Source organism: Megascapheus bottae, chromosome 11 (genome assembly GCF_031878675.1).
Source record: "Megascapheus bottae isolate mThoBot1 chromosome 11, mThoBot2.hap1, whole genome shotgun sequence".
Lineage (NCBI taxonomy): Eukaryota > Metazoa > Chordata > Mammalia > Rodentia > Geomyidae > Megascapheus > Megascapheus bottae.
Window position 1 is genome coordinate 41,988,949 of NC_143519.1, and position 72,089 is coordinate 42,061,037.

General features: G+C 42.4%; 1 protein-coding gene across 1 annotated transcript; it reads right to left on the minus strand.

The window, feature by feature from the left end:
- Nucleotides 1-232: 232 nt before the first annotated feature.
- On the minus strand, nucleotides 233-50,670 carry Erich6b (glutamate rich 6B). The gene is made up of 11 exons (XM_090341791.1): nucleotides 50,520-50,670; nucleotides 40,315-40,353; nucleotides 32,517-33,619; nucleotides 14,320-14,402; nucleotides 11,720-11,850; nucleotides 8,949-9,007; nucleotides 8,010-8,176; nucleotides 6,008-6,093; nucleotides 5,730-5,882; nucleotides 4,302-4,527; nucleotides 233-719 (listed from the first exon to the last, which is right to left on the minus strand). Exons 3-11 carry the CDS (start codon nucleotides 33,559-33,561, stop codon nucleotides 504-506), a joined length of 2,166 nt encoding a protein of 721 aa, XP_090197917.1. The 5' UTR covers nucleotides 33,562-33,619; nucleotides 40,315-40,353; nucleotides 50,520-50,670; the 3' UTR covers nucleotides 233-503.
- Between the last annotated feature and the right edge of the window lie 21,419 nt (nucleotides 50,671-72,089).

Sequence of the window (72,089 nt, forward strand, 5' to 3'; positions counted from 1 at the left end):
TTGGAAGCTAGCCTGGGCAGGAAAGTCTGTGATACTCTTATCTCCAATTAACCAACCCAAAGCTAGAAGTGGAAATATGCCTCAGGTGGTACCATGCTACTGTTTAGTGAAAAAAGCAAGGGGACAGTGCCATGCCCTGTGGTTAGGCCCCAGTATTGGCACAAAAACATACAAAAACAAAAAACATGAAAAAACAAACCGTCCACACAGCAGTGAATAGGAGAGCAAGCGGGTATTGCCGTGTATTTGTTACCAATGACAACATGCCTCAGAAGTTGTTACGTTAAGCATGATCACCAAACTTCTTCCCAGAGCAGATAATGTTAAGCTCCCACACCTTTTTTTTGTTGTTGTTTTCAATGCAGGTGTTCTGATATGTCCCAAAGTACAAATTACTCCTACAGATGTAAATAGTTCTTTGGGGTTTTCCCCAGAGCTTCTGAGATTCTCCATTCCCAACATAGAAGATGTTGGATAAGACCTGGAATAATTTGGTAACTGTTCTAAATCAAATTTTTACATTTTTTCTTCCTTGAAGACATGATCATGAGTATTATCCTGGCTTGTTTTATGAACATTACCAAATCAAAAATGGTCAAGAATTTCAGGATCCTACTTATTTTTCCAAGAAGGATCTGGATCTTCCGAACCACGTGACCCGGTTCCACCTCCAGAACTGCTTTCGCCTTCAAGTCATCCAGCACATCGAAGTGTATGGACTGTGGAATTCACAGAAGGTCAGGTGAGACTCCATGCTCCCTGGAAACCCATCCCCCCCAACATGGGCAGGGTCCCTGTGTCCATGATGTAGGAATGCTCACCATCGAGGGAAAATCTGTCCCTTCAGCCATGAGGGGACAGATACATCTAATTGGCCTATGCCTGTGCCACATGGATTGTGGTGATGTGGGTAGAGGTTACACACCAGCCCAACCACAAACCAGAGAAAGAACCATTCCTTGTACTCTAGTGTGGCTTGCCTACAAAGCCTGAGTTCTCTGTGGAGTGTTAGGCTTCTCGCCCATGGGTTCTCTAGGGCTGGGCCATAGGCCTATCAGGGCTAGGCCATCTCTCAGGGTCTCAGTTCCATTTTAGACTCCCTAAAGTTGTGAGTCTGGGTTCTGATGGCATAGGCCTTGCCCCACTAGGCCATCTGTGTGCTATCTTCTGTCCAGTGTGGGGCCTGGAGAGATAATTCACAAAGGATAACATCAATAGGCTCTGTTTCTGTGAGGTTCCAGTGAGATTTCTATGAAATGTCTTCACCCCCTGAGTGGTGCTGTAGGACCAGGCCTGGTGCCCTGTTTTTGTGGGCAAAGGCTAGCTCCTGAGCTATCCTCTGATTCAGAAAGCAGAAGCTATACTGCAGATCTCCCATTACAAAGTCTTGCCTAGGCTTTGGGAACAGGAGATTAAAATGTCCAATCATATTAAGTGAAGTAAGCCAGACCCAAAGGAACATAGGCTCAGTGGTTTCCCTCATTTGTAATCATTAGTACACATCTAGGACTCTCCTAGCAGAGGATTACAATAGTACAAAACCTACATACATAAGGTCATATAGGATGAGACTAAATGAAAATCTCCAGGATATGGAAACAAGAGCTTTATCTTGTGTGATTGTTGTTCTTAATGTACTATGTTATTTCTCTTCTCTTTTGTTGCCCTTTGGTTAATCTCATATTGTTACTGCATCTGACTTTGTTACCTGGCATATTGTATGTACATTTATTTATTTGAAATAGGAAAAGGAAGGGGGAAAACAAGATGATTGGGAGGGGTGGGGGGAAAGAAATGGGGGCAAATACATGAGAAGGGGTATCAATGTGGGAGAAGTAATGCACCTATTATCTGGCGAATATAACTATAACCCCTCTATAAATTACAATAAAAAGGAATAAATAAAATGGCCAACCAATGAATTGGCTTCAAGTATGTACATCTCAATACAGAGACATACAACATACGAAAAAGGCAGCATGACACCTCCACATACCAACAATCCCACAGTAATAGACACTAATGATCATGAGGCAGAAAATCTAGAAAAAGAAGTAAAAATGGATTTATAAAAAATGATCAGCTGGGCATGGCTCATGCCTGCAATCCTAGTTACTCAGGAGGCTGAGATCTGAGGATCGAGGTTTAAAGCCAGCCCAGGCATTAAAAAGTCCATGAGACTCATCTCCAATTAATCACCAGAAAACTGAAAGGGGCACTGTGGTTCAAGGAGTAGGGCAGTAGCCTCGAGCTGAAGAGCTTGGGGGACAATGCCCAGGCCTAGAGTTCAAGTCCCACAACTGACCAAAAAAAAAAAAAAATCAGCACAAAAGATAGTTACAAAAAAAATGGATAGATCTGGAGAGCATCATGTTGAATGAGACAAGCCAAACTGAAAAAGCCGAATATCACATGTTCATTCGTGGAGTTTAGACCCCAAATGATGATGATGGTAATGGTCATGGTTCATAACCACAAAAAGGGACAGTCTAGGGAAGAATCAGAGGGCGGAGGAGGTGAAAGGAGGGGATACTGAGCGGTGAGAAGGATGTCCAAGTGAATGCAGCACAGTGAAACCCAAATGCTGTTTAAAAAAGGAGGAAGGAGGAAGAGGAGAAGTGGGAATATGGTGGAGGGAATGCATTTGTTCACGGTACACTGTGTATATATATGAAAATATCATAATAAAAATATCATCATGCAAGGTAATCTGACATAAGCTATACAAAAACTAGTATCCCTCTTTTTTTTTTTTTTGTGGGTCATGGGGCTTGAACTCTGGGCCTGGGCACTGTCTCTGAGCTCTTCAGCTCAAGGTTACCATCCTATCTTTGAGCCAAGCCTCACTTCCCATTTTCTAGAGGTTAATTGGAGATAAGAGTCTCAGGTCCTTTTGTGTCCGGGCTGGCTTTGAACCTTGATCCTCAGATCTCAGCCTCTGAGTAGTTAGGATTACAGGCGTGAGCCACTGTGCCCAGCTAGTATCCCTCTTAAAGACATGGCACCCTCAGACAACTGCTGATAGCTTCCAAGAAGTGAGGGGTGCATGTGCGAGGTCACGATCTTTCCAGGGGCCACATTGTCCCGTTTGAGATGACCCTGTGGTTATTTCCTCATCCTTCTGACATTCACATTTGTGGAACTTCATCTGTGTCACTCCATGGCTACAACTTCTTTCATTCACTCCAGCCTCTCAGGGCCTCACCATCTGAGTCTCAGCTCATGCTGCCTTTTCTAGGCTCTGTGATCCCATTCTGGGACTGTAGTAGGGACATTTACTACAGTCCAAAGCTAGGGACCTAATCCTCTGTGCCCTCTCCCTGCCCAGCTGCCTCCTCTTCAATGTGTGGGCAGGATTGTGAGTGGATAACTTAGTAGAGTAGTGCTGTCCCTGCAGTCATAGAGGTCAGCTTCTTGGGGAAGTGCAGCGTGGACAAGCATTTTGGAATGCCACTATCTGCAAAATGGTAGCACCACCCATAAAGAAACCTGGGGTTACCAGCTCTCCAGGCCTGTTTGGAACTTTCTGGAAGTTCCATGTTCTGGAAAACTCTTGGGCCCTGTGTAGGCTGGGGTACCTGGTCATCCTAAAATCTACCACTTCCCTACTTTTCCCTGCAAATTGTATTCCTAGAACTTCATTTGGCCAGGCCTACTGTCTCCGTCTTTTTCACCTTTAAGGAGATTTGTCCATCTCTCTACCTCCCCTGAGGTTGGACTTTATGTCTCTCTGTTTGGGGGTGTTGTAGGAATGGAGTCATTCATGTCCAGTGGGGAAGGGACCCTGGATCAAAAACACGGTCTGCCTCAGGTCTCTTCCTGGCCTTGGGGAGGGGTTAAAGAGACTACTACAATCAGAACTCCAGGCGATCCTGACTCCTCACAAGTTGTGAGTTGTGTCACTCTAAAAGACATCCCTGTCTTAATCATGCTTCCCTCTATTTTCTCCTCTTGGATAAAGCACATTTAGGTTACGAGTAGCCATTTGTTGGGGATAACTGTGTTTGAGGAGGAGTAAAGAAGATATACTTCCCCTTGTTCTGGCCCTATTGTCCAACTGGACTGTGCTTAGTATCATGTGAGGTCAATACATGTTAGCCTCTTTATTTTTTTAAAATCTGGTTTATAGTGATTCAAAGCCACCAGTGTCCTCTGTGCTAGATTTCCTGGTGCTGGGAAGTTACATGGGTGCAGGTGCCTATGGTTAACTATCAGGTTTTTGGTACAGAGTGAGGTCCTAAGGTCTGTGGCATGGGCAATTCATTCTGTATGCAGAGGGGAGGGGAGAGTCAAGTCCTTACCTTATACCTGGTGCCCAGGTTTAAACAAATGCACTTCTTTTTGTAGGTAAAGGAGAAGATGATCATATCCTGGCTCTTAATCTGTATCTGGATGTACTCGTTGAGTTTCAAGGTGATGGGTCGAATAGGTGGTGCATGGGAGTGGATGGCTAGGTTCCACCAGTTCCAAGCCTTCTGGCGCTTGCCCTCCAGGAAGTAGAATCCCAGATTGATGCTCAAGGTAGACCTAGCCAGAGAGAGTGGGACAGACGACTATACTGCTGAGTCCTGGAGCCGGGGTCTCAACCATGCTTCATCAGAGTAGGGCTCCTGCCGCTTCCTCCTTCCCACATTTCCCTTTCCTCCCGAGCCCACAGAAAGAGAAGAGATTCCAACAAGGAAGGCCTATGAGGCGCTGCCTTCAGCTCCGGCCCCAGCCTCACTCAGCCTCTCAGAGCCTGGCCTCTCATCAGCTGCACACTCTTCCTGTCTCTAGGTCTAGGTGCTCTGGAAGGTGAATGGATGGATTTCTCTTCTATCCATCCCCACTGTGTCTTTCTATCTGTCCTTGCTTGGCCTTTCAACTCACTGCATTCCGTTAGCCCTGGCTTATGCTTTGCAAGTCTCACCAGCAGCCCCTAGACTTGATGTCTTTGGGAATGGCATATCTGTGAGGGATGGAATGAAGGAAATAATGATGAAGAGACTGAGGCTTGGTTAGGAGAGGATAAGTTTGGGGGAATCTGGATTACTCAATCTACCATACCAAGGTTGGGCTGTCTGGAACCTGGTGGTTTTGGCTCACGGGGCAGTGGGATTGGCTCCAGCTGACTGGATGGACTCTCCACTTTCAAATCCTCCCAGCACTTTCTATTGCCTGAGCTAAGTGCATCCTCTTCATCTCTTTCACCATTGGGCCTCCACCTATTCTACTTCATTCCTCTTTATCTAAAAAGAGGCTGCATGCTCAACAATGAATTAAACACCTGGACTTTGAAGCCAAGACTCTCTCAGACCAAAGCCAAGATGTGTGATCTTGGACCAGTTACTTAACCTCTCGACTCATAATGAAATGTTTAGAAATCGCCTTTTGGATTGTGGATTCTGAGTGCAACACATCTATTTCCTTCCGAACCTCCCATCAAGACCCCTGAAATTCTCACAAGATTTGACTTTCAAGGGGTACTGAGGAGGGGAAGTCAGCAGTCTGTGGTCTCTGAGTCCATCAGTGCTCTTTCCTGCCTGGGGAGGCCATGTTGCCTTGACAACCTTGTAGAAGGTCTCTAAGCACTGTCTTTGTAGTCTCCCCTCATCTCTTCCTGTTTTTAACCTTCATGACTTGAGAGCCAGGGAAGGAGGAAGGCAGGAGTGGGGAGGGGCTGAATGTCAGACTTCTCCATGCTGCTCTTCTGAAGCTAGGGATTATGGAGACTCATGTCTCAAGCTTACCAGATTTTCCCATTTCTATCGTAGAATGTTGCATGGCCAGAATTATTGACAAGGGCCTGGATGATTGTGTCTTCACTGTCTTCTAGAACAATGTATGTGAACTTTGCAACACCTGTGCAGGAGATGAGCATGGCCAGATTTCCTGATGGATAGCTAGAAGGTGGTTAAGGTATAAGCATTCCCTTGGGACATTCATAGGACATAGTCCTCAGTCAAGTCCCACACTCCAGCGCCCAATCACACATTCACATGAACATCCTCCCTACTTCAGCGGATACTAGATCTGGCCTGTCCCATCAGGAAAGAGAACTTTGAAGATGCTCTCATTGTCGTAGAGAAGTAATTCTCCATCACCTTGATGCATCTGGGAAGAAAAGAGACTGATTGAGATATACTGTAAGTATGTGTGGAAGGGTAACAATGAAATACTACTTTGTATAATATAAGCTAATAAAAAATAAGAGTAAAATATAAAACCTAAAGAAAGCAACTTCTGGGCTGGGAGCATAGCCTAGTGGTAAGAGCTCACCTAGTGTTGGCATCCCTCTTGGACTCCTACATGGCGGGGGTAAGATGGCGACTGAGCCCACAAGTAATACAGACCCTGAGATCAAGACTCTCAGTGCAGATCTGATCTTTATTCCACAAAACATGTTGCTAAATACAGATCAAACAGTCGCAGCCACATCAGTCAATGGTGTCCTGAGACATGCCCCACTTGCTCCAGGTGGGTGGGGCCAGGCACCCTCTGGCTCCTGATGCTTGCAATCACCTACACACACTTGTGTACGTGATTAAGGGCAGATAGCAAGTTACTCCCACAACCTAGCATGCATGAAGCCCTTGGTTTGATTCCCGATAGTACATACACAGAAAAAGCCAGAAGTGGTGCTGTGGCTCAAGTGACAGAGCACTAGCCTTGAGCAAAAGTATCCTGTTCCAGGACTGGGAAATAAGAAAGAAAGAAAGAAAGAAAGAAAGAAAGAAAGAAAGAAAGAAAGCAAGCAAGCAAGTAACTTCCTTGCTCAAGTGTGTTCATTCCAATTTGTTGAATCTACTAATTAATGATTTTTGTGTTTTTTTCTTTGAGTTGGCTCTTCTTTTCTTTTTTCTTTACATTTTTATTAGCATCAGTTAACTGTACATGAGTGGTTCGTTTTGATATACCCAAATATGCGTATGATGTTCCTTGATCAGACTCACGTCCTCTATCCCTTTTCCTTCTTTCTTTCACCTCTTCAGAGCCCTCATTTCAGTAACAGCCACTAGCATTTGTATTGATGACCGATGTCCTTTTCTTCCTTGCTAGAGAATCCACAAAGTATTTATTATTTTCCTGGATGTGTGTGTTAATTTCCTTTCTTTTAAAGCAGTGTAGTTGAAAAACAGCTTGTTCATATGGCTGGAGAAAGAAGTTCTACATTGGCCAAGTGAGTCAGATGAGCAACGAGATACATCAGGTATCATACACCGGGGGAGAGGGCAGCCTCCTGAGTAGTTAGGATTGCAGGCATGAACCACCAGTACCTGGTGGTTCAGATTGGCTTTCTTCACTTAGTAATACAGACTTAAGCTTCAAGACATGGGTCTTCTCATGGCTTAATAGCTGTATTGTACGGATATACCACAGTTCATTCATCTACTCACTGTGTATTTGATTCTAATATGTCAGAGGAGGAGCCTATTATGTATATTTTCTTTATTCTCCTCTTTCCAAGTATAGGCTGATAAACCTCACAGGCAAAAGAATCTTAATGCAAAACTAAATGAAATAAACTCTAGGATATGGAAACAAGAACTTTATCCTGTGTGATTGGTATTCTTAATGTACTTGTTATTTCTCTTCTCTTTTTTTGCCCTTTGGTTAAGCTCATATGGTTACTGTATCTGACTTTGTTACCTGGTACTCTGTATATATGTTTATTTGTTTATTTGAAATAGGGAAGGGAAGGGGGAAAACAAGATGATGCAAGATGATTGGAAGGAGGTGGGGGGAGGGAAATGGGGACAAAAGCATGAGAAGGGGTATCAATGTGAAAGAAGTAATTCACCTACTACCTGAGGAATGTAACTATAACCCCTCTGTACATTATTCCGACAATTAAAAAAAAGAATCTTAATAACTCCTAGTAAAAGCCCTGATCCATCTGCCAATAACACACACAGGTTAGGCCTCTTCATATTAGGTATTTTTCTTGTTGGTATTCTGGTGTGTGACTCATCTGAGCCAAGAGAAAAAGAAGTTGTGCAAAGTGAGAGCTCCCACCTTGCCATCTTTACCTTCATCATCTTGTGCATCCACTCCGTATCTAGTTCTAATTTCTTCTGAAGCTCAGTGTTCATTTTCTCCATCTCCAGTTCCTCCTTGAGTTTTGTTTCAGCCTCCAGAGTTGTTTTGTAAGTCAGAATATATGAACAAGGGATGACAGTCTCCGAGACCGTGGGAGCTGCCAACGATCGAATGATTGTGTTTCAGTTCAGTGACTGAATCAGGATAGGATTTTTAGGGAAGCTGGATCTCTCAAGGCACCAAAGGCAACTTGAAGCTTTGATGAATTATTTTCCAAGTGAAAAGGTTGCCAAGTAGGAAGAAGAGCAAGGCCTTTGAAGCAAGGAAGGCAGGGGCTGAAATTCCAGTTTGGTCTGGAATTTTCATTCATTCACTCATTCATTCATTCACTCACACACATGTGGAAGGACCCATAGTCAATACTAGGTGATGATGAGCTGCTAAGTCAGACATTGGTAACTGAGGGGTGACATGGCCATATCCTAACTCCAAAGCAAAGAGTAGAACACTCATCCAACAAGAGGTGTGGCTGCTAAATAAAGGGTCAACTGAGGGGTCGGCAGAAGAAGCAAATCCACCCTTGCCATGCATCTTGTTCGACTCAAAATGTAAAAGGGTAACTCTTGGTGGCCTTTAAAAAGGTTTGATGCCTGGGGCTCAAACTACATCCAGGAGTAAATTTTGTTGGGCATGTTGAGGTTGGAACTCAGGGTCTTTTGCATGCTAGATTCTCTACTTCCTGCCTATTCTCAGCCCCATCCCTACCATGGGACAAACCCACTGAGGTTGTATCTAGGCTACATCTGTCTATGATTGTGTCTCCTGAAGTGAGGATCTCCTAGCTCTGAAGGGACTTGAGTGAACAATCCTTAGCAGCTAGATGCCAATGAGAGAGCAGACATGGGGGAAGAGTGGGGACCAGTGCTTACCCTCATCCTTCACTGGCTCCGACGTTACTGAGTCTTTATATTCATGATGTTTCTTCATCCTAAAGGGAATAGGAGTCATCTTTAAAAGTCAAGATTTAATTCATCTTTATGTGTCATGTTCTCCAATGTACTGTGACTACAGCCTGCAGTCTTTTATGTGGAGGAAGCTGGATGGATGGTCTGATCTGGATTCCATTCTAGCCAGTGCTTATGGATAAAAGGGTGGCATACAGTGTCTATTCAGTGAGTTTCTCCAGAATTCTAACTACTGATCTTCCACCTGGGCATATAGGCTGATCCCAAACATTTCCTCATGAATGCAATCAGAGTCATCATGAGGCCAGGAAAAGACTCTGTGTGTGTGTGTGTGTGTGTGTGTGTGTGAAGGAGTTAAGCCAAGGAGAATTAAGCTGGTGTAATTTGATTTCCTGTGCCCCACCCATATACCCAACTCGTTTATGTTCCAAAATAGCTTGGGAAAACAGCATCATCCGTGAATCAGACAGACTCACCTGAAACCCCTTTGCACCAAACAGGAAATATGCAAGTAGGCTCCCACAAAACGTTTATCCTGAAAGCAACACTAGGGTTTCTAGACTTTCAAAATCATCAAACCCTTTATCCCTCTTCTGTCAGTATACCAAGTGAACCATTCTGGCCTTTCAACACTGGGGTTGTTTTATTCCTTGGTAATAACAGTCTCCAGGGCAGCTGAGTTTCCTGGCTCTCAGAGCAGAGTCAAAGTGAAAGCACCAGTGAGTGTTTCAACTATAACTGGATCTGAGAAAGAGGACTTTGCTATGTTAGATTGTAAATGCTTAGCTCCTTCAAGGGAGCACAGTAATTTAGAACTTAGAATTTAGAATTTAGAAACGTCTGGAGTGAACATCTTTGCCAGAAAGGGCTATACTATTTCACCCAGCAGAGATTAATGGGTCCCATAAAGCAGAAGTGTGGTTCAAGTGGTAGAACACCAGCCATGAACAAAAATGCCAATAAAGAACTCAATTCCCTGAGTGCAAGCCCCAGTACGGGTATACACCCATCCACAAGAAGCATTGAAAACCCAAAGAATGAAATTTCATGGTTGCTTTGTTTTATTTGCAAGCACAGGGAAGTGAAGCTATCACATGGCCTACTTGCTCTACCAGCTGAGTACCAATGGCACACACCTGTTATCCTAGCTACCGAGCAAGCTGAGATAGGAGGATTATAGTGGCTCAAGTGGTAGAGTGTCAGCTTTGAAGGAAAAGGCTGAGGAATAGTCTCCAAGTCCTATCTTCAAGCTCCAGTTCCAGGACATACATATATACACACAAAAGTAAGGATCAAGGGATTTGAATATGTGTCCCCCGCAAATGACAGACAGATATCCAAAGCAGGTAAGAATTAGCCAGAAGCACCCAAGGTCTTTTGAGAAGGACCTGGGGTCTTTTCCTTGGTGTTTTGCCCACCATTGCAAGTACATGGAATCCCTACCTCTTTGTTCCTCAGTGGCTGAAGTTGTGAGGTACACATGCCTGGCCCTGAAGTTGGCACAGGGGGACTCAGGAAAGGGCTGTTAAGTGTGATCTGGTGCCAGTAATTCACTCTGATAGCTGAGTTGAGAAGGAAGGGGAGGGGCAAGCACTCAGGTGGCAAGGCAGGCTTCCAGGATGCTACTGGTATTTGTTTTGGCTGGTCTGTATTATGTTTTGTTCTTGGGAGTTCTTTGAGCATGTGTATGTGTGTGGGGGCGTTTCTCTTTGGAGAATCTCGGTAGTGATCTGTTGCCCATGACTACCAAGCTCGCAGTGGAAGTTGCTGGCAGGTTACCCGCCCTCCGGCTGACTTGGCAAATGTTTATATTCACCACCGTGATTATGTCCCCACAGTCTGGGCTAGTGCCATTGCTGGAGAATGTTACACATCCCTAAGGATCCCTCAGATTTCTGATAACACGGGCTAGATATACAGATGGGGTTGTGAAACATTTGGGACCTGATGTCTTGCAGTTAGAAAGTCCTAGTCTAGGCAATAGCTTCGTAATAAACTTGTAATTCTCTGCTTCATGGCCTGACATTCTGACTCTTCAAGTCAGTGAGGTGCACAGCTCTCTTTCCCCAAAGCACCAGCCTGCCTAGGAGAAAGCTAGGGAGCTTTCCCCCAGATACTCCTGTCCTTCTTTTGAATAGAATTTGAACCTTGTTCCCTATACTTTGTGTGTGTGTGTGTGTGTGTGTGTGTGTGTGTGTGTGTGTGTGTGGTTCATGGAGCTTGAACTCAGACTGAGTGCTATCCCTGAGCTCTTCAGCTCAAGGCTACTGTCCTCCCCCTTGAGCCACAGCACCACTTCTGGTTTTCTAGTGATTAATTGGTGATAAGAGTCTCATGGATTTTAGTGCCTGGGCTGGCTTTGAACCATGACCCTCAGATCTCAGCCTCCGGAGTAGGTAGGATTATAGGTGTGAGCCACCGTGCCTGACTGTTCCCATAATTCTGTACATGTTTACCCTTCTTTCAAGGTTCTTCCTGCCCTGGATCTCCAGCCTCTGCCCCCGTCCACCTTTGTTTCCACTGACTGCTTCCTGTGCTTCTGATGTTCTTGCTCTTGATTTCAGCCTTGGCCTGACTATTTTGTCCGTTTGACCCCTGAGTCTTATCTTTGCTCTTGAGTCTGGCCTGGCCTGCTCCTTGGCTCAAGGGACATGCCTGACTCGGGTTCTTCTCAGTTATTCCATGTTGCCAACACTGGTCTGCCAGAGCTCGTGGTCTTAGCTTTTGTTACTTACCGCTTTTTCTTCTTCAGTTTGTTTTCATCATCTAGCAGCTTATTTATAGCACTGTCAGTGAACTCTTCCATTTCACTGGGAGATATGTCACTGCCTATCGGAAGCCCTGACTTATAAGAGAAGATTGAAAGCTGTAAGAGAACCACAAAAGGAAATATCAGCAAGTGGAAAATGGATGATTTCCTATGACTGATTTACAGACATATTCTATCTGGTTTGTAAGGCTTCTCATGGATTAAGGGCTTGGTCCTAGGGTGTTGCTACTGGAGGTGTGGAACCTTTAAAAGGTGAGCCGTAGTAGGAGGTGTTAGATCATAGGAGATGTGCTCTCCAAGGAGGTTGTGGGATCACAGGAACTTCAACAACTATGAATCAAAACAAGCTTCTCTTAATTTCATAAGTGTCCAGTTCAAGTATTTTATTATAGTCATGCCAAGCAGGCTAACTCATTACCTATTGTGAGATGCCAGTGACTGTGTCCTAGATGCCCTAGGATCCAGTCCTCAAAGGACAGTGTGGCACAGAAATCAAAGGGGAAGGATTTTCTCTGGGCCACCTCTGTACCATGTGGCCTGCAGAGCAGCACCTCTTGTGTTCAGAGTTTCGCAACAGGTTTCACGACTGGCTTTTATGAATGACTGGCCTTTCCATCTTACTCATAGGGGCTCAGTTCCAGTCTATGATAGTTACCTGAGATATGATATCATCATCTATCACTTCATTTTCTTTCTGGATTCCATCTCCCTCACCTAAAACCATTCTTGCCAATTGCCGACTAAAAGCTCCTAGGCTTTATATAGGAAACCCAACTAATTTCTGTTATGTTTGACCACTGGGAAGTAGCAATAAAATGATCTTGCAAATGTGCCCATTATCTTCAGGTTCCTGGTATATTTAAGGTTACCCTTCCTGTGTCATGGCAGGGGTTTCGGGCATGGGTCTAGCACCCATGGCCTCATTTGCTCATCTGTACGGCCACTTTCTCAGGGATTAGTCTCCCTCCTAAAAGGTTAGGGGTTACTAGGGTGACCTTTAAAGGATGCAAAATTGATCCATTCACTCATGGAAAAATACAGTCAATATTGTGGGGCCTTCAGCTGGATCCCATTTTATATTGCTTCCCCCAATAAAGTCCAAAGTATGTATAGATATAGATATACCAAAATGAATTATGAAATATTTTGACAAATAATACTTAGTCAAAAGAGAAACAAGTAATTAATAGGATTATCCAAAAATGAAAAAAAGACCATATGATAGAAACTGCCATAAAAATTGGGGATACATTAATAAAAACTGAAAAAAGTTACATCATAGATTTCAGGTAAAATAATAGGTTCTTTCATGTTTACAAAGTTCTTACTGGGGGGCCAGGAGTTTGGTAGAGTGCTTGCCTAGCATGCATGAAGATCTGGGTTCGATTCCTCGAACCCATAGAAAAAAGCCAGAAGTGGTGCTGAGACTCAAGTGGTAGGGCTCTAGCCTTGAGAAAGTCCAAGGACAGTGCTCAGGCCCTGAGCTCAAGCCCAGGACTGGCAAAAAAAAAATAAAATAAAAAGTTCTTGCTGGCCAGGTACTCGTAGCTCACGCCTATCATCCTAACTACTCAGGAGGCTGAGATCTGAGGATTGTGGTTCAAAGCCAGCCCAGGCATGAAATTCTGTGAAGATGCTTATCTCCATCTAACCACTAGAAAACCAAAGTGGCACTGTGGCTCAAGTGGTAGAGTGCTAACCTTGAGCTGAAGAACTCAGTGACAGAACCCACGACCGAAAAAAAAAAAAAGTTCTTGTTGGATCACAGTTTGAAGCCAGACAAAGCAGGAAAATTTATGAGATTCTTATCTCCAATTTACCACTAAAATTTGGAAATGGAGCTGTGGTTCAAGTGGTACAGCACCAGCCTAGAGAACAAAAAGCTAAGAGACAGCAACCAGACCCTAAGTTCACGCTCCAGTAGCAATACACACACACACACACACACACACACACACACACATGCACACACGCGCGCAGGCACACACACACACACACAGACAAATGAACATACAGAGCCTACTAATCAAACGGAGAAATACAATTAGATGATGCAGTTGGCTACAATGGAATACTATGAATTTCTAAAATAGGTAAAAAGGGAAAAGTAAGTTATAGAACAGAATGTATATTATGACACCAGATGTATGTTTGTGATCATTTCCAGAAGCTACATAAAGAGCGGTGCAGTTATTTCTGGATGGTAAGGTGATAGATCCCTGAGTGACTTGTTTTAGAGGCCCTTTCCTTTTAGCATTTTTATATTTACAAAGTCAGAGTTTCAAAATTCAAAAACTAGGTTGACTCAAGATATCAAAGCAAAAAAAAAAAAAACAAAACCCCAAACAGCTAAACATAGTTGGGTCACACCTCTGCCTAAAATCCTTTTGTGACAAAGCCCTGGGATGTTGGAGTGCTGGGTTGGAAGCTTCCTGCTTAGGCCAGTAGTCCCATGGAACTTTCTAGAATGCTGCCAAAGACACAGCTATGGGAGAAAGTGCCACTTGTGAGTGCCCCCTGCTCCAATATTTGGAGGAGAATGTCTCAAATCTCTATCCAGCTTACTTTCTCACTGTGCTGCTCACTGGGCTTCCTGTCTACAGGCTCACTTAGTAAGCTGCTCCAGAAGCTTCTTTGAGACTCCAAGGCTTTCCAGTTTTGGACGATGCATCAAAAGGAAGACCATTTCAAAGCAGAATAGAAAAAGGAAAAAGCAAGAATAAAGGAAAAGAGGGAAGAGATTAATTTATGATGTTACTCTTATTTTTTTTAATATCTAGACCAAATAAATTTGTCAGATTACCTAAACTTCATCTTTGGGGGTCCTAACAAAACAGGAAGCTGAAAGCAGCAGGGGTATGTTTTTTTTTTTTTCTTTTCTTTTCTTTTTTTTCCAGTCCTGGGCCTTGAACGCAAGGCCTGAGCACTGTCCTTGGGCTTTCTCAAGGTTAGAGCTCTAACACTTGAGCCACTTGAATAAAAGCTTCCAGCTTTTATTCTAAGCATGTGGTACCAAGGAATGGAACCCGGGTCTTCATGCATGCTAGGCAAGCACTCTACCACTAGGCCAAACCCCCGGCCCTTTTTTTCGTTTCTTTAAAATATTATTTATATATTTAGCCTGAAATAGTTGTAAGAGGAGTTTTTACCCAACATGTCAGGGTAAGTATGATGCCCTGTGCTCACTGTCAGTCTGACAAGGTGCTGCTTCAGTGAGCTGAGGATGAAGTAAGGGAGAGGGGGTGAGAGAACTGGAGGTTCAAGACCAGCCCAGGCAGAAGTTAGCAAGCCCTCAATTTCAACCACGCACGGTGGTCCACGCTTGTGGTCCCAGCTAGTCCGAAGGTGGGGGGAGGAGGATCATGGTGTGAGAACACTGGACAAAAGCACTAGACTCTCTCTGAAAGGTCACTGAAACATCAAGGCCTGGAGTGTGTGGCTGAGGTGGTAGAGTCCAAGGTTCTAAGTTAAACTCTAGGGAGAGAGAAAGCCAAAGAAGTAAGTCTCCCACTGGTTTTGTTAAAACTTCCCAACTTTTAGAATTGCTTGTGGTTCATAACTGCTTAGAGAAAGTGAGTGTCACAAGAGAATTATGCCCCCAGGGAAATGATGGGGACCTACTGCTTCAGCCTCAAAATGGCACCAGCTCCTACAAGCTGGGCATGCATGGGGTCTGGGAGCCCACCAGGCTGGAGCAGTGCTGAGTTAGTTCATTCCATTCTGCATCCTTGTTATGTCTTTGGGGGTGGGGACGGGATACAGACATCTATCTCCATCTCCATCTGTATTTATGTAGCTCTGTCTATTTCTCTGTAGAGTTAGAGATGAATATAGCTCAGATATATACACATATGCACGCACACATATGTACATGTGTGTTAAATTATACATGTGAGATACATACCACAATACACATATATAAGTGATATGGGTCATGTTATAGACATACATTACATGTGCATACCTCATGTGTATATATATTTCACATGTATATTTGTGGCAAAGATTCTTTGCTCAGCCAAACCTTAGTAGGCTGGTAGGTCCATCTATGCAATTCCTCATAAAAGCTAGTTTCTGAAAGATCTCTGCAAAATTACTTCAATAAGAACCTTCTAACCTTGAGGACTGATCATTTTCTCCTGCTCCTGCTCCTCCTCCTCCTCCTTCTCTTTGTCCTCCTCCTCATCCTCCTCCTCCATCAGGTGACATCTAGTCACCTTCAGCAAGAATCGAGGGAGGTCTCTTTAGTCTCTCCTTTTTAAAAATTTAGTTGACGATAATGGATCTGGCTTTTACTTTGTGAAGAAGTATTGTACATGTTGGGTTGTGCCAACATAAAGATTCCCTCCTGTCTTTCCTCCTCATAGGAGTCAACAAACTCCCTTTAATAAATCTTTGAGGACACTATTTGTAGGAACTCCAAGTGTGTGTGTGTGTGTGTGTGTGTGTGTGAGAGAGAGAGAGAGAGAGAGAGAGAGAGAGAGAGAGAGAGAGAGAGAGAGAGAGAGAGAGAGAGGAGAGGAAAGGGGGAGGGATATGTATCCCATCAGGTCCCATTTCCAAGACCTCAGGAACTCAGCAGTAGACTAGACTTTCTTTAGATGTGGAGTCTCTGTACTGGAGCTTTTGAATAGGGAGATAGACCTCTAGTCCTGTCTCAGGTGACTATAGAAATAGTCTTCTATTTCCTGTTTTTTCTGTCTCAGCACATCTCTATGTCCCTCCAGGACTTGTGACAGATGGAACAGAGCAAGGGATCTGTCACCAGGGTGCCTTTCCCCCCCAGGGCCCTCTGCACAAACAGTGGATCCTGAAACAGATTCTGCTGAGCTCTCACCCTCTCTCGGTGTTTCAAGGATGCCATGACCTGAAAAAGAATAGGAAAAATTATTACTAATAGGGTGGTAGAATGAACTAGCCCAGAACTTTTTTTTGCCAGTCCTGAGCTTGAGCTCAGGGCCTGAGCACTATGCTTGGACTTTCTCAAGGCTAAAGCTCTATCACTTGAGCCACAGCACCACTTCCAGCTTTTTCTATGTATGTGGTACCGATGACTCGAACTCTGGTGTTTGTGTATGCAAAGCAAACACTATACCATTAGGCCAAATTCCTGGCCCATAGCCTAGAACTTTCAATCTCTAAAACTAATTGATTTCATTTTTTTCTTTTTTTCCTGACTGTACTGGGGTTTGAACACAGGACCTCAATGTTTTCTAGGCAGTTATGTCTGCTCCTCCTTCTGCCCCCCGCCGCCAAGAAGGGAAATGGATTTAAGAATCATGGTAGGGAATCTGGGTGCTGGTGGCCCATGCTTGTAATCCTAGCTACTCAGGAGGCTGAGATCCTAGGGTAGGAGGATAAGATCTGAGAAGGCTGAGATCCTCATAGCTTGAGGCCAGTCCAGATAGGAAATTCCCTGAGAATTTTATCTCCAATTAACCACCAACCATGTTAGAAGTGAAGCTATGGCTCAAGTGGTAGAACACTGGGCTTGAACATAAAAGCTCAAGGCCAGTGCCCTGTCTCTGAGTTCAAATCCTGAGTGTGCTGACTCATGCTAGTAACCCCAGCTACCTAGGAGGCAGAGATCACGACTGTTGCAATTTGAGGAGGTCAGCCTGGGTAAAATCTTCAAGAGTTCCCCTATCATTCCATAAAAACTAAGCAGCTACACAGAGAATATGGCTAGGAGAATCATGGTCTTGACTGGACGGAACAAAACACCAGATCCTATTCCTAAAATAGCTAAATAAAATATGTTTTAAAAAACCCAAAATATTCAAAGCAAAAATGGGTGAGACCATGGCTCAGGTGGTAGAGGACCTGTTTAGTAAGTGTAAGGCCCTGAGTTCAAACCCCGATCCTGTCAAAACACACTTAAAAATGAGAACCCTACAAATACCTCTCCACCAAAGGAAGCCCTATCAAATCACTTCCTAAATAGATGGGGTGGATGCAAGGTGGAGAGCAGGTAGTTGGGGCAAAGTTTTTGAGCTTCCCTGGTTTGGGGGCCTGCAAGGAAGGCTTTCTGAGTGTCCACCCCTCATCCTTAATTCCATTTCCTCTTGCCCACTACAGTTGAAGTTTGGACAGTCTATTTCTATACCCTGTTTGTCATATAGTAGGAATATAGTAGGTCATAAATGTAGTCAGATAAACTCTAGGTATATAACTCATTGCTATTATATGCATTAGGTCCTTTAAAACTCCAAGTCATGTGACTGAGTTAGTGTTGACTTGAACCTTGAGTGTTGACTTGATTATGGAGCCTTAGTCTGATACGGTCAACTGGAGCCCTCTCCTTGGCTGGAGGTGAGCTAATTTTCTTCTTTTCTTCTTGTAGGTAGTCTAGAAACTGCTATAGATCACATAAGTCATGAGTGTGAGCTTCTGAAGAGGACTGCCTAAGCAATTGTCAACGAGGTTTCTTGCTCTCGTCTTAGTTTTGACCTTTGAGAAGATGGAAGAGGGTGGCGTTATGATTTTAATCTTCTGTGGGACAAGGCTGGGAGATGAAGGACACCTCTGGCCTGTATTGGGATCCTTTCTTTATCTTCTCTTGGTTTTTGTAACTTACTCTAGGACTGCAGCAAGTCAGCAATCTCTGTCTAGCGCTTTCCTGGTCACCAGGAGGTTAGTGTGGTCCTCAGGATAGCCGTGAGGATTGTGGTTGCTGGTTTGAGACCTTAGAGGTGCGATGCTTGTTGTAAGAAGCAGAGAGTCTGGTGGACACACAGTGGAGATAACTCTGGTATTTTCTTGCCAAGAGCTTCATAAGAGGTGCCTGCTGGGAAGTGGCTAGGAATCAGAGTGGCCAGTGGGGTTGGGGTATGTGTGTGTGTGTGTGTGTGTGTGTGTGTTTGCAGGGACAATTTTGGAACTTTATAAAGTTCTTGGTGAGGCTTGTCTGATATCTTCTGGATTGTTTGTGATCACTCTTATGTTTGGCCTTGTGTACTTCCATTTTGTTTTTCTTCCTACTCCCATGCCTATAAACACACACACACACACACACACACACACACACCATTCAATTCTTAGCAGCAGAAGAGGAGTAGGCCCATGATGAAAAGTGAAAGCAAACAGCTGCTTTTGCTAATGGGAGCATCAGCATGCCTATTCACCGTGCTGGAGAGGAGAGGCCCTGCATATACATCCTGCCTATCAGTTCTTCGGTATAGGACCCAGGCCCTCCACAGGCCAGGCACAAACTTGAATCCTCAGATCACAGTCTCCAGTAGGGAGGATTACAGATGTGAGCCGCCAGTGCCCAGCTGTACTTAGTAGATTTTGTTAGGGGTGTTTATTCTGAAACTTGGCTTTCCTGACAATGTTCTTCACAATCAGAGCCATTTTCCTACATTCATTCTTGTCAACATCCTCATCTTTGGTAATTTCAAGAGCCAAGTGCAAAAAAATGTCTACATATATGCTTCACTGTTGGGAGCTTTCTTGCTCTCCTTTCCCTCTTGCCAGGTAGCTGAAAGGATCACTTCCTTTTGTTATTCACTGCAGTTTTCTATGTGTGGGTTTCTGGGTACATAGTTCTATCTCCAGTCCCTGAAGGTTGTTTCTCTAGAATAGGATGTGTCCTGTTACTTCAACCTTCTGGATCTTGAATCAGATGGAAGGTCCAACACCAATTTCAAAAGTATGTAACTACTATTTATAGGTGTGTACTACACCAGGCACCAACTCTTGAAGATTTCTGTGAGCCTGGGTGTAAAGATTGGTGTTACAATTTCTGGCTTCCTTTGTTTATGATCCTGCCCTGTGCCTGGATAGATAGATAGTTGGAACTGTAAATAGTCTCTGGTCTTCTGACACGCCTCCTCATCTGGACCTTGAGGCATTTCTGGACCGTTAGCATTTTTTCCCATGTCAGATCTGCCATCGTTTGGTGTAATAGGTTTCAAGGATTTATCTGAATGTTTTTGCCTCTAGACTGAATTCAAAGTCTGGTCAGTAGAAAGGGCCGTGTCATGTAAAACACTGTTTCTGACCCACCGGGGCTGAATGATAGATGTCATGTTGAAACAAATACCTTGGAGCTAGGGGCCTGGGTCCCATGAGTTAAAGGTGTCCAGTTCTTTCCTAGAATCTTCCAGAGCTCTTGTGAAGAATGCGACTTTTTAGGCCCACTCCCAAGGAGATTTGAATAAGGACAAGGAATTGGTCTATATGCACTGGAAGTGGACCAACTCTCTCGCACCTCTGCTCTCTCCTGTCCTTCTCCTTGACCTCCCAGCCCTGTGCATTGCTTTTGCTGTGCTCATTCTTTCCCTAACAGATGGGTGGGTGAAAGTGGATTCTTGTCTGCAAATGCCCTTTGGTGATTTGTTGTAGAGGGTTACCATGTGTCTTCCTACATGAGATGCTTCGCTGAGTTCCTCTCCTCTTCTTGGTTTCCTCTGACAACATCTCTGTCACCTTGTGGAGGACACTAAAGCTCCTTAAGCCTGTGTCAGCTCCTGATTGAAGCCCCTGTCCTAGAAGGTGGAAGCTCCTCTCAGTGTTCTCTGGTAATCTGACACTTTTGTCAGCTTGTGGGCTTTGATGGGGCAGTGTCAGAACTTGTTCAAATGCTGTATACAGGATGTGTGACAGAAGGTACAGCTAGCTTGTCCTGCTTTCTTCTTTTAACCTGGCCACAGGATCTGACTCCCTCACCTACGAGCCCACCTCTGTCAAAAGAACATGGTTTCCTCTGGCTGGCTTGGCTATCTAACACATTAATATGTTCCTGGCACTTGGCAGTGACCCAGGACCCTTGAGTTTCTGAGTCTAGCTATCCCTGTTATATTGTCATACTTGCTCCATTTCACAGGCCAAACATAATCACGTGCCCATTACCATCAAAACTCTCCAGCACGTTGGATTCTAACCCATCAGCAAAAAGGTAAAGTCACCCCCTGCCCATAGATTTTAGGGAATAGCTTGTCTTTCTGCTTTATTTCTATTTCTGCTATAGTCACAGGGATGAACTGACAGTAGACAGACTAAGTAGCTAGGACACACATTTTATGATTCATGGAGCAAGTTCAGTTTGTGCACCTCTTTCAAAGGGGGAGTTTTAATGTCAGGAGAATAGTAAATGATTTTCAGGAGCTCTCAGTGGGCTTGGAAAACATGCAATCTTTTGTCCTAAAGTATGAGTTTGGTTAACAAAGATGTAGGAAAGGGTCAGAGATAATTGTTTTCTTCTTCAAGGGTCTGGACTTTAAGTGAACAGAGAGGCTTCAGGATGAAGACTCTTCCTGAAATGGCTTTTAAGGTTTTTGAGTTAAATGCAGCACCCCAGCAAACCATATTTCAGAGTTACAGTGGCCGGAATCTTTCACCATCATCCCTCTAGATGTGGCACGGGGCCTGGTTTGGAGGCTCCAATACAGACATGTTGTTGGCTACAATTGCCAGTGTCATAGTACTTGGGTAGACACTTGCTATGGGAGACTGGACTTACTAACCACTCTACATGTGTTGACTTTAAGAAACTCAGTATGGAAAAAAATATGCTCTTATAGACCACCTGTCCTTGGTGTTTACAACTTAAATACAGGTATGACTATTTGTGCAATATAAGCTTAACTACCAAAGGGATGGTAGTTGAAAAAGCTCACAAAACAATGATGCTATCAGTACATCTCCTGGGGATGGGTCCAAAGTGTTGTATATAGGTGAGAATCTTTCCTTCTCATCTTCTTCCAATTTACCTTCTCCTCTCATTTTTCTCAAGGTTGATAGGAAATAGAGACAGTAAATAAATCTCAGAGTCCTGCTTATGAGTACTTAGACAAATGTTCACATTTCCCAACCATCATTGACTTTGAAATGGTTCCAGTTTTTGGAGTTCCATGAAAGTACCCATGTGGACAGGAGCCCCAAATAAAAACCTATTTACTCATGAATACTCATAATCTGACTCTTGTACATGTGTGTTTGGCTTCTTTATCTGTTCTTCTACGGTTTCTGGCTACTAATTTTATTAAACCACATTTGAGGTTCAAAATGTAGCAAGCAAGGAGAGGGGCAATAGATGAAGTAACAGGAAATGTAATTTATTGTTGCCATGACTACAGATGTGAATAAGTCTGTGAATCAATGAGATATTGATACCACTAAGGCTGATTTACATGATTAATAATGATGACAAATGCTGTTTAGTCTTTCATCTCCAGGACCTTAGAGGGAAGGGGCTTTGACATATATTCAGTGGAAAATTAAGTCCCTAAATGCAGTCTTGTCAAAGTTTATATTACATGGCTCCTAGTTGTGGCTACACATGTTCACTGTATGAGTTTCTTTTTAGTGGGGAGAGCATCTGGATCTCAATCTGGGCTTGTTTCAAATGCATGCTGAGGCAGAGTTTAAGGGAGCTCAGTCTCCTTTGCTGTTTTCTCCATGGTCTTCTAGATATGGACTAGAACCCAGAGAGCCAGGCTGTAATCTAGGAAATAAATGACTAGTGTTCTGGAGCCTGTGTTCATAGAAGAAGGATAGGAAAACTCACAACAAAAGTAAGTAAGAGATAGGCAAGACTGAGGAAGATAACTTGTGTGCCAACACTGTTGAGGTCTTTTTCTGAGGAGAGATTGATAGTGGAGTTAACTTACTTAAATCTGATTTAGGATGGTGGGCCCAGAAAACTGTTCTGTTAGTACAGGAGGGGGCATTGAAACACTCACCCCTCTTCCCTGCCATGAAATACTATTTTAAAAAAGTCACTGAGTACTTTGCCAGAGGATCTTAGCCATGGGATGGGACCTGGGCAGCAAGCAAGCTTTCTTACCGGACTTCTTTTTGTAGGGCCAAATTGTCTGACTGGCCTGGTTTCTTAGGAAGGGAGACAGTGTCATCCAAGAGTGTTGACTTCCCAGGGAAGAACCCATGTCAGAATATTCCATGTCAGGAGGAGAAAACACTTGAGGAGGTGGTTTAGCATACAGCATATATCTCTGAGAGGTGCTGGCACCCAAGAAGCTGTCAGAGAAGAGCACAGGAGTTGCTTAATTTCTAGACAGAAAAGCCAGGTTAGGGAATCAGGTCTATGGCATGCTGGGAGTTTGAGGAAGTGATGGCTGCTCTCCTGTTCCTTCAGATTTCAGCTAGTCTCAAGAGGCTGATGCCAGAAGAAGAGGATAATGGAGAATAGGCCCATGTGACACTTTGGGCAACAGTCACAAATTGCCAACTGCTAGTTTACTAAAAACCAAGAATCTGTGGCTGCTCTCAAAGCCTTACTGGAGTAGACTTCTATCACTGAGAGTGTGCTATTCTCAGACATTCCTCCTCTTTCATGGCTTACAACCTTGATCTTCCCAGCTGCTTGTTCTATTTCATCATTACAACAGGCAGAATAGAACAACCACTGATGCAGATGTCTCTGAAGTTGAAAGGCCAGCACCCTGTAGGTGGCCCATCATGAACTCTTTCACAATCACACACTCATTTCTCCACAGCTGGGTACACTAAAGGCAATTCCACAGATATTTCATTGATTATCCAGGTTAGGTCAAGCCTCCTGTCTCACGATTTTACCTGAATGAGGATGTAGACCTTGGAAATTTGTTTGAACATATTCTTTCCTTGGATACGGTGCAACCACTCTGTGGTCACCCAATAAAACACAACCAGAAAGCATTGGTTTTGGCTATTGTCCCCAGCTAAGACGTTCCATACCCACATGGTTTGTCTGTGTCATCTAGGGAATACCCTCCCCCTGGGGACAACTATGTGGCAGAAGTGAATAAGGTTGTGGTTTCCAGAGGTCTATCACTCAACTCCCCTTTCCTCGGGGAAAACGTCTCCGTGAGACCCTCTTCTCATCTCGGAGCTTCAAAAGTGTCTGACACATCAGTCCTGAGTATAAGTTTCCATCTGTCTTATCCCAGAAGAAAAATTTTACCTTGGTGTGGTTCTCAATGAATGCGTCTTGAATTCTATTGGAAGAAAAGAAAACCACAGAAAAATATTATTGGCACAGAGAGAAAAAAAAGTTTCTTCTATTTCAGAGAGTCTTGCTAGCTCTAAGGTTAAGATTGATGTAGAAAAGGTCTGGATTATAGAAATTTTCTATTTTTCCCTTGATGTTTTCTCTGTAAATATTCTGAGGTTTATTTTGTTTTAAATATTTTAACTTTTTTTATTGGTATTATAAAGGTGATGTATATTTGGGCAAGGTCCCCACTTCTCTTGTTCCTCCCAGTTTTCCCCTCACATCCCCACCCACAAGTTGTATTGTTCATTTTCAACATGGTGTCTAGTGCCATATTAGTTCGCCTTTTGCCTCTCTACTTCCTCCCTTATCTCCCCTTCAAAGACAAATGAACGAACAAACAAGACAAAACGGAAAGAAAACAAAAAACAAGGAAAAATCCTCTTTCCATTTCCTGGTATTCTGAGTTTTAAATGGTATAGAACTGGAGAGGGCTTAAGAAGATAACTTTCAAGAAATTGTGGCTTCTGGATATTAAAATTTGCTCTGCTAAATTCTTTAGGTAATCATGAATACATCTTTCTGACATGAGATAAAGAGCATCTGTTTAGCAGAGGTGGCTGAACGTGCAAATACAATGAAATTTAGTTTTTAATTTTAAGGAAGCTGCTTATGTCATTTAACCACCTAATGCCTTGAGTGACATTAGATCAGGAATTTCATGGACAGTTGGCAGAAAATATTCCATCAATTCAAGTAATAAAGAACAACCCAGAGAAAGCAGTCAAGAAATAAGAACCCAAACTTGAATTTGAAAGATAAATATTTAACACTTTTTTTGTCATTTCATACTTTGGACTGAATCTTATTAAGAATATCACTGACTATCTAAAACTTAACTAACAAGATTAAATGGTGAAATTACAATAGTCATTTATGAAGACAAAATACAAGCTTGTGTACACAACGTATTTTTAGCTAATTAAAATAATACAAAACTATCAAATAAAACTGAATACTGATCAAACAACCATATAATAAAGGTAATAGGACAGAATTTAACAAAATCTCTAAAAATGTCTGTTTTGTCTATATTTGGATGTGAATAAGTTGGGAGAGATTTTCCTACCTTCTACTTTTTCAGCTTTCTTTTTCTTTTCTTTTCTTTTTTTTTTGGAAATAAATAGGTCCTTTTCTTTTAAAGTGCACAAGCTTACTAAAAAGAAGAAAGAAAGGATGAATGAAAGAAGTGAGAAAAGACAAAGTGATGAGGAGAGGAGAGAAAGCTTGAGAGTCTGTCCAGTTAATGTGATTTTTTGTTTGTGATACTGAACAAAATGTCTTGCCCATTCTGTAATACAAGGCTCTTCATTTATGAAATGGGGTGAGGGACAATGGTTGGAATTGTGAAATGCATGCTAACAACTAACTATGCTATTGGGCTGTATCCACTGACATTTTGGGGATAAGATACATGCAGAAATGATGTAGTGGTGGTTGGAGATGCCTGGGTCAGGGCCTTCCTATTTCCTTCATCAGTTACCAATTTCAGGTCATAAACTGACAGCCTTCCCCATATGAAAAGCCAGCTGTCTCTCCCATCCATCATTGTAAGAATATCCTTGGAACATTTCTTCCTAGATACAGGAACTTTTAGATTTCCTAGAGGCAATGGTAGTTGGGATGCCAACTCTCAAATGGGAATGGAAAGTCAGTGATGCTAAGAGCTGCCAAGGAAGAACTAGCAGGGGGAAAGAAAAATCAAATCCTGCAGATTGTTTATGAGAATGGTAGTAGGGAAAAACTGTATGAATCCGTCATTATACTACTGATGTCTCTAGCATTACTCACTACAGAGCAGAATCTGTTATAAGGAAAGTTTTGGATCACTTCTCTAACGGGTCCCATCAAGCACTCTGTTTACTCTATAACATGGGTAAGTCCTGCTTTCTGGTACATCATTTTTTTGTGAGATAAGAAGACTATTTTTTTTTTGCCAGTCCTGGGGCTTGAACTCAGGGCCTAAGCACTTTCTCGAGGCTAGAGCTCTACCACTTGAGCCATAGCACACTTCCAGCATTTTTCTATGTATGTGATACCGAGGAATCAAACCTGGGTCTTCGTGCATGCCAGGCAAGTACTCTACCAGTAGGCCAAACTCCCGGTCCCAAAGACTATTTTTTTTTAATAGCTTGCAAGTCATGTGGCATGGAGAGCATTCAAAGCCTTTTCAGATGTATTATTTCATTTAATCAACACAATCGCCCTGTGAAGAAAGGTGTGTGTGTGTGTGTGTGTGTGTGTGTGTGTGTGTGTGTGTGTGTGCCAATACTGGGGCTTAAACTCAGGGTCTGGGCACTATCCTAAGCTTTATGTTTTCCCTCAAGGCTTGTGCTCTACCATTTGAAGCACAGCTCCACTTCTCACTCTTTTTTTTTTTTTGGTGTTTATTTGGAGATGAGTCTCATGAATTTTCCTGCCCAGACTGCTTTGGAACTGTGATCTTTAGATCTCAGCCTCCTTAATAGGCAGGATTACAGGTGAGAGCCAGGAATCATCAAGAAAGGTGATTTTTATGAGGGAGGAAATGAAATCATAGAGAAGGTAGGTAACATCCCTTCAGGGCCATGTTATGATGCATCTTCTCACCATGAGAGCGAGGCCTTTCCTCTATAACCAGTGCACTCTATCTAGCCAGTATTTGCAACCTCTTCATGCAGTCAGTCCAATGGGACTCTTGGTCTTCATTGACAACTGATACTTCTACTTCAGGCCCACATACACATTTATTGGATTAGTCCACAAATCAGTGTGGGGGCAGAGGTCATTTCTTTAAAGAATATCGATTCTTTAAAGAAATGATGTTAATATGACTTAACATAATTCATCCAGAGCCATGGGAATCTCTGAAGTTGCCTGTCAGCTTTCTCAAAAGACTAAACATAGAGCTCCCCTATGACCTAGAAATCCACTCCTGGGCATCTACCCAAATATCCAGAAACAAGGCCATACTAAACCTACCAGTACAACCATGCTCATCACAGCATTATTTTTTTTAACACTACCAAAAGATTTATTGACCCTGAGAAGCTGTGTACTGCCAGCCAAAGGAAACAAACATGAGGAAAAAAGCTCTAGGATGCAACTAAAGCTGACTCTCCAAATTCTATCTCTTCCTTTCTTAGAGAACAATAGAAAGCAGTCTAATGGTCAGAGGTCAATTTATTACTAAAGGGATTTTTTTGTGTGTGAAGTGTCTTGATTTCTCCTATTTCACATATTTTAGCAGTAGGGGTTGGGGGGGAATAGCCCTATTTTTTTTCTTTTTTTAAAATTTTTATATATATTTTTTATTGTAATTAATAAAAGGGTTACATGATATTTGCCAGATAGAAGGTGCATTAATTCACATACATTGATACCCTTTCACATGTCTTGGTACCCATTACTCTCCCCCCCACCCACCCCCCACCCCCCATGTTGGTTTTCCCCCCTTCCCTATCAAATTTCAAATAACCAAATACAAATAAATTCAATATATCATATAACAAAGTGAGATACTGTAACAATATGAGATACCCAAGGGACAGCAAAGGAGATGAGAGATAACATAGTACATTAAGGACAACTATCGTTCATTATATGGCTTTTGTTTCAATATCCTGGAGGTCCTTTCAATTAGCTTCATACTATATGGCCTTATGTATCAAGGTTTTGCTCTGTTGCAGATCTCTGCTAGTAGAGCACAAGGTTTGTACTGATTATGACAAATGAGGGAAACCATTGAGCCTAAGTTCCTTTGAATCTGGCTTACTTCACTTAATATGATTTTTTCTAAGTCTTTCCATTTCCTAACAAATGGGTCGATGTCATTTTTTCTGACAGCAGCATAGAATTCCATTGTGTACAAATACCACAACTTGTTGATCCACTCATCAACTGAGGGACATCTAGGTTAGTTCCATATCTTTGCTATGGTGAGTAATGCTGCAATGAACATCGTTGTGCTAGTGGATTTAGTATGCCCTAGATTCTGGATGGTTGGATAAATGCCAAGTAGTGGAATTGCTGGGTCATAGGGGAGTTCTATGTTTAGCCTTTTGAGGAACTGCCATACTGCTTTCCATAGTGGTTGAACGAGTTTGCACTCCCACCAACAGTGTAGCAGTGATCTCTCCTGGCCACATCCCCTCCAGCATCTGTTATTATTCATTTTCCTGATCCTGGCCATTCTAACTGGAGTGAGGTAGAATCTTAGAGTTGTTTTGATTTGCATTTCTTTTATGACCAGATCATCACAGCATTATTCACCATGGCTAAGATATGGAACCAACCCAGATGCTCCAACAGTAGGCAAATGGATCATGAAGATGTGGTATATTTACACCATAAAATTCCATGCTGCCCACTGATTACCATAGCAAAGATATGGAACTAACCCAGATGCCCCTCAGTTGATGAGTGGATCAACAAGATGTGGTATTTATACACAATGGATTTCTATGCTGCTGTCAGAAAGAATGACATCGCCCCATTTGTAATGGAAAGACTTAGAAAAAAATCATATTAAGTGAAGTAAGCCAGACTCAAAGGAACATAGGCTCAATGGTTTCCCTCATTTGTCACAATCAATAGAAACCTTGGGCTCTCCTAGCAGAGATTTACAATAGAACAAAACCTAGATACATAAGGCCATATAGGATGATGCTAAATAAAAGGACCTCTAGGATATAGAAACAAAAGTCATATAATGAGTGATTGTTGTCCTTAATGTACTATGTTATCTTTCATCTCTTTTGCTGTCCCTTGGCCATCTCATATTGTTACAGTATTTCACCTGGTTATCTGATATATTGTATATATATGCGTATTTGGTTATTTGAAATTGGATAGGGAAGGGGGGAAAACAAGATGAGGGGTGGGGATGGGGGGAGGGAAATGGGGACCAAGACATGAGAAAGGGTATTAATGTTTGTGAAGTAATGCACCTTCTGCCTGGTGAATATAATGTAACCCTTCTATTAATCACAATAAAAACTATATGGGAAAAAAAGAATTCCATGCTGCCATCAGAAAGAATGACATTACCCCATTTATAAGGAAATGGAAAGACTTGGAAAAAGTCATATCAAGTGAAATAAGCCAGACCCAAAGAAACATAGAGTCTATGGTTTCCCTCATTTGTAACAATTAGTATACATATAGGATTCTTCTAACAGAGACTCATGATAGCTCAAAAGCTATGTACATATGGCTATATAGGATGAGGCTGAGCGAAATGAACTCTAGGATATGGAAACATGAGGTTTATCTTTGTGATTGTTGTTCTTAATGTAATATGTGAAGCTGTTTCTTTTTCCTTCTTTTCTCCTTAAGGTTTATCTCATGTTGTTACTGTATCTGACTTTGGTACTTGGTATATTATATATAAGTTTATTTGTGTATTTGAAAATTGGAAGAGAAAGGAAAAACAAGATGAGTGGGAGGGGGTGGAGGGAAGGAAAGTAGGAGAAAATCATGGGAAGTAATGTATCCATTACTTGATGAATGTAACTGTAACCCCTCTGTATGGCACCCCAATAATAAAATAAAATTAAAATGAAGTTGCCTGTCACAGAGTAGATGAGTGGATGGCACAGATCCTCTCATACCCTTCCTTCTCTTATCTTTGGTTATGTCTCCTTCACAAGTAGGGAAATATATTCAAACAAGTGTGGTCATGCATAAGTCATCAGCAGGGGAACAATAATATATAATACTAATAACAATGAACATTTACATAGGCTTAAAATGCTATGTGCCTGGCATAGCTCATGCTTTTTGCCTTATACAATATAATCCTTTAATAATCACATATATTAGGTAAGATAGGACAATTGCTACCAGTAATTTCAGTGAAGAAAATCAAGAAAGAGAGATGAAGTGGCTTGTCCACGTTCATGACACTTGGAAGTGAGAGGCACCTGGCATTTAAAGCTAAGCAGATAAGTTTCTAAGAGAGAAAGAAAACCGTGCTCGTGGAGGCAAAATTCTCTGTGCAAATAAGCATGCAAATAAACTAAGCAAATAAATGGCAATCATAATCTCCTTTCACTGTCTGATTCTATGGTAGATGTTACTAGTCGATCACAATACTCTTTCCTGTTGAGCTCAGATTGGGTTTCTGAGTTATCATTGATGTTCTGTAATTAGCCCATCAGAGTGAGAGATGGGAGCCCATTGCCATTTCGAAAGCTTATTTTCTAAGTGCCAATTGATTCAGGAAGTTGTTTTTTTTTAAATGCGTGTTTGTATGCCTGGCTTTATAAATTCCATTTAATCACTTGCTTTAGTTTGCAAATACTGCACAACCGCTATGGTCAGGAAGGCATTCTTCTGAGCACTGAGATTTAACACAAGGAACACACAGAGTTAGTTATATCTTAAAGATACTAAGAGAATATTCTAAATCAAGCTATCTTGATATGAATTCTTCTGAAAAGATGAGAATTCCTTTCCTACCTTGTTTTGGCTAATCTAGCTTAGTCCTTGGGGCTTGCATAGCCCAAGGCATTCTTCTTTATGTCTTTAAAGTCATTTTAGCATTCATCTATAGTTTTTTTTCCCCAGTACCTTTTCAGTTTTTGCTAGCAGGTCATTTATTTTCAAAGCTTTTGCTTATACACAGTTTCATTCACTTGACAGCATTATATTTGTCGTAGTCTAGCAGGGTAATATATTTACAAAGATACAGCACACAGGAGGGACATGTTAAGAATACTTGATTCGTACTGTACAAAAGAAAAGCCCTGAATAATATTTTTCAGTATTACAATTACCGTTGCTACTTGAGTAGCAGGGATATTAGGATCCCAAGAGGAAGCTTAAGGGTTGAGGCACACAGCGACGAGTTTTCTCAGCAAGAGCAATTACCTCTACCATGTAAGCTTTTGAGAAAGTAGCAGGAATGGAGGCTGGTACACATAATTTGGTGGAGAAGAAGGTAAAGGTAAAGTCCTTGTGTCATGGCTGATAATACCAAGCTTTGGGGATATATGTTGTATATAATGAGATTGCTAAGAATTTAAAATTAGGGCTGGGAAATGTGGCTTATTGGTAGAGTGCTTGCCTAGCATTCATGAAGCCTTGGGTCTGATTCCTTAGCACCATACAAAGACAAAAGGCTGGAAGGGACACTGTGGCTCAAGTGGTAGAGTGCTAGCCTTGAGCAGAGAGGCTCAGAGATAATGCCCAGGTCCTGAGTTCAAGACTCAGGACAGACAAAAAAAAAAGAAAAGAAAAGAATTTAAAATTCAAGCTGCCAGAGATGCTTGCAAGTTGGCAGCAGAATATATTTCAGAAATAAAAACAAATTTTGTTCTGCTTCTAGGTCAATATTAAGATGATGCACATTTCTGTAGCTGGCTGGATATGGCAGTGAAATCACTGTTTCAAGAAAGACACCACATGGACCTCTGTGAGAAGCATAAGCCCTTCACTAGCAAACCACATAAGGAAGCTGCTGCCAATGAAAGAACCCAGGTCAACACAATGTTGCCAATCATGAAAACTGTTGGAAAAATGTCAACCCTAGGACAACAGACAACACTTCAAAGTGCTCAATAGCATGGTGAAAGATTTCTTCCAGTGGGGTGTGTGAGCATCCCAGCAAGCATTCTAAGGCCTGGAAACCTAGTATAAGAGTATAGGAATCTACTCTTGGAAATAGAGACCACTGACAAAACTTCGCTATATGGTTGTTCAAGTGTTGTTGAACAACCATAAAAGATCCGTAATAGGAGATGGATTAAAATATGGTTACTTAGCTTGAGAAGGATATTGGGGAGTGGGAATGGAGACAGAATGGTTGGTTGGATAACTATGGTTAACTGATTGAATATTTCAAAATAGTACAGAAGATTTTTAATGTTCCCAACATGAAGAAAGGATATACACGAAGTGGTAGATTTTCTAGTTATTCTTATCTAATCGCTATACTTTTATTGTATTCAATTTTGAATGTTACATTTATCTCATAAGTATGTACAATTATTTTCTGCCAACTAACAAACATAGAGAACATTCAATTTATGAAGTATAAAATTATATTTATATAAGTGCATATATTACCATATGATTACAATGTATACATACCTAAATGTACCTTAATAAAGCAGGTAATAAGCCGGGTGTGGTGGCTCACGCCTGAAATCCTAGCTACTTAGGAGGCTGAGATCTGAGGATTGAGGTTCAAAGCCAGCCTGGGCGGGTTCTTATCTCCAATTAACCCACCAGAAAACCGGAAGTGGGGCTATTGCTCAAAGGGTAGGGCTGTAGCCTTGAGCTAAACAGCTCAGGGACAGTGCCCTGGCCCAGCGTTCAAGCCCAATGATGGACAAAAAAAAAAAAAAAGCAGGTTGTAAATACTACATAAAGTATTATCTTTTGACAAAAGGTGAAATCTTGACTGGAGGTGTGGCTCAGTAGTAAGTGCCTGCGTAACAAGTGCAAAGTTCTGAGTTCAAATTCAGAAATTTTTGGTACTACCAAAAAGAAAAAAAGTTGAAATCATCATTCTGGTAATCAAGAAACGACAAAAATCTCCATCCATGAATTATATATATATATATATATATATATATGTATACAACTAGTCAACACAACACACACACACACACACACACACACACTCTTTCATCACAATGCCTTGGGGTATAACCAGTGGCATGTAGTACCAAGGCTAGAAGCTTGAGGGCTGGGATTTCCCTGTTACCTCATATTTGTTCTTTCTCTCTGGGCATCCTGTGAAGTACCGTGCTTTGGTAGGAGTTGTGCTGCACTTCCATACCTTCTCTAACACACTCTATCTTCTCGGAATACTCACCTTTTTTAATAAACTTTTCAATGTCTTCTTCTAGCTCATCTTCTTCCTCCCTGTCTTGGTAACTGAGTGAATACTTGTTTCCTTGTTGATACCTTTCGTCCTCCAGATACTTTTCCTCTTCTAGATTCTCCACTTTCTCCTTTGTATGTTTTTTTCTCTCCTTCACACGATGTTTCTTTCCCCCATACATTTTCTTCCACACAGGCTTTTCCCCCATTAGAAATTCTTCATTCTTCAGAATATCTATGATCTCCGGTTGCTCAATGCTCTTCAGAGGTTGAACTCCGAGACCATCTTCTTCCTCAAGATAGTCTTTATATTCAAGAACTTCTTCTTCAAGAAACTGTTGATTTTCAGGAACTTCTTCTCCAAGAAACTGTTGATTTTCAGGAACTTCTCCAAGAAACTGTTGATTTTCAGGAACTTCTTCTCCAAGAAACTGTTGATTTTCAGGAACTTCTCCAAGAAACTGTTGATTTTCAGGAACTTCTTCTCCAAGAAACTGTTGATTTTCAGGAACTTTTTCTCCAAGAAACTGTTGATTTTCAGGAACTTCTTCTCCAAGAAACTGTTGATTTTCAGGAACTTCTCCAAGAAACTGTTGATTTTCAGGAACTTCTTCTCCAAGAAACTGTTGATTTTCAAGAACATCTTCATGTTCAAGAAACTCTGCATCTCCAAAAATATCTTCCAGCCCCCAAAATGTTTCACTTCCAAGAGAGCTTGTATATCCTACAAATATTTCATCTCCAGGCAAGTCCATATCTCCTAGAGATTCTTCACTTCCCAGAGGCTCTTCATTTCCAAGACATTCATCTACAAGGGCCCCTTCACTCTTGAGATGCTCTTTCTTCTCTAGTGATTCCTCCTTTTCACTCTGCAGACTATCTTCCTCAAGCTCATCGTCCATGTTCTCTCCCTTTGAAAATAAGTTGTTTCTGGAAGGCTGGGAAGTTGTAGGGGAGGGAGGATTTGACATTTCTGGTGGCAGATTGTTTTGATCGGACATGTTGGAGAAGCATTAAGCAGATGAGGCCTTTCGGCAACAGCCAAGTCACTTTACTATCCTGGTAACCAAGAGAAGAAAAACATCCCATTCATTAGTGACAGCCGAAAGAAAAAAGTGCTTTGAACCTATTTGTGTTCACTCATTTCACCCATCAGCCTTAGAGAGTCTTGTAAGGGTAAGGATGGTGCACAGTCTCTATAAAAGAACAAAAAAACCCCAAAGAGTTCCTGAGCTCTGCCATAGCTGATTGGGAGACAATAGTGAGAAGTCAAGGCTTTGAAATTAGCTGGGTGTGGCGGCTCATACCTATAATCCTAGCTACTCAGGAGGCTGAGATCTGAGGATTGAGGTTCAAAGCCAGCCTGGGCACAAAAGGACCTGAGACTCGTAATCTCCAGTTAACCCCTAGAAAATGGAAAGTGGGGTTTGGTTCAAGGGTAGGGTAGTAGCTTTGACCTGAAGAGCTCAGGGACAGGGCCCAGGCTGAGCTCAGTCACCATGACCCACAAGAAAAAAAAAAGACTTTGAAATTATTGGACAATCTGAACTAAACTAGGAAGGCTGGAAAGTGATCAGTGATCCATGATATCACTACAGAACATTTATATGTGTTCAAGAACTACTTATTGCTATGATAAAGACAAGTTCTCTTCCAATCCTCTTGAGATCTGAGTAGGAAAATGTCATGCAAACAGAACCTGCCTTGTGGTAGGTGGCCTCAATAGTCAACTACAGGAACTGGTAAAATGGAAAGAAACACCTCACAGATAGAGCACGATAAGTTTGCGAGGTTGGTGGTTGGAACTAACCAGCCCTGCCAGGGCCAGGGAGAGTGACACTGCAGAGAGATGTGAACTACAAAAGAAAAGGCAGAATATTGAAGCCCATTATTAAACACTTTGTTGATAGGAGGTTTCAAAATACTACATTAGGGCCCGGGAGTGTGGCCTGCTGGTAGAGTGCTTGCCTAGCATGCATGAAGCCCTGGGTTTGATTCCTCAGTACCAAAATCCAGAAATGGTGCTGTGGCTCAAGTGAGAGAGTGCCAGCCTTGAGAAAGCTCAAGAAAAGTGCCTAGGCCCTGCGTTCAAGCCCCAGGACTGGCAAAAACAAACAATCAGACCAATAAATTAAACCTAAATTTTAACACATTTATATGCAGACCAAATCAGTTCCATTTTACAAATTAGAATAGAACCCCTACCTGGCAACTGCATAATAGTGGGTTTTACAAGATAAGAGGAAGGAAATAGAACAATTGGGGAAAAGTGATTAATCAATACCAATTTATCTTGTTAGGTTGAAGTTTAGAGCATAAGAGATGTCCTCATTCAGAGTCATTTAGCCTGGAATCTTTGTTTCCAAGAAGGGTGAAATAATTTAAGGATTTAGCTGCTTTTTAAAAGTTTCAGTTCAATTATGTAGCATTGTGCATGAGTGACTCTTTTCAGATTGTTCTGTTGTGCTGGGTACTGTAGCAGAGACTTAGTCCACAATGGCTTTCTGTCAGTTTTGTTTGGTGCTGGTGACTGGGAAAGTTATGTTAACACCAACTTTTTGAATAAGAGTGTTGTGGCTATCTGCTAGTCATTATGAAACCACAGATACTGACAGTTTTATCTGGAGTTGTCTTGCTCTTTGGTCTGTTGTTTTATGGTGCTGTGTGTGTGTGTGTGTGTGTGTGTGTGTGTGTGTGTGTGTGTTTAGGCTGGCTTCCTCAAATGCTTTTTGGAGGAGATGAAGCATAAATAGCACATGGTTAGTGGTAGAGGTGGCTATCTTGGGGACAAAGGATGTGCTCTGGGGAAGCCTGAGGACCTAATTCTATGTCTGCTGAAAGCATTTCTATTTTATTTATTAATTGATTTAATGTGCTTATTGAAGGTCCTGCCTCTTCCCTCTCAGTTCATTATTTCTATGCATCCAAAGATGGAATATGAAGGATTGACCCCTCTACACACACCCTGTTTTCCTAGGTGCACACAGATACCAAGTAAGCTGTAAGTTCAGACTGCCTGACTCCAGCGAGGCACCATATGCAGGCCTGGCTGTAAACATTCCATAGTGAGCCTGGATGAAAAGCTCCCCATCTCCCTTGACCTTTGGCATTAACCTCTGCCTAAGGAGGCACCATAAAACCAAGCTCCTGTCCCAGCTCAGACACACAGACTCCCCAAGCCTGTAGGAAGGCTGTGTATCTCAATAAAAGGCTGCTCTATCTCAATACACAGTCTTCACTTGTGGAAGATCGAGTCTGGCCAATTTCCTTCCTTTTTCTTTTGTTTTCCTATATATTGGCAGTGCTTATGTTTGAACTCAGTGCTTATGCTTGCTAGTTACCTCTTGTAACCAGATGTGCCATGCTGTTAACCATTTTTTTTATTGTTGTTATTTAGTGGATAGGGCCTCTCATTTTTTACCCCTTGGACTGTGAGCCTTCCTAACTGTTCTTCCTACCTGCACCTCCTGTGTAGCTGGGAGTAAAGCATGTACCACCATCCCTGGGCATTTCTTGCATTTCAAGGAAGCTGATCCAGCTGGAGCCATGATTGCTATCCACTTCTACCCTTATGGTTCTGATATCTTCCGCATAAGCCAAGAGTCAGGGATGGTGGAAGCAACTAGAGAGGATGATATAAAGATTTCTTGCTTGGCCAAACTTCAGTTCAGCCTTCTGAACTTTCTTTCAGATCCATTTGTCTGTATCTTTGAACTCCCTGGCCTGTCTTCAGCAAGAATCCTGTCAAGTGGGCATAAACGGAATGCCTTTGATTCTCAATGTTTCATAAGTTTCCATCGATCACATGGCCTACTGAGGTTTCTTCTTAGCTTTCAATGTACGGATCCTACTCTGTTACATGTTCTAATTCTCACTGTTGTATTCAGAACTGGCCCTGTTCTATGCCAAGGTCTCTCATTTTCCTATGGCAATAGTTGAAGTATGGGCCTGTCCAGTCCTACTTCATGTGGGTGGAGAGTACACATGGGCACATCCCTTCCATCCAAGGCTTATGCTCAGGATTTCCTGCCTTTCAGGATTTTTAGCTGCTTACAAGATTGAAATCAGCTGGCCTCCTGGACAGACCAGATTGTATTCATCAGCAGCATGCTGTCATTCAGGGTTATGATCCTGTTCTTTCCATTTTTTCACCAGACCTTCTATATATACATTAAAAGAAGAGGCTTAAGCAGCTGCATTCTCATTTCGAAGGTCAGAAAAGAAACTCCATCCTAAATCCCTTGCCTTTAAATCTCCTAGGAATCTGGAAGGAAAAGCCTGTGAGTAGTACTGGCACCATGAAGCCCAGGGCTGGAGGCAAACATCCTTACTCTAGTTTGTAATTCAAATCTTGAGTGTTTTGATGATGGTTTCTGGCAGATTACAGGTTAATTTTTATGCTAACAACAGGACAAGCAACTTAGTACTAGATGCTTGTAGCTCTCTCAGCTTTAGGCTAGCTGCACTTCCCGAGATGGTGGCTTTCATGGAATCAAGCCAGCAGACATTTTGATTTAGTTTAAATAGTGATTTTCTAAACATAGAAGCAAAAATTTAGAATCTGCAAACTTCATAAAGAATAGAAATTTCTGGCTTCTCTTAGACTTAGGGGTTGATCCTGGTCTGGCTTTCTCATATGGAAACATTGATACTGCATCAAGTCTGTATTCTTCAAATGAAATGTGTTACCTCTCTTTTTCTGCCTTGGTCTGTGATTGTTAAATTTAGTAGCCTGGATTATTGTTACACATCATCTTTTGTTTTATTCTATTTTATCTTTATAGCAGATAAATGATTTTTTTTATCTGTTCCCAGGTTTCTACCAAAAATGAGAAAACAACAAAAAAGAACAATTGTTCCGATTCTTCTCTTGTTTTATTTATTCCTGTCATGGCAGTTCTCTTTTTGGCCCCATTTGGTGGTTGTAGGTGATGTCATGCTCACCAAGTCACCATCCATGGACTTAGCATAGTGTTGGGTACTTAACAGGCACTCAGTAAAACATGCTGACTGAATAAATGAATAGCAAAGAGAATAGAAGCCATGAGCCATATGCTTTACCGAGCTTATTTATTGGGTATACACATACACTACTTAATGAACAAGGTGAGACTTTATGTCAAGGCCAATATACATCACAAGAATTCCGCACTGCGCATAGTAAATGAGAGGCTGATGGATTTCCTCACAGTGAAATTTATTTGTAGGTCTCATTTTTTATTCTAAGGTGGACATTTTTTTTTTGTTGAAATAAACAAGGAGGCCTAAATAGCTAAGCCAAACAAAACAGAATACTCCTCTGCAAATGGCTGATTTAATAACGAGACTGAAAAGGAAAAAAGTGCCCTCTGCATTCCAGCTGAGTGACCTAAGAGGACTCTGTGCAGGTTGAGTGTTTTGCTTTTGTTTTTGTGGGTAGGGGTGCCCTTCTGGTTTCCAGGAATGGAATGGAGAGTGGTGCTACCTCTGAGGTATTCTTTTGTGTCTCAGGTGGATGTTGCTGTGGCTTTGGAAAATAAATGATGGCAAAAAGACTTGAGTTTGGGTGGGGTTAAAGTTGTTTGGGGGAAGGAAAGGGACGAGGCACAGGATTCTCCTTAAGGAAGAGTGAGTTTACTTTCTAGAGCTCTCTCGGGGCCCTCAGAGGCAGCCTTGGACTGAAAGCACAGTGACAGACAAAATCGTAGTTTGCTGGCCTGGTCAGCATGGCTGTTGCCCCCATGCCTCCCCAGCAGCCATCCTCTGCCTTCCTGACCACCGGAACTGATGGTGGGAAACAAGCCCAAGGACTTGACTTATCCACTGGTGTCTTGGCACGAGGGCAGTTCTTCATCAGTACCATGATTTTCCCTTGTCCCGTGGACTCATTTTTCCTAGATCTCTGCAAGGTTCAATCTCTCCCCACTGCCATCTTGATGATGTGTGCCTCTACTTACCTGTTTACTTTCACCTGCCCAACTGCATGCATATTTCAGCTCGCCTTTACCCTGTCCTACGCTTGTCTTTTTCCCAGAGCACTTCTCTCCTTTTTAGCCCACTCATTTGTAATGTATGTTGCCTCTGTACAGAAGGTCAAGTTTCTCCCCGAGGGCAGGGATCTTTGCTTCATTTACTGGTGTAGCCCAATTGGCTGACCGGGCCAGGCATCAGGTGGATAATAATACTTATTGGATATTTTTTGAGGTTATTTCACTAGTATTTAGAGACTTTGGTTTTCAAGCTTTGCCTGTTGTCTTGGCTGACACTATAGTATGCTGAAGGCTACCTAACAAGGAACAAGCTTTGATCCTGGACTCAACTCGGCTCCTTCCCTCCCTTCCTCCCTCCCCCTCCCTCCCTCCCTCCCTCCCTCCCTCCCTCCCTCCCTCCCTCCCTCCCTCCCCCCCCCTCTCTCCCAGTCTTGGGGCTTGAGTTCAGGGCCTGAGCACTATCCTTGGGCTTTTTCTTACAGGCTAGCACTCTGCCACTTGAGCCACAGCACCATTTCCGGCTTTTTTTTATGTATGTGGTACCAAGGAATCGAACCTGGGTTTTCGTGCATGCTAGGCAAACACTCTACCACCAGGCCAAACTCCCAGCCCAATGGTATTTTCTTTTTTTTGCCAGTCAGAGCTCAGGGCCTGAGCATAGTCCCCGAACTTTTCTCAAGGCTAGAGCTCTACCACTTGAGCCACAGCACCACTTCCTGCTTTTTTCTATCTATGTATGTGGTACAGAGGAATCGAACCCTTATCTTAGTGCATGCTAGGCAAGCACTCTACCACTAGGCCAAACCCCTGGCCCTGCCATCTCTTGACTCATAGCACCACTAGGATAAGGCCCAAGACTCCTTACTCAGAGAACTGTGATGTCTCGATTTCTCCTACTTGTCCAAATATGTTTTTGTTTTTTTGTTGGACTACCAGCCCCTTTCTGTCCCATCCAGCTCTGTCTCCTCAGTGTGGTTATCTGAAACATGGGCACAAATGTCAAACCGTGGTGCCTGGAAGAAGCTGGCTCCAGTCCTCCATCCACCTGATCTTCACCTAGCAGCAGATGCTGTGGATGGAGCTCTTCCATTCCCATGGCAAGTGGCACTGTTGGGCCCTGTAACCCTCACAGCAGGCCCTGGTGTTGTCCATATTATTTTCCCTTCACAGATGTGGAAAAGAAGGCTATATTTTGAGAGAAACCAAAGAGGCAAAAAAAAGGAGACTAAGAAAAAATGTTCCCTTTCTGAGTATCAAAAATGAACCAAAATGGGCATGAGGGAGATCTTAGAATATGTGTGTGTGTGTGTGTGTGTGTGTGTGTGTGTGTGTGTGTGTGTGTACGTAGTTGTATGTCAGGAGAAGATTCTGTTTCCAGATTTGCCTTCTGCTCTAAGCTAAACCTGCTTGTGCAATGTTTGGAGCCTTGAAGCCCTTTTCAGCACCTTATGTGTGTCCTGCATCCTGGCGCTGTGGGCACTGAGCATCGGTATTTGTATGTCACATGGCAAGTACCCAAGATCCATAGAGGGCAAACGACTGATTCCACAAGCTGTCATCCAACACTTAGCTAGTTTCGTGTCCTTGGTGGGAAATGCATTAGAATGGATTTGAATGCTTTTTCTGAAGGGAAATGAAATGTCTTCATAGAGATTTGTTTTGATGTTGACATTTTGAGGGTCACCTTGTGTTTATCAGGGAGGATAGTAAGAGCCATTTGAGATCATGACTCTATCTTTAAAACATGGAAGGATACAACCCTGAGGACCAGAACTCAGTACTTACAGTGTCGACCAAGCCAGGAGATTTTTTCAACTATGACATCTGAAAAGAAAGAAAAAAGTTTTCTGGTTAATTATTCAGAAAAATTAAAGAAACATCTGTTGGAAATCCTGGGAGCTAGTAACTTTATGCCACAATCTTTCCAGTGATGGCACAGCTGGGACTCTGGAGGCTGTTGAACTAGAACACAGGTGTCATACAAAAGGGGTGGGCCTGGAAGTGAGGGTGGCTTGCCCAACCTTATTCCAAGACCTGAGGAACTGTGCAGTTCTTAGTGGGGACATGAGCATGTGATATTTTCTTTTTTTCTCCTTCTTTCCTTCCTTTCTGGCTCCCTCCCTCTACCCCCTCTCACTTTGGGTGCCAATTCTGAGGCTTGGCACTCAGGGCCTGGGCACTGTTCCTGAGCTTTTTATTTATTTATTTTTGCTGTAAGATAGCACTTTACCATTTGCACCACAGCACCACTTCTGGCTTTTTTGGTGGTTTACTGGAAATAAGAATCTCACAGATTTTCCTTCATGGGCTGGCTTTTATCCTCACGTGTCAGCCTCCTATGTAGCTAGGATGACAGGTGTGATACACAGGCAGCATGCTGGGGGCACAAGTTACAAGTCACATTTGTAAGTACTTAAGAATGAAATAGAAATGCTTTTATTCCCTTCAATTTCTTCTGCCTCTACCCTCCTCCCCCTTCCCTTCCCCTTTTCTCTTTTCTTCGTGTGTGTGTGTGTGTGTGTGTGTGTGTGTGTGTGTGTGTGTGTGTGTGTGTGTGTGCTGGTTCTGGGGCTTGAATTCAGGGCTTCAGCATTGTCCTTGGGCTTTCTCAAGACTAAAGCTCAACCACATGAGTCATAACTGCACTTCCAGCTCTTTGGTGGTTAATTGGAGATCTCATAGACTTGTTCTGCCTTGTCTGGCTCCTAAGTAGCTAGGATTACAGGCATGAGTCACTGATGCACAGCTACTGTTTCTTCTTCTTCTTCTTCTTCTTCTTCTTCTTCTTCTTCTTCTTCTTCTTCTTCTTCTTCTTCTTCTTTTTCTTCTTCTTCTTCTTCTTCCTTCTCCTCCTCCTCCTTTTCCTCCTTCCTCCCCCCTCCCTTTCTCCCTCTCCCTCCCTGCTTCCACTCCCCCCTCTCTTTCTTTCTTTTTCTGTCAGTACTGGAAGTTGAAATCTGGGTCTTGTGCTCTGAGTTTTTTTTTTTTCCATTCATAGCTGGCACTCTACCACTCGAATCATATATCATTATAGCTTTTTAGATAGTAGTCTTGAGGATTTGCTTCCAACTCCATATCTGTTGATTTTCTGTTGATGAATTAAGTTGGGGTATAGATCTGTGGCACAGAGATGAGATATAAATACTACGTGATGTACAGGTGTAAGTATTTAATAGAACCATTATGGATTTCTTTTGGGATAGGAACACTGAAAAATGCACTGACATAGCAAGGGTGTTCTGAGCATAGAAAAACTGGGAACTTCTAGTATATTTTACTAGTATATTTCCAGTGCTCAACTGGAAAAACTGGGGTCATTCTTAATGACTCTTGTTCAGCCTCCCAAACACACTCATCAGTAAGTCTTGTCAGTCTAATCTCCCCCCATGTTCAGTCTTCTCCTTCATGTTCCTCCATGTTCCACAACTGCTTCCAATCCACCCATTCCACTGCTCCAACACCCATTCCTTAAGCAAGATTGTTTTCTTTTTTGATTTGAGACTGGGACTCAAGCTTAGTGCTCTGCCAACTGAGCCATGCCTCCAAGCCCTTTTACTGTTAAAGGCCTCTAAAAAGCCCATCCAAGCTGGCCCTGTATCTTCCCTTCCTCCATTGGATAGAGCCTGTTCTCCCCTCAGGTTTCTCCTGGAACCCTCCCCACTATCTGTGAAACTTTCTGGCTACCTGAACACATTCAACTGCTGGGCCCTTCCTCCTCAAGTTTCAGCTCACAAACCATCTCCTCAGTGAGGTCTTCCCTGCTTTTAGTCAGTCAGGTACATTTCATCCCATTGTATGGTTTCCTTATGATATCTGTCACTCCTGAACAGATCATGTTCACAGGATTGTGCATTTAGAAAGAGAAATAATATCTTTAGTTTTTACAGAGGTAAAATATTAAACTTAAACTAGGTCTTAGTACATCAAAATACTGAGTTCTCTAATTGTATTCCAAGATGGTCTTAAAACCTAATGTCCCATATTATCACAGTAGAGCAACCTTGAGCTGCAATTGTACAGATGTTTTACAAACATGATAAATATATCTACGCCCTTACATATAACAGGATGTGTGTACAGCAGCAGCAAAAAGATTAGCTTCCTTCTCACAAGGTGCAGCCCTGATGCGTACTGGACTGATTTAAGAAAACTTGCCTAAAGAAAGAGTAGTTACTTAGTGTAGCTCTTCCTTTAAAAGAAAACATATTTGTTCCTCAAACAAAGATACTCAGTTCAATGTGTTCTATCTTTAACAACACAAAATGGAATTGTATTTTTTCATTCACCATTGTATTTTTACCACCTAGAATAGGGCCTGGCACATGGTAAGCAATAAATATTTGCCAGAATGAATAAATATGATTGTCTGATATGGTAAGTGTTTGGGTCAATCACCTATGACTCCTAACAGAGATGATATAAAAATGTGTTGAGAAAAAAGAAGCTTATAATTTCATTCATACACACACGACATACACATTCATACACACACACACACAAACACACACACACACACGCACGCACACATACACATTTTGAAGTCCAGTTAATTTATTCAAGGGGTTTCCACATTCATTGGAAAGACACAACAGATAGTTACCCTATATGAGTTTTTTCCTGAGTACTACTTATGGTTTATCATAGGAAATAATATGGAGTTGCAGAGTTAATGAAGCAGAGCTTCACTCTGTTGTGTGCTGCTCTTCTTATCTGTCTCACCTTGCTCTTTCCCTTGCTTTCCTTCTTTCTAGAAAAATTGAGATAAAAACTTAAAAAGGAACCTTCCTATAAGTACAGCATTAAGCTGAATAGACTCTCCCATTGTCCAGCCTGAATTTGCTGATGCATTTTCCTCCACAGTAGTGAATCCAGGAAATGCACATGGTGAGTTGGCAAAAGGAACAGAATTATTCAACATCTCTGCTAAACAGCAGTGGGGGATTAAATAGAGCTTTCTTTAATACGATTAATTTTGAAATATGAAGAGCAGTTTGGCATATCCCCAAATATACAGGGCATTTGTAGCTGTATAAGATTAAAGGAGCTTTCACACAAAGCAATTTTCCTTTCCAACATCAAAGAGCTGTTTTGGAGGGATGGCTAGTCGGACACTCGTGGCAGCAAATGCACAGTACAGAGCTTCTTTATGGCAAGACAGTCTACTCAGCCAGGAGTCAGATAGATGGCTTTTGCTACATGGGACATAGGGAAGCATAGTTCCTAGGATTACAGGATTATGGGTTAGGGATCAAGTCAACAAATACCCCAGACGGGTGGCTTCTTGGTGATAACCTTGGATTTCCAGGGATGGAGATTGAGGTATGTTGACTGTCAGGACATTCTATTAATACACAGTGACCCTGACACTGGAAAGAGTTCTGATGGCAAACACTGCAGCCACCATTTCTCCATGCCAGTCACTGCTCTTACTACACAAGAAATAGCATCAACTTCTGCCACTAAATCTTCTTCCTGTGACTTTCCCCAGCTGGACTTCCTGAATCTGCTCCTCTTCCCCCCCACACCGAGATGCACACAACGCACTTGTTCTACAAGTGAGTCACAGATATTTGAAGGTAGCTTTTATATTCTTTATTTGCTTTTGGTGTTCTCCTGTGTTAAACTTAGGGTTTTTCTTGAACCCCATAGAAGGGTTTATATGGATTTCATCTTGCTGGTTTTGCCTTACCCTTCTGGGGTGAGGCTCAGTAAACCTGGTATATTATGCGTCTGAAAATTATAAGTGCCCAAGTTTTCTCCTTTTTTTCTCTTTCTTTCTAAAACTATTTCTTGCAGACATTTTCTTTTTGTGGAAGGTATTAGGATTTTTTTTTTTTTGCCAGAACTGGGGCTTGAACTCAGGGCCTGGGCACTGTCCTTGGCTTTCTCAAGACTAGCACTCTACCATTTGAGCCACAGCACCACTTCCAGCTCTTTTTGTGAATGTGGTACCGAGAAATCGAGTCCAGGGCTTTGTGTATGCTAGGCAAGCCACTCTACCACTAGGCCATGCTCCCGGCCTGGGTATTAAGATTTGAACTCGGGGTCTTGTGGTGGTTAGGTAGATGCTCTACCCCCTAAGTCATCCCCTAGTCCCTTTTTTGCTTCTTTTTTTTTTTTAAATTGGCCAGTCCTGGGGCTTGAAAACTGGGCCTGGGCCTGGGCCTGGGTACTATTGCTGAGCACTCTACCACTTGAGCCACAGTGCCATTTTTGCCCTTTTTTTGGTAATTTATTGGAGATAAGAGTCTCATGAACTTTCCTGCCTGAGCTCGCTTTGAACACGATCCTCAGATCTTAACCTCCTGAGTAGCGAGGATTGTAGGCATGAGCCACCAGCATTTATCTTGCTTCAGCTATTTTTCAGAGTTTTGTGGTCTTGTCTAGGGCTGGCCTTGGACTGTGATCCTCCTACCCATGCTTCCTGCCTAGCTGGAACTACAGGTAGCTATCACCATGTGTGGCTTATTGATTGTGAAGAGATCTTGTTAACCTTTTCCAGGCTGACCCTGAACCATGAGCTGCCTGATATCTGCCTTCTGATTAGTTGATATTATAGATATGTGCCATCAGACCCAACATTTTTCAGACTTTAAAAATAGTCAAGTGCTATTAGGGCTATAAATATATAATATAATAAAATATATAAATAATCAATAGGGCTACAAGGATATATAGAAGGCACATTTTTGGACTCCTCTTACAGCCAGTTATGGTGGCTCATAGGCATAATTCTGGCAACTTGGGAGGCAAAGTATTAGGTCTGGAGTATTGTGGTTAAGACCACCTTGAGGAAAAAATTCCTAAGAACTCATATCAACAACAAAAAGCTAGGTATGGTGGTAGATGTCAGCCCGGCTACATGGGAAACCTAATAGAATGATTGTGATCCAGGATAGCCTAGGCATAGATTCAAAGATCAAAAATAATGAAGGAAAAAGGTCAAGAAACATGTCTCAGATGACAGAACATTTGTCTAGAGTTCATGAGGCCCTGATTCCAAACCTCAATACCACACAAAAACAGCACCCCTCAAACACCTATATCTAGATAGGCAGAAACATAAATTACATAAGTTAGAGCATGATTGTATAAAAAGAGGAGCTTCTTCTTTCAAGTGTTGGGGGTGGAAACCAGGGCTTTCCCTGTACTAGGTAAGCACCCTACCATTCCTGCTACAACTCCAGTCCAAGAAGTCCATGTCAGCATGAATGGAAGAGTAATTATCTGCAAGAGCGAGTAATGAAGAGGCCAGGAGAAGGCCAGCAATACCCCAGCTTTTGGAGTGTACAGTTCAGTGAAGGAATTAAAAGCTAGCCAGAGGCTGTTCCAGAGACACTCATTTAAGGAAGAAGCTGTTGCAGCCTGGAGTTTCAGCCTTTTCTCCTCTTTTCTGTATGCCCGATCAGTGGGCCCTGGGCCAGGTGTCTTGCGTCATTGGAGCACTGTCTCTGAATCTCTCTCTACTGCTTCCTGATCTGGCTGCATGCATCAGAGATGCTAAGTGTTCAGGAGTTCTGAAAACTAGACCTCAGTGAGAACTACTGACAGTGTGACCATGAGCTTGGTCAGATGTAACCCCAACGCAGGGGGGTCCAGTCCTGGGTGAGCGTAGATCTTAAACATGGTTGAGCTTTGAAAACCTGGCTTGAAGCTATGAGTGAGCAAATTGATCATCAAACTCCTCTCATCACGGTGACAAAATAATGTGAAGGAAACAACTCCAAGGAGGACGAATTACTATGCTCAGCCTTTCATCCATGGATACTTAGCTCCAGGTGCCATATTGATGCAGGAAGCGGTTGTTTACCTCACAGCAGACAGAAACCAGAGAGAGGGAGATACCTGAGACCAGCTGTAGCTTCAGAGCCATGCCTCCACTGACTTACTTCTTTCAGAGAGCCCCCACCTTCTAAAGATTTCAGACCACCACAAAACGGTGCTTCTCCTAGTGAGAGACCAAACATGAGCTTATGGAGAACATTTTCATATTCAAGTCATAATTTTCTCTCCATAGACTACAAAAGTCTATGACCATTTCATAATGCAAAATGCATTTAGTGCATTGCCAAGCTTTTCCCTCCAAGTTGTAACAATTTCAACATTGTTTTGAAAGTCCAAATTCAAGGTGTCCTTTGTGACTCAAAGTAAGCTCTTTGTTTTAAACATAAAGAAAAAAAATTGTGTTATCTCCAATATACCAATGGCACAGATTACACTTCAAAAAGGGAGGGGTAGGAAAATAGCTAGGAAGGATTGGATCAGAACAAGACTGAAAATCCAGCAGGGCAGGCACTACATCTGTACCTCTGACAGGCATCTGAAGAAGATCACCATGTAAACTTTAGGGATTCAGAATGCCCTATTCTGATAGCGCTGCCACTTGCCGACCACGAGGTCTCCCTTTTAGGCTGGCTCCCAGGGCTGCCTCAAGCTTCGCTTGGCAGATGTTTCACATTCTTGGCATCTCCAGCTCCTAGCAATCTCCATTACAGTTTAGGCTTTACCCTCAAAACTTCACACATAGCCCCACTAGGGACATTGTGCAGGGACACCAACGTTGCCACACACTGATTGGCCTTCCAGGCCTCCTTTGAAATCTGGATGGAAGCCTCTGTAGCCCTTATGAGTCTTACATTCTGCATGTCTACAAAACCAGTATCATGTGAATGATATCAAGTCAGCTCCCAGCTCAAGCTGTGGAATCATCCACGTGGACCATGGGTGCAACAGCTTCACATGGCCTGGGAGCTGGGGCAAGGTGAAAGGAATCCTAGGGAAACACTTTCCAAGGCCACCTTTGCCAGCAGCGTGTCCCAGATGCTGTCTCCTCAAGAAAGTCTCCAAAGGTCAGGAGTTTGGCCTAGAGCTAGAGTGATTGCCTCACATGCGTGAAGACTGGGGTTGGATTCCTCGGTACCACATACATAGATAAAGCTGGAAATGATGCTGTGGTTCAAGTGGTAGAGCTCTTGCTTTGAGAAAACTCAAGGACAGTGCTCAGACCCTGAATTCAAGCCCCAGAACTGGCAAAAAAAAAAAAAAGTCTCCAAATGAGTTTGCTCTTCCATATGACCCTGTGACAGATGGGGTGTGGTTAACTCCTGAGATGTCCAGATGCAAAGCAATTGGTTTCTTTTTCATCCCATGAATCTATTTTTAACAACATTTCTTTCTTTTTGGACCAAATTTTTCATTCTCCAAATCCTTCTTCTCTTTTGCTCCTTGTTCTCACTGCAAATCTACTGCAATGTAGCCAGAAATAGCTATGTTTTCCTCCACCAAAACAGTCCACAAGGTTTAAATTTAGACTCGCTCAAAGTCTTAGGACATGGACAAAAAGCAGACACCTTTTCCCAGAATGTAACATGAATAGTCTTTAGTCCAATGGACCCCCCATGAGCATATTTTTTACTGTCTGGATTTCTATCAGCATTCTGGTCTTTTGAGCTCCCATCACAACAGTTCATTAAGCTCTGCTTCTAGTTTCTCCAGTCTTTCTCACATTCTTTTGTGTGTGTGTGTTGGGGGGGGGGCATGGAGCTTGAACTCGGCCTGGGTGCTGTCCCTGAGCTCTTCAGGTCAAGGCTACCACCCTACTCCTAGGCCTGGGCATTGTCCATGAGCTCTTCAGATCAAGGCTACCACCCTACCCTTGAGCCAAGTCCCACTTCCCATTTTCTAGAGGTTAATTGGAGATAAGAGTCTCAGGTCCTTTTGTGCCGCAGCAGTCTTTGAACCTTGATCTTCAGATCTCAGCCTCCTGAGTAACTAGGATTATAGCCAACACACATGGCTCTCACATTCTTACAGATCAGTTCCAAAGGCTTAAGAATCACATGGTCAGGATTTCGTCATAACAATGATCTCACCTCATAGGTACCAATTTTTTTTTACTCTTTTTTTTTTTTTTGGCAGGTCCCTGGGCTTGAGCTCAGGGCCTGAGCACTGTCCTTGGACTTTCTCAAGGCTAGAGCTCTACCACTTGAGCCTCAGCACCACTTCCGGCTTTTTTTTTTTCTATGTATGTGGTATCGAGGAATCGAACCCGGGTCTTTGTGCATGATAGGCAAGCACTCTACCACTAGGCCAAACTCCCAGCCCTTATGGGTACTAATTTTATGTGCTAGTGTTATCATCACTGTGACCAAAATATGTGAGAGAACAACTTGAAGAAATAAAGATTTATCCTGGCTCAGGGTCTCAAAGAGTCCAATCCACAGCGGTGTGGGCAGATTATCATGACAGTAGAAGTATGTGGAGGAAGAGGTATATGGTAGACAGGAAGGAGAGCAAGAGTGAGAGCAAGAGAGCGTGTGTACACATGAGGCGGGGAGGGAGACAAAGACAGAGACGGTGGGGGATGAAATGGGAGAGAGAGGAAGAGATGGGAACTAGGGTCAATCATGAATTTCAAAGCATGCTCCTATGATCTGTTTTCTCCAGCTAGGCCCCAGCTCTAAAGTTTCCAGAACCTTCCAAATTGCATGAGCCTGTGTGGGAGAAGGTGATGGGTCATTTCATATTCAAATCAAAACAACCCTCCAGCTCTCTCACTGCTCCCTTCCTACTAAATGTTTGCAAAAGCCATATAATGAGTGATTGTTGTCCTTAATGTACTATGTTATCGCTCATCTCTTTTGCTGTCCTTTGGTTATCTCATATTGTTACAGTATTTTACCTTGTTATCTGATATATTGTATATATGTTTATTTGGTTATTTGAAATAGGATAGGGAAATGGGGGAAGACAAGATGAGGGGCGGGGACTGGGGTAGGGAAATGGGGGACCAAGACATGAGAAAGGGTATCAATGTTTGTGAAGTATTGCACCTTCTATTGGGTGAATATAATGTAACCCTTCTATTAATTACAATAAAAGCTATATGAAAAAAATGTTTGTTTGTGTATCTATCCTAAGACCATACATTACAAAGGCTGGCTCACAATGGCATTTCCACAGAAGTCTGTGCACGAAATATTTGGCCCAGAGGAAGAAGAGACCCACAGAAGTCTAACTGCAATCCAGATTTCTGTTTGAGTGTTTCATTCACTTACTTTACCATCTCTCCATGGGGAAAAACCTAAGGACTGTGTGGCCTCGCTCAGGGAGCTGAGGAGCTGGTGAAGCGAATAGGGCAGGGGAGCCACAGGAGCCATGGCTGTACTGGTGTAGGAATCGTAGCTGGAGCAAGGGACAATTCTCACTTCTGTACAGGACCTCAGGAAACTTTCGGCTCTGTAAATTCAGGGCATCCTTGTTGCTGTGGTTAACGTCTTCCACAGTGGTTTAGAGCATCTCAGCCCATGGGTGGGATTCTGGGTGGGTAACAGTGCTTTAGCACTACCTACTTGGGTGAGTACGGCATTGCCCTCCTGAGGACTGGTCTGGATTCACAGGAGAACATGCCAGGGGCAAACAATGAAGTCACAAAGTTCTGTTGAACCAACCATCATGGACCAATCTTGGTACAACATCCCCTCCTCCATCCAGGGCACATGTTAAAATGTAGTTTCCCAGGGCTTAAAAACAAACAAACAGAGTTTCAAATATATTGGGATTTGAGCCTTCAAGCAGGGTGGGTGCCTTGGCACTGTATACCTGTAAAACAGCAACCTTGGCTGCTATTGCTGTTGTCCACGTCCTGGGGAGACTGGGTAGGATGGCCCTCTCCCTCTCAGTTTATAAAGGGGAAGTGGAGTGACTCTCCCGAGTCACAGCAGACCTGGGCAAGGCTGGAATCTAGGATCTGGGCCTGTTCTCGTGGTTGGTCCACGGGATTCTGCATACCCTCCCACCCAGACTTGCCCTCTCCACTCAGGGCCGGTTTCTTCCCAGGGGAAGGGACTGCCCCGATCCTTCTTTATCTGTGCTAGTATCTCTCTCCTTTGGGAAGGACACCCTGCTGGTTGAAAGGAGGTCAAACTAGGGAGCAGAAGAGGTCAAGAAAGAGTGGGTGAATGGAAAGAAACCCAAACACGCCTGCGTACCTGATGCGTCTTGGTGATCTAGATGCCCAGCGCTGCTGCTTCCAGCCTGGTCGAGGACAGGGATTCCCCCCTCTCCAAAAAAATGGCAGATGCGGAGGCCTGCAGCCCTCCTCAACGCCGGTACCTGCACATCTCGCTCCCACTTCCGGCCCACTCTTCACCCCCAGCTTCAGTTTCTGCTCTCGGTTGCCATGGGGACAGCGCATCCAGCCCCAGCTCCATCGCACCTGCGTGGACTCGGGGTTCTAAGCTTTCTGCCTCTGCAGAAAGCTGACTTCTGTTCTCCGGGCTTCTTTCCTGGAGTGGAGGGAGGGCGGGGGTGTTTGGATCATGCAAACCCTCAGTGGCTGGGCAGGGAGATGCCAAGGCCACCTCTGTCCCCATAGGCTGTACACGTGCTAGAAGGCCGGTACCTCGAAGGTACTGTATAATCCCAGGGCCCAGCGCTGCTGGTTAGTCACAGAAAAGCATCTGAGTGGAGCCATTGGAGCTGGTCTCTGGGGGGCATCCTCGGTGGATTGGAGGTCAACCTCTCTGCTCTTTTAAGTACTGCTTAAGGGACTGAAGGAGGGAGGAAGAAAGGTCAAGGGCACTGAGAGTCCTCAAATGTGGGCTTCATCTGGGCTCAGCGGCTGCAGGAAACAGTGAAGTTCACAGCTCTGGCGCTCTGCATGGAGATGCAGAGAGGCCAGGGTGTGGGGAGGTGTGTGTGTGTGTGTGTGTGTGTGTGTGTGTGTGTGTGTGTGGCCAGACTACACTCCATTCCTAGGTGGAGATTCCTGGTCAGTGTTTGCACAGATCTGAAAAGAAGTTGGAAATACCAGTATCCATTCTAAAATAAATTAGGAATTACTCCCTTTTGTAGTCTTTTTCTTGAAAAGTCCCCCAGATACCAGAAGCACTAAACATCTATGACACCCAAGGAGGCATGAGTGCCTTGTACCTAGCAGTGTATACCAGGCTCTTGGAAAGGGAGGGGGAATGATGAAAAAGAGGGGACCTAGAGGACCCAAGACTACTCTGCTTCATGGCCCCATAGGGAGATGAGCAAGTAGAAGTGACCAGGTGACTATTTCTGCCCTGCCCAATCTGACATGGGGAAAATTGGAAAAGAACACATGAGAAGCCAAGTCAAACTGGTTTCCTGGCATGCAGAAATGAGTGTAGGAAAAATAGGAAGACAGAAGATGCCAGAATATGTTCAAAGAGCTCTTTGGGCACAATCCCAAGGATCTCTTGAAGCCCAAAGGAAGAAGTGGGGAGCTAGGTGGTTATAACAACTTTTGCTAGGGAGGAGTGTAGGAAAGTGCTCAGTTATATGCAGAGTTGCCTTGGGAGGACTTTTGAAGCCCCCTATCATCTCCCCTGAATCTAAGCAAAAATCTATGCTGAGCTCAACCACAGCTTCAGAACATGCTTCCTAGCCCAGCCCTTGCAGGAGTTCCCTTCTCATGACAAGTTTCAGGACCCACCCACCCACTCCTTGGCTGGAATCTGCAATGTCGTTATGGTCAGACCTTCCACAAGATGGTGCTCATAGTTTTTTAAAATTTACTTTTTATCTACTTTTTATTACCCTTAGTTGGGTATTAGTTATTTTTTGTAAAGGTTTTATTTTACATTGACAGATTCATTCCTTTGTCTATATTTTACTTCACACCTACTATGTGCTGGAGGTATTGTGCATAGAGAGTCTGTCTCTGGACATGACAGACTGGGGTTATATCTATGGGCTCCTGAAAACTTTTAAGCTTCCAGCAAATGTTTGTCAAGTGAAATCATCACATATCATTCGAATTCCTTTTGAAAGTAAACAGGATATGAATAGTACATGATTCATAGCATAGTATGATGGAGAAGTAATGAGCTAGAAAAGGCAGTAGGTTATGAGGAGCGGGGAACTGGTGAGGTCCATGTATGGGATAAATGTGATTTGTCATTCAGTTCAGGAACCTCTTTTCAGGAGAAGCAGAGATAGGAATGATTATGCTTCAATAACAATAAGCAGGTACAAACCACTAGTGAAGTAGGATAAATGGTCATGATATCAATGGTTACTATTTATCAATCATAGTAGGAAGGTACTGTTTCTATCATGTATGTATGTATGTATGTATGTATGTATGTATGTATCTATCTATCTATCTATCTATCTATCTATCTATCTATCTATCTAGTGCTGATACTGGGTCTTAAACTCAGGGCCTGAGCACTGTCCCTTAGCTTTTTTGCTCCATCACTTGAGCCCAGGTTTTTTGGTGGTTAGTTGTAGATAAGAGCCTACTGGATTTTCCTTCCAGGGCTGGTATTGTTATTTTATTTTTTGGGCTGGTTGTAGGGCTTGAACTCTGAGCCTAGACTCTGTCCCTGAGCTTTTGTGCTCGAGGCTAACTCTCTACCACTTGAACCACTTCCAGCTTTATGTGGTTAATTAGATGAGTCTCATTGACATGTGAAAGGGCATCAATGTGTGGGAATTAATGCACCATCTATCTGGCAACTATCATGTAACCCTTCTATTAATTACAATAAAAAGTATATGAAAAAAAAGAGTCTCATTGACTTTTCTTCCTGGACTGGCTTCGAACCATGATCCTTAGATCTCAGCCTCCTGTAGCCTAGGATTGCAGGTGTGAACCACTGGTGCCTGGACATATTGTTATTTTTCATCTCCTGTGTGGTTTAAATTTATGTAGCTTTGCACAGGTCTTATTCTGAGCTTGTTAGCAAGTCAAAAATGTAAGCTGAAGGTTTTGTTAAACTCAGGTTCAGGAAAGCAGTTGTAAGTCAAACCACTATGAAGCCCCTAACTCCAGATGAAAAGTTAGAAGAGTTAAATAAGCACATTCACTTTGGTCAGTCCTCCTTTTTGCAGCAGAGCAGTTTTGAAACTTGAAGCGAGAAAACAGTGCATGGCTATAGGTTGAGGGGGACAAACTGAGGGACATGAGCTAGACTTACTTCCTGGTGACAGATAGATTCTGCAGCTCTCGATAGGCAGCACCTTGAATTCCAAACACCCCAAGCTGGGTCACCGTACATCTGGGCCAAGATAGATCCAGGATAGACATGAGCTGACATTCTTTCTTTTCCTGCCTCTATCCCTGACCTGGCCCCTTTCAGTACCCACATGGCTTTCCATTTTTTCTAACCCTTGGCCACCAACCTGTCACTTAAAAGCCAATTTTTTACATTGCTGGTGGCAATAAGAGAACCCAGAGGTGAAGTGGAGTTTCTTGAGATAATATCTATTGCTTTGCAACACCTGCCTGTCACTCTAGGACCAAGGCAAATAAGGTTGGGCAGATAACAGTTTGTTTCAACTTTGCTAGTGGCTTCTCTGTAATGAATATTGTTTCAGAGGACTGCAAATGAGCTCACCAGAATCTATCTGAACATCTTTCAGAAATGAGTTTGCACAGAGCACTCTCAATAGCCTAGGGTGTCTTTTCTCCTTACAAAGCTGGATACTGCCTTTCCCCTCCTTTGGAGATGGGCACAGGACTTTGCTTTAATACTTGCCAGGATCTCTTACTACTTACTGGGCTCAGGGTGTAATGCCTGTTTAGGCTTCTTGATTTTTTTTGGGGGGGGCCAGTCATGGGCTTGAGCTCAAGGCCTGAGCACTGGATTTTCTCGAGGCTAGTGCTCTACCATTGGAGCCACAGCACCATTTCCTGCTTTTTCTAAGTATGTGGTACTGAGGAATCGAACCCAGGTCTTTGTGCATGCTAGGCAAGTAGTCTACCACTAGGCCAAACTCCCAGTCCCTTTTACTTTTTAATGCTGGTACTGGGGCTTGAAGTTGGGCCTTACTTGGCTCTTTGCTCAAGGGTGATGATATTCCACTTGAGCTGTAGCTCCACTTCCAGCTTTTTGTTGGTTAATTGGAATTAAAAGTCTCTTGTCATTTTCCACCTGGACTGGCTTTGAACTATGATCGTCAGATCTCAGCCTCCTGAGTAGCTAGGATTACAGGCATGAGCCACCTGTGTACAGCTTGATTCTTACTTTTATCAAGGTTTCAGTTTTCTACCAAGGGCATCTGGCTTTGATAATCTAATCTCAGGTGACTTTCTGCCTTGAAGTTCTCTGAACCAGGAAGGGTGGCAAAGAAAAAGCTATTCAGACACAAACATGAGTGAATAAGAGCCAGAGAGGTATCTGTGAGAACTTCTGTCTCTGTCTTTATTTTAGCTACTTTTGCACATGTGTTAATATTAGTGTAGTCATTATTGATTTGAGAGGAAAATGAATTTGTGGTTACAGCAAGAACAGTTTTCTCATAGAGACTAGGATATGATTTTTAGGGGAGACTCTTTAGAACAATAATTTTAAAGCATAAAATTAGGCACTGGTGACTCATTCTGTAATCCTAGCCCCAGGAGGTTCAAATCTGAGGATTATGGTTTAAACCAAACCTGGGCAGGAAACTTTATGAGACTCATATCTCTGATTAACCACCCGAAAGCCAGAAGTGGAGCTGTGGCCCAAGTGGTAGACTGCTAGCCTTGAATAAAACTGCAGGGACAGCTCTCAGTCCCTGAAGTCAAACCCAGGAATTGGAATATGCATGAGTACATGCACACATACACACACATACAGCAAAGCATAGGCAATTAATACAGCACTCAAGATATGGTACATGAGCTTATAATTCTCAGAACTATTTATCCTCCCGGTACTGACACTCTACTATGTGTTACATACATTTATCACCGTCACTCGGCAAGCAATTAGCTGTATTTTTCCACATCCAGAGGAACACAGAATTGTTTTTCTAAAGGATGACAAGGGTAAAAAACTGAATTTGAAATCCTTCTTTTTCATATATTGATGGTCTGCTTCTCCTTCCCCTTTGGTCCATCTGTAGCTAAAGATCAGAAGAGCAGCCTCGACCATGAAGACCTCCTTTGGTCCCACCTAGCTGTGCAGAATTGTGCTCCAGGGTAACAGAGGTCTGGATAGTCTGCTGGCCCAGAAACACAGGAAGAACAAACCAATTAGCACGTTGCTTTACTCACTGGACTTGGTTATTCAGAGCCATTGACCACAAAGAAAAAGCAATCCCTGAAGAACAGAAAAAGGGAGGGGCCGCAGGGATAGCTCAGTATACTTCGTTGCTTGATCTAACTCTGTGATATATAGTGGTCCATTTGGAAGATTCATTGTTTGCTTATATCACATTGAGTCTAGAAAATTAAAATCCTTAATAAGGTAGAGGGTAGAAAGTATGTTTTTTTTTCTTTCTTAGCAGGATGACTGGCTTGTATTTATGACACTCATCTAGTTTGTGTTTACTGCCACCTTGCACCAGCAACCTTGCAGCCTGCAAGTTCAGTGCTTCAGCCAAACATCCCATCATGGGGTCACTGATAGAGTCCCTTGAACAGGAAAGATAAATATCACTGTTGTTTCTCTGGAGACAGACACATGGGATGCTTGGTCTGTGGCTCAGCCATGATCCTAGTCTAAGAGCCTCTATTGCCACCTTGAATGGACCAAGACTCAAATGGTACCAGTATTTCCAAGGATAATCCAAGCTGGGTAGTGAGCTTTCTTTACAGTTCTCTCTGAATCCTTTGTAAAAAAATCTTCCTGGAATATTCTGGAAGAAACGTCTCTTGGCTGCACCTGTTTGCTACAGGGCTCTGGTTCTCCGGGGCAGGGGGGGTGGACTTCATGTCTTTGGCATTATCAGGGCAACCAATTTGAGAATCTAAAAAGATAACCTTCCCTGGCTAGATATGGTGACACACACACCTGTAATCTCAGTATTTAAGAGGGCTTGAGGTTAGGCTACTTGATAAGGAGACATATGATTATATATGTATAAGAAGGCGGAGAGAGAGTGAGAAAGAGCAAGAGAGAGAGAGAGAGAGAGAGAGAGAGAGAGAGAGAGAGAGAGAGAGAGAGAGAGAGAGAGAGAGAGAGAGAGAGAGAGAGAGAGGAGGGAGGGGTGAATATAAGAGGAAAAAAGAGCAAGAAAGAGAAAAAGAGGAGAGGGGAGAAAGGACACACACACACATACAGAGAAGGGGGTGGGAGGAAGGAGGAGGGGAGAGAGAGGGAGGGAAAGAGCACATTATCTTTTGTGAATCAAGCCATGTGCATTACTCTCTTGCAAAGTTTGACCCCTATGAAAGGCTTCCAGGTAGCTCAGGCTGTGCTTGGGCATGAGGTTTGGGGAATGAAAGCAGCTGTCTGTTACCTTGAGGACTGAGTGAAAGCATGGATCTGAGGTTGGTTATCTTGAGGTAGGGACAGCTAGAAAATTTTGTGGCCCTGGGATGGACCATTTATCTGCTTGCCTGCTTGGATCACCTGGGAAGACAATGAATCAGTGTGTAAAAGCCTTTGAATTATTATCTCAAAATGCAAACCATTTTTATAACCTGTTCCAGGGGATGATGAACTCATCAAGAGAAGAGCGCTGCCTGCTTCTGAGAGAGCTGGGCTGTGATTGGGTGCCGTGCTCCGGTGATTTACAGTCCCTTTTAATGCAGTTGGGATTGGGAGTGAAGGTCAGAGTGGGTATTTTACTGGATGTATGAGAGTGGATTTTAGATATAAATTATGCAATACTTGAAGCTCGGTGCAGATACAAATTGAGCAGCTCCTTCATGGTGTTTAGGGAATTATGACTGATTTGTGGTCTGCTGCTGCATGGTTAACAGGTTGCCCCTTCTGTTATGGAAGCATTTTTCACATTTAGGACACCCATAATTAATTAGGCGTTCATGTGGTAGGGTCATGAATGGGAAAGCCTGGTGTTTTGACCCCCTAAATCCGTGCTCCTGCCCACAGGGTCTCAATGATAGATGTCTTTCAGAGTTGACCAGGGTATTAGCAGGTCTTGTCCCTGAGTACTGTCGCCCAACCCTTTTATAAAAGTGCCATGCATGTCAGAGCTTATTCAGATTGTAGTTGGAAAGCTGATATTTCCTAAGACAAACCAAAGGCTAAATTTTTTTTCCAGTCAAGATTGAATTGCAAGACTTATCTGGTTAATGATTTTTGTTTCCTAAACATTTTGGGGTAGAATTGATCTAACATTTCCATGTAGAGGTTAGAAAAGATTCTAAACAACTCAGCTTTTACCCAGCCATGCTAATTAAATGAAGGAAAACTTGAAACAGAAGAGCAGCCAGGAAAAAGAGATCTCCAGGTTCCTAATTTGTAGTGTTCTTTTTTTCTCAGAGGGGCATGGGTGCTTTGAAGCTTTGACTGGAGTTATTTCTGAAAAAGCAGACGTTCTAGAGATTAATATTTAATGCTAACTGTAAATACTGGATCTTTGGACTCCTGGATAAGCCAAGACTTAATTTTAAAATCTCAGAGGCTGGCTCCCCATATTAGAAAGATGGCAGCTTAGTCTGGATCTGTAGCTCAAGCAGGTAGAGTGTGAGGCCCAAGTTCAATCCCCACTGAGTGGGTGGACTTGGGGAGATGGAAGCTAAGCCAAGGAAAGATTGGGCTTTCTATGAAGACTTGTTTCTAGCGCTTAGGATCTAGTGCTACCTCAGAGAACTTGTGGCCTTGTCTAGGAAATGTTGAGAAAATTTTCCCGTGGTGTCACAGAGTGCTTAGTTGCAAGCATGCACTTTAGGATACAAGTATCTAGAACATGTAACCTAAAGTTTTTAGGCTTGTCTGTCTAAAGTAGATAATACAAATCTTGTTTTCTGTATGATCATCATCCCATTGTTTTTAAAGGCAGGTAGCAGAATATTTCCCCCGCTCCCCTTTGTGTAGAAAGGGATTTTTTTTTTTGCCAGTCCTGGGCTTGGGCTGAGGGCCTAAGCACTGTCCTTGGGTTTTCTCGAGGCTAACCCTCTACCACTTGAGCCATAGCACCACTTCTGGCTTTTTTCTATGTATGTGGTTCCAAAGAATTGAACCTAGGTCTTTGTGCATGCTAGGCAAGCACTTTACCACTAGGCCAAACTCCCGGCTCCAGAAAGGGATTTTTTTAATTAAAGAATTTATTAACATTGATTTTTACATCAGATTTCAAATGATGTATTTAACAAGTATTCAAGAAGGGAATCTATAAAATCACTGGTACTTAGATTTTAGAACACAATTACAATCAGGCTGAGGGTTTGTATGTCATAGATACATATTAATCTATGTAATAAAACATCATGTCTATAGAGTCATAGATTTTTATGTCTATATAGTTGTGTTTATATTTCCAATACCATGGCCATAGCATTGGGTATGCAAATATTGAGTCCTCGCTTTTGTACTGTTTGGATCTAATAGCCACATATTAAGGATACCATGCGTCTTTTGTTCCTTTGGTCTTGACTTGTCTCACTCTTCTTTTTTCTTATAACCGATTCTTTACCCTGCTTTTTTTCCTTGTCCCTTATTCCCCTTTGTGACCTTCATGATTCTTTGAGTACTGTATCTTCCCTATTGACTCAGTAGAGATGGGCGGAGTGAAGGGAGGGAGAGAGATGGATATGACTTACTGACTGAATCCTCTGATGTGTGGCACTGTCCTAAGCATTTGGAAATATTTTTGTCACTCAAATTTGGTTGTTAGAAGTAGCTTCCAGCTTTGCATTGGAAAGGTAATGTACAACATTTGAGAGTAAAATCTTGGAATAAAGTACAAGGAATTATTGTTAAGAATCTCTGCAATATCCACTTGAGAGGCCCAACCAGCTCACACCACAATTGTCCTGAGTTGAGGCAAGAATATTACAAGAGGTAGAAAAGGGAGGTATACTTCCTGAAGCTTCTCACCAGCCCCAAGTGAGGTATTGTCACTTAGATCCCAATCTACACTGATGAGGCATCAGAAAAGTTAAGGAAATTGTGCACTGCTAAAATGTGACCACTTTCAAACTGGAAACTAAGATGCCCTTGTCTACAAAGTGTGGACCTGCACTCATTTTGGAAGAATTCCCTGAGAAGATGGGGTTACTTTTTGCTGGTCTTGTATGAATGTTTGCTTTGGACAGGGCAAGTATGTTGCCATCAAAACAATTCTTAGGTCTCATCTTAGGTCTGATCTTTTTTCATAACCTTTGCTTCTACTCCCTAGTGAGTTTGTGTAGGCAAGGAGTGTTAAAATGCACAATTACTTCTTGTGAGCTGGGATAATGGATTTGGGGGCAGGGGTGAGGATTCCAGTGCTGAGGTGCATGGAGGATCAACTGCAGTCTTGTCCTTTCATTCAGATTATCTGTGTGTGTGTGTGTGTGTGTGTGTGTCTGTGCATCAGTACTTGGGCTTGAACTCAGGGCCTTGTATTCTCACTTGGCTTTCTTTGCTTACACTGACACTCTATCACTTGTGGCATTCTACTTCTGGATTTTTGTTGATGGACTGGAGATAAGAGTCTTACAGACTAGCCTCAAATCTTGACCTTCAGATCTGAGCCTCCCGAGTAGCTAGGATTACAAGTGAGATCCACTAGTGCTCAGCTAGTTTCCATCTTTTGCAGTTAATGTACAAGAAAATCATAGAGAGCCTTTTGGAAGGTGGTGACCACACTGTATCCTACTTTCTCTGTTTTCACCATAGATCTTCTGTCTCTTACAGAGGGAAATGTGTGCGTGTGTGTTTGTGTGTGTGTGTGTGTGTGTGTGTGTGTGTGTGTGTCCTCATCTGATGGTTATAGAGATTCACAGTCCACCTCTGGCTAGTACCATGCCAGAATCATTAACCAGGAAGGAAGAGGACATCTGGGTGCTTGTGTAACACTTGTTGACATTTTCTTTCCTTTTTTATTGGTGGTGGGGCTTGAACTTGGGGCTTAGAGTCTGTCGATGAGCTTTTTCACTCAAGGCTAGTGCTCTACCACTTTGAACCACAGTTCTACCTCCCATTTTTCTGCTGTTTAATTGGAGATAAGAGTTCCATAGACTTTCCTGCCCAGGCTGGCTTCAAACTGCAATCCTCAGATCTCAGCCTCCTGAGTAGCTATGACTATAGGCATGAGCCACTAGTGCCTGGCTCTGTTGACATTATCTAAAAATACATGTATATTATAACATCAAAGTTTGTGGACTATGAGTTAGTAGCTTAGATGAAAATCCTAAAGATATTAATGGAGCATTCTTTGAAGACACTGCTTTGATTATACTGAGTGGAAAAATGTGATAATTCAACTGCAAGTTGATAAGTAGTTTAGGCTTTCTTGACTCTGTGTAAAGAAGTTGTACAGAGAGACCAAGGGGGAGGCTATTCTTAGGAAAGGAAAACAAAGGTGCAATGCCTACATCAATCTGATAATTTAAAATAATATTGAATTGAAAAAAAAGAAGTTGTAATGGAGTCATTCGATTTGTCATAATCACTTCCTTTTTATTAATGTACAAAAGTAACATGATAAAAATTGATATGTGGGGCCGGGAGTGTAGCCTAGTTGTAGAGTGCTAGCCTAGCCTAGCATGCACCTGGGTTTGATTCCTCGGTACCACACATACAGAAAAAGCTGGAAGTGGTGTTATGGTTCAAGTGTCAGTGCACTCGCCTTGAGCAGAAGAGTGCCTAGGTCTGAGTTCAAGCCCCTGGACTGGCAAAAACAAATGGATACCTAATTAAACCTAAAAAATAAATCTCTCAGTGGAGACAAAACATCCAGTAATAAGAAAGCATTGTGTTGTAGTTTAATTGTACCATAAGTTTTGTTTCTTAGTAATGAGTTAACATAATGCTACAGCTTACAACAGATGGAATCTTGGGTTCAAATAAATATGATGTGCACAGTGTGCAAGGAAAACTATCTACAACATACAACTGATAAATGTTAAGGAAAGAGAAATTGGATAATAATGTAATCAAAATAATAAGATGTGACTATTCCTTCTATTCCTTACAAGAAAATATACATATTCTGTTTTTAAAGATATTTAAATTTTAATTATTATTTTTAAGTTAACTCATTCTAATTTAGGTCAATTAAAATACAAGAAAAATCACATTCCTTTCTTTTTGTCTGCAAAGAGGGAGAACTCTTCTTGTTCCTATTTTTGAACAGGTTTTTTTTTTAATTGTCTGGTTAATGCACAGAGTGGGTACAGTTACATTTGTCAGGCAGTAGGTGCATTACTTCTCATACCTTGATAACCCTTCTCATGTTTTTGTCCCCATTTCCCTAACCCTCACTCCTTCTCAATCATCTTGTTTTCCCCCCTTCCCTTTCCTATTTCAAATAAAAAAATAAACGTATGTACAATATACCAGGTAACAAAGTCAGATACAGTAACAATATGAAATTAACCATAAGGGCAAAAAAAGAGAAGAGAAATAACATAGTTCCTTAAGAATGCAACCACACAAGATAAAGCTTTTGTTTCTATATCACAGAGTTCATTTCATTTAGTCTCATCCTGTATGACCTTATGTATCTAGGTTTTGAACTATTGTAATCCTCTGCTAGGAGAGCCCTAGATGTGTACTAATTATTACAAATGAGGGAAAACTTTGGGCCTATGTTATTTTGGGTCTGGCCTAGTTCACTTAATATGATTTTTTCCAAGTCTTTCCATTTCCTTACAAATGGAGCAATGTCATTCTTTCTGATGGCAACATAGAATTCCATTGGGTATAAATACCACATCTTCTTGATCCAATGATCTACTGAGAGCATCTGGGTTGGTTCCATATCTTAGCTATGGTAAATAATGCTGCAATGAGCATCGGAAAATATATATACTCTGTTGGTGCAATAAAAGCACTTATCATGCATTTACCTATAAGGAAATGTTTAGAAATTTAAGTGGAAATTTTACAAGTCATATTCCTCAATCACAGTCCAATACCACTTACAACTGCTGTTCTTGCCCCAAACTTAGCTACTTGAAAATTAAGAATTTTCCAGATAACTTTTGTAATAAGGGACAAATCAAGATAAAAATGACAAAAAATTGACTGAAAATTCAGAATATGCAGAAGGAAAAAGACATTTTTGACATATTATATGAGAAAATATAGATTGAAATGCATTTGACAATGTGTTAAAATCTATACCCACATAATGATCTCTTGCAAGTTTAACAGAAAAAGAGAACAAAAGTCTCAGTAAAAAGAGGGGAAAAGACAGAATAGCAAGACATGGAATTGCAAACATTACTGTCCAGAAAAATAAAAAAATGCTTAAATTCACAAATCAAATGTCTACTTCATAAGATAGAAATTTGTCTTACAAAAATCCTACCTTAGAATGAAATCCTGCTTCCTTGCTTAAGGAACTCCAAGTTGCTACCAGAAACATGAGTTACTTACCTTTTTAGCAAAAGTGAAGATATTTATTACAATAGAACACACTCACCTTTCAAAGCAGCACTCTTCAAAACATGATCTCATAGGCATGTACTCTGTTGTAGAAACCAAGGGTTTAAGTCAACATTGTTTATTGCTGCATTATTTATAGCACAGAAGTGTGGAGGCAAAATGAATGAACCGCTGTTAAGCACTGTATGGATTTTTATCAGGGCTTCAGGATTTACTACAGGAAATAGAGAGTACTCGATGCATTTTGAGCAGAGACAGATTTACACAAAGAATGATGGGTTTGTATAACCATTTGGGAGAGTTGTGACTCCTAAGACAGCAGTAAATGACCCACTGGTGAAGGTACCTTCTCTGAGGCCTTCCATGAGTTATAATGAAGTTGGAAGCTGACCAGTGCTATCCTTGCTGTGACAGCCTAGAAGCTAGAGATCATACGTAGCTCTGACGCAGGATTTAGAACTTAACCTCTACTCACTAGAGAGTGGACACTGGAGTCATCTCAAAGGAGAAACAGCCCAAAGGGAAAGCCTTCTTTGCTTTTCTAACCCTTAGATGAGGGTCAGAGAATTGGTGAGACTGATTTGCATTGTGATCTCTGGCACTCAGGGCATCTGGATAATAAAGATATTTGCTTTTCAAATGCTCTTCCTCCCATGAAAGTGGAATGGAGAGAGAACAGATCTGTTCACAGAAGCTAATATGTGTAAACATCTTGAAGAATGAATTAGAGTTACACGGGCTGATTTGGAAGTATGTCTGAGAGGTAGTTTGAATATTAAGAAAAGGAAGATGCAAAGAACTATGTGTAAGGTGATTTTAGGCAGATGTTCTACCACTTGACCCATGTCCTCAGTCTTTATAAATGATTTCAGACAAACTGCACCTCTTCCTGAGACGTGTGTGTGTGTGTGTGTGTGAAAGGAAAGCAGGAAGAGGAAAAAGAAGGAGGAAGGTAGCAAAGGGAGATGTATTATTCAGTTTTGAATCATTATAAACCATGACTTGAGCTATCAACTTATAAGGAGGAAGGGTGATGCTGGCTCCTGGCTTCAGAGCTTTGAGTCCATGATGGGTTAGTTAGTTGCCCTGGGCCTATGAGGAGTCCCCACATCCTATTAGAGAGCGTGTAGCAGATCAGACAGGAAGCAAAGGAAAGAGAAGGGACTGAGTCCCAACATCCCCTCCAAGGGCACTCTCCTAGTGATGTAACTTCTCTCCATTTGTCCTTTCAAAGTTTCTACCACCTCTCCACAGCTAGCAACCAAGGTTTTAACACATGGGCCTTTGTGGGGGCTGGGAAAGTCCAGACCCAAACAATTTTTTAAAGACATGTTTCCCTAAAAACATCAAATATGTACACAATCCTGCTGAGGTAAAGTTATGTATTTATGTTATGACTATGATAGAAGGAATTAGTATAAGACTATTATTTAGTAATATCTAATGATTATTTCTACCTCTTCCTATTGGGAAGGTAGAATTTGCAATAAGAATCGTCTCCAGTGATGCCATTGTTCCTTGTCCTTGGCCCAGTTACATGATTTGCTCTGGTCCATGGGACAGATGTGATGCAGACAGAAGCCTGCGTCCAGGTGTGGAATTGCCCTGCTAGAATGCTGATACCATATGCACGAATCTGCTGGACGTATGTTTTCTAAGCTAGGAGACAGCACTGGCTATCAACAAGTGCCATTGCACCACTCTACTCCATGTGACTGAAGTCACACAAGTGGCCCTCAGTGAGACCAGAAGAGCCTTCCAGCTGAGCCCTGCTTAAATCACTAACAGAATCTTGAGGCAATAGTCACTCCGACTGGAAAACAGTGGGCTCATTGTGCATATTTCAGGCTGTGGATTGGTGGATAGTGGTGACAGAAAGGAAGGACATGCTAAGATTATTGTTTGCTTTGGATCTTTACCTCAGGTTCAGGTTTTCTGAAGGGAGTAGGGAGGCCAGGCATAGTGGCCTGGATAGCTGAATGTCATAGAGGTCATCCACCTTGACTGTTCTGACAAAACCCTCTTGGGTCTGTGTTCTTGGGGATGATTGTCTTTGGCATAGAACATCCACTGTCACAGGCAGACCTGCCAGGAAATCATTCCATTTTTGTCTGGGGACTGGGGGAAGCTCTGTTAGGCTCTGTGAGAAACCATACTCCCTGGAATGTGAAACTTCTTCTTTGCAGAAAAATCTCTCTTGATTGATCATCCCAATTGTTGTGAGATGGAAATCATTTGCAAAGAAGGATCGTTGAAGAGCTCAGCAATTCTAAAAAAAAAAAAAAAAAGTGCTTTATAGCCTCTGCCAGCAGTTCTCAATGAGCCAGTGAGTCTGGGCAGCGAATGTGAGATGAGCTCTGGTAGAATGTTCTAGTCAATTCTTTGGCCCTTGGATATTTAGCTGTCCCTCCTCAGAAAGGCCAATAAAGGCAACCTAAAATATATTGCTCTCATATCGCACAACAAATGGATGTGTCATGTGCTCACCAGAGTATTGTGAGTACAAAGTTCTAGCTTCATAGGAAAATAGACCCCAGCAACTCCTTCAAGAATGAAGAAAGGGGGTCGGGAGTTTGGCCTAGTGGTAGAGTGCTTGCCTAGCATGCACGAATACCCGGGTTCCATTCCTCGGTACCACATACATAGAAAAACGCTGGAAGTGGTGCTGAGGCTCAAGTGGTAAAGTGGTAGAGCTCTAGCCTTGAGAAAGTCCAAGGACAGTGCTCAGGCCCTGAGCTCAAGCCCAGGACTGGCAAAAAAAAAAAAAAAAAAAAAAAAAAGAATGAAGAAAGGAAACAAAGAAAAAAAAGAGGAGAAAAAAGCTTAATATAGGTGATTTATACCTGTAATCCTAGCTACCCAGTAGGCTGGTTTCAAGCCTGCCCAGGTAGAAAAGTCTGTGAATCTCTTATCTCCAGTTAATCAACCAAAAGCTAGAAGTAGAGCTGTGGCTCAATCTGGGAGAATATCACCTGAGAGGCCAGGATCCTGAGTTCAAGCCCCAGTGCTCCCTCCTCCAAGAAAAGAAAAGAAAAGTGTAATTTGTAACAATCCAGTCCTTTCTCACCAAGCATTTCTTGACTTCTTTATGAGAAGGCAGAGTCAGGTCACAATAAACTCCTGTATCAAAGGCTCCTAAACCTGAGGGTCTTAGTTTTTTTCCTCTAAGGCACCTGAGAGAATGTTCAATAGATGTGCACTCGTAATCTTAGAGATTAGCTGAGAGGAAATAGGCCTGGTCATGGAGAAGCAGGAGGTAGAGTCCCCGAAGACAAGCCAGGACAGAAGCACTAAGAGCAGCATCTTGTTAGTTACATGCTGTGCTACAAGGGCCTCCAATCAGTGAGCCCCCCCCCCCCCCTCTCTCTCTCTCTCTCTCTCTCTCTCTCTCTCTCTCTCTCTCTCTCTCTCTCTCTCTCTCTCTCTCTCTCTCTCTCTCGGTTAGCCAGGCTCTCCTTTCTGCAAGAAGGTGCTGCTCGTCCATAACGTTTATTCCCCCGTTATCCAGTCACACAGTGCAGATGACAGTCCTTCATTAGTCCCTTGAGAAGGCTTCTTTGGCTCTAATAGCAGCGCTGAGAAAGAGAGCTGAGCTGCCGAATGGGGAGGGCAGGCACATAATCGCTCAGCTTGTATTAGCACGGAGCGGGAAAGTGACAAGTCTGCAGTTCGTGTTCTCGCAGAGATGATGAGCTGTCTCAAACCAGCAATTTGGCTAAAAAAGAGCCTGCAAGACTCCAAGTAATTTTGTCACTTTATGTTCTCCTCCTCTTTCTTAAGTGTGAATGCAAGTTAGCAGTTGATTTCAGATGTACTGAGATCACTTTTCCTGGCATTCATTGATGGTAAACTAGAAGCAAGATGCTAAGTGCAGTGTATATTTCTTCAGCACCCAAGTGAATCATGGAACAGTGTGTGTGTGTGTGTGTGTGTGTGTGTGTGTGTGTGTGTGTGTGTGTGTTTCTGTTATTTGTTTTACTTTGGCTTTATAATCCCCAGACCAAGAAACAATTTCTTGAAGTTTTTGTTGAATTATTGCTACATGAATTGTGCCCAGATGGTTTTTTAAACAAGAAATAAATGCATTTTCACTGCAATCAAGGGAATGCTATCTAATTTTTGAATTTTGATCTGGGATTCTTTTCATTTTTCCAGTGGTGGGGCTTGAATTCAGGTTTTATGCATTGTCTCTTAGATTTTGCTCAAGGCTGGCATTCTGATACTGGAGAAACACCTAAATTTCTGGCTTTTTTGCTGCTTAGTGGGAGATAAGACTCTCATGGACTTTCCTGCCGGGGAGCTTAGAACAGGGATTCTCAGATCTCAGCCTTCTGAGTATTCAGGATTACAGGCATGAGCCAATGGTACCTGACTTGTTCTGACATTCTTTAAAGTCAGAAGAGACCTTATTCACAGAAGAAAATATTCAGAACAGTGGGCTAGGGAAAGAATTCAGAGGATATAATATTTTTTAAGTCAGACTTAAAAATCCCATAGGTTGCAAAGGATGATGATTCAGGTCAAGGAAAAAATCATAGCTGTCCAAAGGAGAAATTGCCTATGGAACTCTGGCCATGTTGAAAATGAGGGTCAGCAGACAGATCAGAGAAAGAGCAGCCACTTTCAGGTAACAGGATGACAAAGTGATGGACTGATGGCCAGAAGTCTTTAAAAAGCTCATTCAAATTCAGGATAGGTTGATGGATGTGATTATCATTCTTTTTTTTTAACCAGGGTAAAGAATGGAATCCTACCCGGGAGTGTGGCCTAATGCTCACCTAGCATGCACGAAGCCCTGTGTTCGATTACTCAGTACTACATACTCAGAAAAAGCCAGAAATGATGCTGTTGCTCAAGTGGCAGAGCACAAGCCTTGGCAAAAAGTGTCCAAGGACAGGCAGAAAGAAAGAAAGAAAGAAAGAAAGAAAGAAAGAAAGAAAGAAAGAAAGAAAGAAAGAAAGAAAGGAAGGAAGGAAGGAAGGAAGGAAGGAAGAAAGAAAGAAAGAAAGAAAGAAAGAAAGAGAGAAAGAAAGAAAATAGAAAGAAATCCTCTCCTAACTAGGGAGAGGATTGTGTTTGTGTAGAGTAACTAAAAGGGGTCTGGGCCCTGTGCCACCTCTTTTGTGTCTCCCACAAATATTCCTCCTTACACTTTTGTCCCATCAGGTGTTTAAAAAGTGTTCCCCAAATGTCAAGGAGATGGTGTAGTGTTCTCAGTCTTCCTTGACCCTTCCTGTGTCTGAGCAGTCAATTCTTTGTACTGGAGCTTGACATTTACAGGAACTAGTGGAAAGACTGCCCTCTAGCCGCAAGAAAGAACCAGTTCAGGTGACTATCAGCTGCTGCAATGACTTTTACAGAGTTGAGACTGGCTGAGAGCACCAGGAATTGCACCATGAAAGCCTACAACAGCTCCTCGCTGCTGTCAATAATAGTAATTATAGTTATAGAGCCCTGTCCCCTGAGGGACACTTCATAGAAGTTTCCCATTGATCCTTGTGATGTGAGTGTAGCAAGAGAGGAGGGGATATTGTCACGTTTCATAGATGAGATGTTCACCCAGGAAGGCCTTGATGGCTTGATTCGCAGAGAACAGGTGATGGTGTCGTTTTAGGATTTCTGGTGTGCTGTGCTGACCACATTCTCCGATCTTCCTTTCTTAATAAGGATGTCAACAATAGAGGTATCTATAGACAGGTACATCCAAAATGGCACATCATGTATTTAAAGAACATTTTGTTCTTTGTAAAAATTCTAGTCCTACCCTGCAAAAATCTGAATGGTAGCTCAGTGTAAAAATTTTATCTAGGAAGAGGTAAGAAGACAAAGGCCAGATATTTTGAAATAAGCTTGGAATGGGGGTAGTAACAAGATTGAGGTAAGATAATTTGTGGTGGAAAATGTGAGCTAAAGTCATTTACAGTATATTAAGACAGGGTATTGGGCTTTGTGATTTTTGGTAGCCAAGGCTAAAAGGATCCCGTGATAACGTATGAGGTTCACTGTGTAATAAAATAAGAGACCTGTGAAAGTTAGGTATGGGTGGTCGAGGACACAAACTAGCCAAAGAGCAAAGGCTAATTTTATATCTTCTGAAACAACAATTTAAAGCCAAGTGACAAGGGATGGCTGGAGAGAAAGAGAGAGAGAGAGTCAAATAGACAGACAGAGACAGAGACAGAGAGATAGGCAGAGACATACAGAGACAGAGAGAGAAAGGGAGGGAAGAAGAGAGAGAGAGGTTTAAAGTTAGCATGAAGAGCTCTACAACTGGCCCTTTGGTGCACCTATGAGGACAGCTACAAGACTATGGAGGAATTGTTTCTCCAGATGTCAGCCTTCGACTCTCCGCAGTATTAGACCATGAAGCAGGGCCTTTTGACCCTAGCCGCCCCAGTCTCCTTCTTGCTTTGCAGTGTTTCTGGGATGTTATCTCAATGTATATCCTAGGAACAGAATCTGATCCTCCAGCCCTCTGCAAAAGCCAGAGAGGGTTCTTTGCTCTCTGTTGCTGAAAATAACCAGGACTCTAAGCTTCCCTCAAATTGGATTCTTTTTTAAAGTGTTGGACAAAGATGCAGCCTGACAGCTCCTTCTTGTTTATGCTCTTTGCTCTCAACTGTCTGGGAATTACCCTTGGGTTTTGGAGGCCAAGCTTTTCCCACTGAGAATCCATTCATTATCCTGAACTTAAGCCTTGTTCAAAATAAAGCAATGCCATTCCAAAAGTGCTCAGAGCGCTTGAATATTCTCTGAATATCATCTTCTTATGGAATGGCTATTTCTTTTTTATTTTATTATTTCAATTTTTTTATTGTTGGGGTAATGTATAGAGGGGTAACAGTTACATTCACCAGGTAGTAGGTGCATTACTACTCACACATTGTTTTTGTCCCCATTTCCCTAACCCTCACTCCCTCCCAATCATCTTGTTTTCCCCCTTCGCTTTCCTATTTCAAATAAACAAATAAATGTATATACAATATACCAGGTAACAAAGTCAGATACAGTAACAATATGAGATTAACCAAAGGGCAAAAAAAAGAGAAGAGAAATAACATAGTACATTAAGAACAACAATCACACAAGATGAAGCTCTTGTTTCCATATCCTAGAGATCCTTTCATTTAGTCTTATTCTGTATGACTTTATGTATCTAGGTTTTGAGCTATTTTAATCCTCTGCTAGGAGAGTCCTAGATGTGTACTAATTATGACAAATGAGGGAAACCATTCAGCCTATGTTCCTTTGGGTCTGGCTTACTTTACTTAATATGATTTTTTTCTAAGTCTTTCCATTTCTTTACAAACAGGGTGATGCCGCTCTTTCTGATGGCAGCATAGAATTCCATTGTGTATAAGTACCACATCTTGTTGATCCACTCATCTACTGAGGGGCATCTGGGTTGATACCATATCTTTGCTATGGTAAATAGTGCTGCAATGAACATCACTGTGCTAGTGGATTTAGTATGTCCTTGTTTCTGGACGATTGGGTAAATGCCAAGGAGTGGAACTGTTGGGTCATAGGGGAGCTCTATGTTTAGTCTTTTGAGGAATCACCCTTCTGCTTTCCAGAGTGGTTGGATGAGCTTACACTCCCACCAACAGTGTAGTAGTGATCCCTTCTGGCCACAGCCTAGCCAGCATCTGTGGAATGGCTATTTCAACTAAAATTTTCCCAAGTATGTTTTCATCTGTAGTGAATTTATGTATCTAAAGATTTTGACAAATAGAAACGAAGCATAGAAAGAAACTAGAATCAGCAGACATTGCCTTAGATAATAGTTTTTCTCAAACCACTTACTGCCTTTTTAACCAGGGATAAAATACAACTTGATTTCAGCAGCTATTGATATTATTTCTGGCTCTTAAAGACCTATGAATTGAAAACTAAGCTTAAAAAGCTTTGCAGTTTAATTGCTGCTGAGTTAAGTGTTTTTCTTTTAAACACCTTCATCCTGACACATAATTTAGAGAATCAATCGAGGAGATGAGGAATGAAAATATGGCTCTAAAATGTTCTTGGCTAATTACAGAACTCTGTAATACACTGTCTAGCAGAGGTGCCACTTGGAGAGAGTATGAAGGGTTGCTGGGCAGCTGAAGAGGCACAACCCAGTGGGTTTTCATGATAGGGGAAGATGAAAGAGCTGTGTGTACTTGTGATATAAGTGTTTCTCCTGGTCAGAGACTACATATCCTTGAAGACACCCTATCAAACTGTATGGAAAGACAACAGGTTAGAAACTGGAGGTACATTTAACTAACAGGCACTTGGCAGTAACTAAAACCCCTGTTATAGTTCCAATCTTTTTTTGGGGGGGGGGTATGTTATGGAGCTTGAACTCAAGGCCTGGGTGCTATTCTTGAGCTCTTTTGCTCAAGGCTATTGGTCTGCCACCTTGAACTATAGCTCCACTTCCAGTTGTTGAATATTGATTGATTTCATGGTGATTTTTCTGCCCAGGCTGGTTTCAGACAATGATCCTCCTATCTCAGTCTCCTGAGTAGCTAGGATTACAGGTATGAGCCTCGGGCACCTAGCTTACAGTTCCAATCTTAAATGTTCCCCCAGAGGCTCTTGGGATGAAGGATTGGTCCCTTGCCTGATGCTGTTAGAAGATGGGGGAGTTTCAAGAGATGGGATCAAATGTGAGCTTATAGGTCACTGGAAATGTGCCCCTGAAGAGGAGAGTAGGATTCTGATTCCTCTTCTGCTATAAGGTTAATGTTTTTGCCATGTGTTACCACCATGATATTCTGCCTTGCCAGAGGCCCCAAAGCAATGGAGTCAAGGGACCACTGACTAGACCCTCTGAAGCTGTGAGCCCAAATAAAAATTTCCTCCTTGCTGGGTGTGATGGCTCATGCCTGTAATCCTAGCTACTCAGGAGGCTGAGATCTGAGGATCCAGGTTCAAAGCTAGCTTGGGCACAAAAGGACCTGAAGCTCTTTTTTTCATATATTTGTATTATAATTAATGGAAGGGTTACATTATATTCACCAGATAGAAGGTGCATTACTTCACAGACATTGATACCCTTTCAGGACCTGAGACTCTTATCTCCAATTAACCTCTAAAAAATGGGAAGTGGGGCTTGGCTCCAGAGTAGGGCGGTAGCCTTGAGCTGAAGAGCTCAGGGACAGTGCCCAGGCTTAGTTCAGACACCATGACCACCCCCCCCCAAATTCCTCCTTATAAGTTGATTATCTCATGGGAAGTTGACTTCAAAATCCTGGTCCTGGACAATATTATATTTAAAGATCTTCTCCTTGACAATATTATATTTTGAAGCCTTTTATTGTTATTACA

Bases quoted from the DNA above. Each gene is read 5' to 3' on its own strand.
- Erich6b (XM_090341791.1), bottom strand. From the start codon at position 33,561: ATGTCCGATCAAAACAATCTGCCACCAGAAATGTCAAATCCTCCCTCC. The intron at 9,008-11,719 runs GTAAGTAACAAA...TATTCCCTTTAG, and splicing joins AAACTGAAGAAGAAAAAGCG to GATGAAGAAACATCATGAAT. The intron at 8,177-8,948 runs GTAAGCACTGGT...GATCGTTGGCAG, and splicing joins GGAGCCAGTGAAGGATGAGG to CTCCCACGGTCTCGGAGACT.